Source organism: Sceloporus occidentalis, unplaced genomic scaffold (genome assembly GCF_023333645.1).
Source record: "Sceloporus occidentalis isolate IW3139 unplaced genomic scaffold, rSceOcc1.0.p SCAF_3, whole genome shotgun sequence".
In the NCBI taxonomy this organism is placed as follows: domain Eukaryota; kingdom Metazoa; phylum Chordata; class Lepidosauria; order Squamata; family Phrynosomatidae; genus Sceloporus; species Sceloporus occidentalis.
The window spans coordinates 219225634-219286581 of record NW_028316983.1 but is presented as its reverse complement, the minus strand read 5'-3'; the positions used below and the strand labels follow the sequence as shown (position 1 = coordinate 219286581).

General features: G+C 42.7%; 1 protein-coding gene across 1 annotated transcript; it reads left to right on the top strand.

Moving 5' to 3' along the window:
• The first annotated feature begins 11195 nt into the window (after positions 1-11195).
• GDF6 (growth differentiation factor 6) lies at positions 11196-36080 on the top strand. Its single transcript, XM_089518382.1, has 3 exons — positions 11196-11308; positions 23188-23196; positions 35159-36080. Exons 1-3 carry the CDS (start codon positions 11196-11198, stop codon positions 36078-36080), a joined length of 1044 nt encoding a protein of 347 aa, XP_089374508.1.
• Positions 36081-60948: the final 24868 nt, after the last annotated feature.

Genomic DNA, 60948 nt, shown 5'->3' with positions numbered 1-60948 from the left:
CCTCAACCGGATAGCCAACATGAATCATTATGCTTGTGTTAACTTGGGACACAACTTAAAAGAACTAGTAACACAAACACAGAGGCAATACAAGAAAAGCTCTGATTTTAGCCTGCCACTGTTGAGAGCCTTTTTAATATCTGATATGTCATTCACCATCTTCGTAGGTAATAATTTCTCCTCCCACCCCACAAGAAAGATAAATATTTGTTGTTGTTGCTGCTGCTGCTATTATGTACTCTTCAAGTCAACTCCAACTTATAGCAACTCTATTATTCGAAGGTTTATATATGCAGAGGTTTGCTACTGCCTTCTAAAGCTAAGAGAACATGTCCTGCCTAAGGTCATCCAGTGGATTTCTGTGGCTAAATTGGGATTTGTACCCTGGTCTCCAGGAATATAGTCCTGCATTCAATCCACTATACCACACTGACTTGTGCCATGAAAATATAGATCGATATAGGTACTGTAGATATAGATTCAGATTTTCACATAGACCAGCATGTCCATTATTGTTTTGACTGTGTGTGTGTTTGTGTGTGTAACATATAGGAGAACAAAACAGAAAGCCAGGCTGGTTAATGAGAAAAAGCAATATCCACAGTTAGGCAACACCAAGGTCCTTACCCCATGAGCCTCCTTTTCGACTACAATTATGTTGTCTTTAACAATGCCATGCAAGCAAAATTGCTTTCTTTACTACTGTACCTTTATAACCATTGTGGGATTGCAGTGCCTGAAAATGCTAAAGCCCTGTTGCACACTCTCCATCTTGAATTAACTTTCTCAGTGTACAGGTGGGGGCTGGGGGAATGTGCACACATGCACACACACACATATACACCTATGGCAGAAGGATGCCTAATGGCTACCTTGCCTATGTTGTCCTTCAGTGTTCTGTCTTATGTCTCTAAGCCATTTAACATCTACACGAAACTACTGAGAGGTTGTCCAAAATTGAGTTTTGATGTTTACTACCTTCAATATACTGATGGCACACATTTCTACTGTTTTGCTTCTAAATCACTATCTAATATCAGTAATGTCCCGGATGAATTCAGACAAGATAGAAGTGCTCTTAGGACTTTATTACACCAAGTTCGTAAAATGCCCAAGTAGGTTTTGTACAGAAAATGCAGCCATACTGGGTTGGGAACATTATTTATTGCACAATTATTCAACATTGCAATGGTGCTGCTTCTATCTGAACATCGGCCTCCATAGCCCCATCCCCTGCCCTAGCCATGACTTTTGGTTTGTATGTATTTTAATTTTATCACAATTGTGCGAACATGGCAATACGTTAAGTCAAAAATAAATAAAAGAAAAATTAAAGAGAAAAGAAAAAAATAACAAGGTGGGAAGGAAAGAGGAGAGGAGCATAATCAGTTCCACTCACACCATGTGGCTGCCTGCATATCAGAACTGCAGCAGGGGGAACTTATTACATGTGAATCAAAGTGGGAAAGCAGCAGGATTGGGAGGCATTGATGGGACTACAGGCAATGGATGGACTACAGACACAGTATCATGTGATAAGGTAAGGCCACAGACGCTGCTATCCTGCTATGATTCCACTTTTCAACCCTTGGGTGATTAAGTTCTTCATCAAAAGAATGAAGTAATTCAACCTGTGTTGGATGGGTCACACTAATCTTGAGGGTATGCTGCTGAATTCACGTCTAAATCTGGATGCCCATGTATGAGCACCAGCCAAGACTACATTAGCACAAGGCCTGTGGATCAAACATGGGTCAGAACAGAGACTGCAGTCAAAAGATCATAAGACAATTAGAAATGGGAAGGGTAGCCATGAAAGAACTAGATAAGAGCCTAAAGGCACCATGCCTTGAGGGGTGACTCAAAGGCAGTGTTAGCACACCCTGCATACTCTGCGTTATTTTGGGGTACAAATATTTGGTTATAATAGCAGTTACAGAGGGCATAAACATGAACCTTGAATGGTCAGATGACCTTTAAGTGAACTTCTGATGACAAGTTGCAGACCTGAGAGCATGTGGAATGGACCCCTGTGACTTTATGGCTGCTTCCCATCCCCTGTTGTGTGTATTTCCTCTTTTAGATCAATGAAAAGGTTTGTCATCCTAAAGCATTAAGCTCATCTTTCTCCTAGCCCCCATTGTACTTTCCCACACCCCCATCCTTTTCCAAAGTCCCTGGGGTTGTCCTGATCTTATTACTGCTTGATTAAATCAATGTCACTGCCATCAACCAAAATATTCCTTTCCTAACTCTGGAGTTAAGCCATCGATCAGGTGGGAATCCCATTGTTTCTAGGATTCCTGGAAAATTCACTCAACTGCCTCAAGATGCTATAAAAAGCCTGCCTTGACAATCACACATTGGCTCATTCTGAAATGAGATAGGAATGCTGCTAGATTTCATTTTGATCCCTCAACATAGGCGAGCTCCGCCCCCCCCCCCCCCCCCCCCCACACACACACATTTCAGGCAGCCTTGTTGAGCCACTGTCACTTCTACCATCCCGTTTGGAGCTCCATTTCTGGACTAGTAAAATTTTATCTTACTTCAGCCTTGCTACAGGCTACTACCTTTTATTTTGTTAGTTCGTGTGTGTGTGTGTGTGTGTGTGTGTGTGTGTGTGAATGCTCGCTATTGCAGGAATGGGGATTCTCTCCTTTGCAATTAATAAAATTAAGTTGTACTGTACACTCTGAGAATTCTAGTTCCTGGCACTGTTATTCAAAGTCTGAGATCCCAGCTTTATATTACCAAAGCACTGTCACTGCTTCCTATTGAGGAGCCTTGGAGGCACAGTGTTTAAATGCCAGTACTGCAGCCACAAGGTTGTGAATTCGATCCCAGGGCTCCAAGATTGACTCAGCCTTGCATACTTTCATAGGTTGGTAAAATGATTACTTGGCTTGTTGGGAGCAATTGGCTTACAGATTGTAAACCACTTAGAGAGTGCTGAGTTCACTAGTAAGTGGTATAGAAATGTAAATGCTATTGCTATTGAGGTAATTAATTTCCCCATTGAGTACAATTTGTGGGTGTTCTGTCGGGATCCCTGAGATTTAGGTAACAGCAGTTAACAAACAACTACATCTATTTCACCCATTTCTGATGATGTTCCATCTGGCCATAATGAAACATGACTGAGTTACACTCCAATTGGACCTCTGTAATCAAGTGTTACATAGGGCTGCCTCTACTGGATTAGTACTCCCATCATCCCACAGCCAGAAGCACCAGTGGTGCCAGCTTGGAAGAGGCTGAAATAACTGGTGTTTTGCCTCTCAATGTTATTGAAATACATCTTCCATTATTCTTGATGGTGGGTCATGCTGGCTGGTGCTAATGGGAGCTAGATTACATGTTAGACAAACTGGGTGTCTTCTTTTAAATGTACATCATGGGGAGAAATCATTTAAAAGAACATATTGTTTCTGAAGTTATTAGATTAGGAATTTGGGAGATTATTTTATACTCAGTAAGAAAGACCATCGGTCCAACTAGACCAATATTGTTAATTCTGACTGGCAGCCATTTCAGGTAGGGATTCTTTTCCTATCTGTAGAGTCCCTAGTAGTCTTCCATCCAAGTACTACTAGGTTCAATGTTGCTTAGCTTCCAAAATCATATTCTAGGTGGCATGGTGGTACGGCTATAGTAGGTTTTGAGACTCTTGGCTATTCATTTGAAAATTCTTTTCATTTCACCATATACAAGCTGTCTAAGTACTTTTCCAATCATGCTGCTGAAGAGCTTGGCAATTTAATAGCTCATTTTCTCCTGCTTGCTTCATATCTCTGGATTGTGTGCCATGTACATGACTTTTAGGGCACATCTAATTTTTAAAAATCCCAGATTTTGTTCCTGTTATTTCCAGTTTTATACCAGGGTAAAGCAAACTGATGTGGGCAACTCTCCTGTTGGGAGTCACAAGCAGGCAGACCATTCTTGTCAGCAGAATGCTGTCCAGAATAAGTTAAAGGGATATTGGCAAAGGGATAAAACATATCATGATAGTCCTCTTCATATGTTAGGTTCCTTCTCTGTGTCTACAATGAACACATAGGTAATGTGGACTCTCCCTTCCCACTGCCCAAATGCTGTTCAATTTATGTCTGCAATATGTGCCCACATGACATGTTTGTAAGTGTATGCTCAGTGGCAGGGCTACATGATACAAAGTTGTACTTCTTGTACAAAGTTGTACTTCCACCCTTAACCTTACCAACTACATGTTAAAATGTACGTCTACAAGGTACATATATATACCTTGCAGATGTACATTTTAATATGTAGGTGGTAAGGTTATGGGTGGGAAAGAGTTTTGTTAGGTTTGTAATTGTTAATGAAATTTATGATTACTTCTACTTAAATGTGTAGAGGATTGTACCTTAACACAATAAGCAAAATATTATATTCGTCAACAATCCTATACAGTTATGTGCAGGAAAGTTTATAATTATATGTTTGTGTGAATGTGTTTAAGGATGTTCATTTATAATTGTTCGTATCACTAATGCGATGTGGTGTGTGTGTGTGTGTGTGTGTGTGTGAGACTCGTTAAATAGAGACACAATGACTACTTGTTGGGGACACTAATGTCTTGTTTCAGCCAGGAATTGAACTAAAGTGAGCCAGTGTGGTGTAGTGGTTTGAGCATTGGACTACAACACTGGAGACCAGGGTTCAAATCCCTGCTCATCCATGGAAACCCACTGGGGGACCTTGGGCATATCATATTCTCTCAGCCTCACAGGAAGGCAAAGGCAAACCCTTTCAGAATAAATCATGCCAAGAAAACCCCTTGATAAGTTCACCTTAGTGTTGCCAGAAATTGAAAACAATTTGAAGGCGTGCAAGAACAACAACATCAGTTCACAAGAGCCAGCATGGTATAGTGGTTTGAGTGTTGGACCAGGATTCTGGGAGACCAGGATTCAAGTCCCCATACAGCATTGGAAATCACTGGATAACCTTGGGCATGTTACACTGTCCCAGCCTCATAAAAAGGCAATGACAAACCCCCATTGAAAAAAAATTGTCAAGAAAACCCTGTGATAAGGTCATCTTAGGGATGCCATAACTCAGATATGACTTGAAGGCAGAAAAACCACAGCAGCAACAGACCTTTGTGTTGCTTTTCAACTGATTGCTTCTAAGAATTTTAACAAGCTCTGTGGTAATAAGGTAGTAAGCCTAATCAAATAATTCAAAATTGAAAAACCAAAGAAGTGTGGGTCAATGTGCTATACTTCAGTAGCATACCAAAAATCCAAGATAGCTTTGTTTAGTCCATTGCAGCAGAGGGAGGCTAATATGTTGCCACAGGCTGTAGCCAAAACAGCTTCACTTTCTTCCTCTAACCAAAACTGTGGAGGTGGTTGTGAGAACAGGCCCGCAAGCTAATCTCTGAAAGACTTACAACCCTTAAGGAATTGAGAAGTACTGACTCAGAAATGAATTCAGGAGAAGTGATTACACCATAATTTTAAAGATAATGCCTCATTTTGGGAATCGGCTGCAGGACAGATGGCCTCTGGAGGTAACTGAACAGCTGGGTAAATTACAAATGATAGTAAAACCAGGGGGTGAGTTTACATAGCTGGGGTCTCTAAGCAGAAATACAAATTATGACAAATTAATGGGAAGTGTGACATTCTCTGTACATGTAAATAAACACTGAATCTGAGAACCTCTCTTTTCCCAAAGTGCTTGTAAATAAAAGTGGAACAGAGATCCCATGCAAAGTAACCACATGCTTATAATTTTCCAGTCTTGTAGATCCCCTGTGTGAAATTTCCTGTTTTTATTGCCTCTTTGTTAAAGTTCACACAAAATGGATAGGTGTTCTTTAACATACAACACTGCCCCAATCAAGAGCAATCAATAGAGCGATTCGTAGAAAGTGTCCTAAATTTAACGGTGGTTGTTGTTGTTGGGGAACACTATTCCTACTATTAATCTCCAAAACACATTGCAAGTAGTTATGGGGTATGTAAGCAGTAGTGCGGTAGAAAGCCAGGGCTCACAGGATCAAATGATAAAGATATTTAGATTAGCAGGATTCGTGAGATGATCTGCCAACCCGATCAAGTTTCTCTGTTCCCTTTGAACTTAATTGCAATCTTCACAGCAGCTGGAAGGAAGATGAATTTTTCCTAGCGGTGTCACATTGTTATAAGCCATTCCTAATGGAATGTAAAGTATTTAAAGATTTTTTTGGTCTTGAATGGGCAAGTAAGGGCCATATGGTTTGCAAAAGGCCTGTTCTTGATGAAGATACAAATTGCTGGAACTGATTTGTTGATAAACATCAAAACGGGCTGACTGTATTTTTGGACTCTTCTTGGGGTGTGGCTGTTGGCATTGGAATGAAGATTGCCTTCACTTCAAAGTGTAATGCTATACTACTATGTTTAGTCCTCATGTTTCTAAATAAGACATTTTAGCCCACCCAAGTCACAGTTTTGTTTCAGAATCCCCTCAGAACTAGATCTACTGCATATAGGCAATTTGCAGCCTTGTAAACAAATTTGTTCCCCAAATTTCAGACACTTTCTATAGACACTGTTAAGTTTAAAAACAGTAATATAGTAAGACAGGCAACGTAATGTGTTGGAGGGAAATATCTCATGCCATTTTCCAGCAAATCATGATGTGGTGAAGCAAAATTAAGATGCCCTGGTTGTAATCAATAAGTTGATGCCATTTGGGGAAAACTGGAATTCCTTCCATTAAGTTGATATTAGAATTCTCACCAGGAATTCTCAAGAAATATAATAAGTGTACATGAAACCCTAACCATAACCCTCATCCTGAACCTCTATTCATGGGGATCAGAAAGTACACCCACAGACTATTCAGAGCAAGTATTTTGTGGGTTTTTCTGGCTATGTGGCCATGTTCTAGAAGATTTTATTCCTGTCGTTTCGCTAGCATCTGTGGCTGCATCTTCAGAGCTCTGAAGATGCCAGCCACAGATGCTAGCGAAACGACAGGAATAAAATCTTCTAGAACATGGCCACATAGCCAGAAAAACCCACAAAAAACTATAGAAGCTGGCCATGAAAACCTTCGACTTCATATTCAGAGCAAGCTTTTTGAAAATCGTGGTACATGAAGGATAAATGGTTTATACATGGATATGTACACAAAATAATAAGGCTGAGGCTGCATGTGCACTGCAGCAATAATGCAGTTTGACACCCCTTTAACTTTCATGACTCTTCTATGGAATTCTGTGATTGTAGTTTTGTAAAATATTTAGTCCTCTCTGTCAGAGAGCTCTAGTACCACAATAAACTACAAATCTCAGGGTCCCATAGCGCTGAGTCATGGCAGTTAAAGCAATGTCAAACTGCATTATTTTTGCAGTGCAAATGCAGTCCAAGATCCTATTGGATATCAAGTGGCACATTTTTCCCACTTGATATCCAAAAGTGTAACTGTAGCAGCCATCCAGGGTCTCTGTGTGAAGGCAGCATCTTCCTTGGACATGTAGGGTGGCTTCTCTTTTCACCTCTGACCCCTAGACCACTGACTAACTGCAAGGATGGTTTTAGATGCCATTGACATCTAATTCACAGAAAGGTACTGAGCAAGGAGGTGCTGAATATCTCCTCGTCCAGTGCCTTACAAAGTACTTACACTGATTTAAACAAGGCTTAAACCAGTGTGTAAAGCTGTTATCTAAGAGCTGTCTAAGCATTTCAGCATCTCAGCAGTGGTCCAGGAGCAAATCAGTTACTACATGGTTGGAAAAGAAAGTTTGCCTGATCACATCTTGGGAAATAAAATGCTGATGAGCCAAAACTTATTCAAAGTCTTGAATTATAGTTTAGAAGTGGTCCAGACTGACTTGCAGGGGTGAGGGGTAGGTTAAGATTGTCCAAGAACTCAACAGACACAGTAGAAGAATTCTGCCAATTAAAATTCATCTATGTATTTTGCTGTCTCTAGAATACATAACTTTCTACGGAGTTAACAGACTGAAACAAATATGCAGAGGGAAAATATTCATAGTTTTCTGCATGATACACCCCACACATACGCAACAGAAGGTCAGAGACAGATAGAAAGGTCTTGGGTCACTGAACCCACAATTACCCCATTCCCAGGTCACTAGGAAAGAACTGTAGATATTTCAAAAACCCTCATTTCCACCTGTACCTGTGTACAATAAAACCCATGGCAATATTCACAATATTTTCAAATGACCACATGGTAAGAATTAGTCATTATGGTTTAAATGTGTTTTAACCAGGCTTTTAAAATAATATTGTTATCTAATTATTTTTTTGTAAAATAAAGTGGTAATTTAATCTTGCTTTAAATTATCGTAAGCTACCAACGTAGTGGTTTGAGTGTTGGACTGAAACACTGGAGATTAGGGTTCAATTCCCAGCTCAGCTATGAAACCCACTGGGTGACTTTGGGCAAGTCACATGCTCTCAGCCTCAGGCAATGGCAGACCTCCTCTGAACAAATTTTGCCCTGAAAAAAAAACCTATTATAAGCCCTAAAGCCACCATAAGCCAGAAACATCTTGAAGGCACACAACAACAACAACAACAACAACAATTTGTTTTATTTATATACCGCTATTCCAAAGATCATAGCGGTGAACAGCAAGTAAGCTAATTTGCCCCCAACAGTCTGGGTACTCATTTTAGCAACTTCGGAAGGATGCAAGCCTGAGTCAAGCTTGCAAGCCTGAGTCGAACAACACCTCAGATCCCATCCCAGGGAAAAGGAAGGATATAAATTAAAGAATGGAAGAAAGGAAGAATATCACTTGACAAGGCACACTATAGTACTGGCCCAACCAAAGCTTCCTCTGAGCCAATAGGACCAGGAAAGACATGTTTTGTGTTGATGATTCCAAAGTGATGCAGTAGCAGATGGTGACATCCATAGGGCATTGAATCTACTCCAGGTTTTAGTGAGAACTTGAAAGGACCTATCCAATGTATTGACCCTGTTTCCAAAATATATTCAGCATCTTTAAAGACTGGATTAAAATATGAGATTTACCTCCCTACTGATGCGGAAGCTACCAGTTGCTGATCAGTCTGTGCCCAAGAATCCAGGCCATGTCTTCCACAGACAGACTGAGCACAAGAGTAAGGTTGGGGGAAAGAGAACACAATGGAGAAGAGACCAGGATGGAAAATGGGGAGGGATGCAAAGACTTACAGCAGTCATTAAGGCAGGGTTAATCTCACAGTAACTGTGATGGCTTAGAGAAAGGATGAGATATCTGAGATATCCATGAGTGGAGCTGGGCGCATCAGATGTAAAGATGATAGCACTGTGGTGCACAACACATACTTTACATGCAAAAGGTTTGGTGTTCGACATCTAGAATGTCCAGTGGTGGGAAGAAATCCCCATTTGACATCCTGGAGCACATGAGGATTTAAATCAACATCAGAATAGATCTTAGGCATTGCATTCCAGTATATTGAGGGCACCAGAGACAAACTAAAATGCCAGCATGGTTAATCTTAAAGCGCCTACTGTCTGTAAGCAAGCCTTAGGAGAGGTGTGGCAACCCCTTAAGAAGAGAGAGGGGGGGGGGCGGGGAATCAATGCAAAAATTGGGAAACCACAAGTATAATTAGAAAGTGACTAAACCCATTTGAAGAATCACAGAAGGCTGGACTGGGTGGGTCAAATAAGGCCTCAGGGATCCCTATCTTTCCTGCCATAGATGTATCTTTTTAGGATTTTTACTCCAGATTTCTTTCCAACACGTGTACAGAAAATAGATACTGAAGTGTTAGGCATTATCACATGTGTGAAGCATGCTTTCTGCACAGAAAAAATCCTAACATCTGAAAGGGCCCTAGTTTGACTTTTGGCAACTAGGTGGTCTTCTGGGTAACCCTAGTGTCCATGGCCTCAAAAGGTTGGATTTAATCCCCTAAAGATTTCATACCCTATAGCCTCCATATGCTGGTGAGCTATAAGTCCTGTGCTTCAAATCCACAGACCAAGCTGACCAAGGATGATGGATTTGAGGTTCAACAGCGTCTGGAGAGCCACACCCCTGTCCTGGTGTAAACAATACTGAGTTAGATGGACCTGTGCTCTGTTTGCGCCTGGGAAAGCTTGTATGCTTCAGGTAGGAGGCACTTAGGGATAGCACAGTGGCAGTGGCTTGGAGGAGCGGGGAAACAATTGCTTCTGCTCTCAGATTTCAGTGGGACGTAGCCACTCAAAGGTTTGCTTAGGCAGGGCCTGAAAGGGTGTCTTTTTCCAGAATCCCTCAGGTGGCATATCCACAAGGACTGTGGTTTAAAAAAATGGTTAATTGGATCATGTAAAGGACATTTTGGGATCCTTCATGGACAGGTCCTGGGAAAAGGAGGAAGCCTTGTCACCAGACCAAAAAAGAGCTCAAAACATTCCAAGAAAACAACAGTGCCTGCTTCTTAGAAGTCCTGCTCCAAATGGAGGACCATTTCACATTGCTCCTGGACAGAAGGTGGAAACATAGGGCCTGTCACCCTGGATATGACCAAATAAGAGCTTAAAACATCAATCCCTGCTTCTTAGTCTTGCTCTAAACGGAGGACCTTTGGGAATCCCTCCTGGCAGGAGGTGGGAAGGGAGGACAGGTCCTGGGGAAAAGGAGGACGCCTGGTCACCCTGGACATGTCCAAATAAGAGCTCAAAATAGTCCTATAAATACAAAAGTTGTGGTTCTTAGTCCTGCTCCAAATGGAGGACCTTTTGGAAATTCCTCCTGGACAGAAGGAGGTGGCAAGAGAGGAGAGGTCCTGGGGAAAAGGAGGACGCCTGGTTTCTCTGGAGGACGCTCCTTGTGCTGCAAAGCCAGGCAGGAGCCCTGTCCGGTGTTTGGGATTTTTTTAGGGGGATGGAGCCCCCTCTCCCAGGTGGGCGTGGCCAAGGGGCGTGGCCGTCCTTGTGGGCGTGGCCTGGTCTGCCTGGTGCTGGGCGGGCGTCGGGGGTCTGCAGAGGGTCCGCGGGAGCTGCGCGGGGCGGTTCGCTCCTCCGCTTCGCTCGCTATGAATGCTGCCCGGGCTCTGTCCCTCCTCGCCTGCTTCTTCTGGGGCCACTTGCCCTGGGGCCACCAGGCCACCCTCCCTCCCTCCTCCGCCTACCCTCCTCCCCCTCCTCTCCGGACGTCCGGGAAGCGGAGGAGCCCAGCCCCGCCGGAGCCCCCCCAGTACATGCTGTCCCTCTACCGGACCCACGGACTCGCCCCCAACGCCACCAGCCTCGCCAACACCGTCACCAGCTTCGTCGACCGAGGGAGAGGTGAGCCCGACCCCCCCCCCGCCGCGTCCTCCTTTTCCCGGGCCTGTCCTCCATTGCAGCCTCCCTTAGGAATGTCTAAAAGCTCCTCCGTTTGAAGCAGGCTAGGAAGCAGGGATCGGCAGTTCTAGCAGACTTTGAAAGTTGTATGTGGTCGCAGCCAGGGTGGCCAGGCGTCCTCCTTTTTCCGGGCCTGTCCTCCATTTCAGCCTCCTTTAGGGATTTCCATAAGGCGTTTTGAGCAGAGCTGAAGAGCAGGGATTGCTAGTTCTAGCAGTGTTTTTTAAGTTTGCTCATTGCCAGGGGGGCCAGGCGTCCTCCTTTCCCAGGGCCTGTCCTCCATTTCCCCCTTCCGTCCAGGAGGGGTTCCAAAATGTATTTCGGGCAGGACTCCATGTCAGCCTCCTTTAGGAATGTCCCAAAGCTCCTCCGTTTTGAGCAGGACTAAGAAGCAGGGATGGCTATTGAGATCAGCCTTTTGGGGGTTGTCTTTGGTCATAGCCAGGCTGGCCAGGCGTCCTCCTTTTCCAGGGCCTGTCCTCCATGTCAGCCTCTTAAGGACTTTCTAAAACCTCCTGCAGTTTGAGCAGGGCTGAGAAGCATGGGCTGGTGTTTCGAGCTTTCCTTGGCTCCTGTCCTCCATTTCCCTCCATTTTAGGGGCCTTGCCCTCCGTTTCCCCGACGATCCCTCCTCGCCGCCGCCGCCGCCGCCTTCTTCTGCCTTTGTTTTGGGGGACGCTTTCCCAGACCTTCCTCCGCAGACTCCAACATGAAATGAGATTAAAAGAAACGCGGGGAACTTTTCCAACTTCGGGATGCGCCTCTTTTCTGGCTTCGCTCTCCTTCTTTATCCGGGGCTGCCTCCGCACTGCAGAAATCATCCGGTCTGACACCACCTGAAGTGCCACAACCAGCTACAATGCCCAGCATCCCATTGCATGGAGCCGTGGCACTTCAAGCGGTGCCAAACCGGATTATCTCTCCAGTGCGGACGCTGTTTTTCTCCCCCTTTTAATTCCAAAAGGACCCTAAACACTTGGCCCCAGCTCCTCCGTCTCTCCTCCGCCTGCCTTTTCCGGACTGAACCCCAACGGGGCCGGGCTCTGTCTGCCTGGCTCTCTCTGCCGCTCGCCCTGCCTTCCCTCGGGACTCAAGCCAGGCTCCTTGGGCAAACGGGCCTCGGAGGGCTTGCCTCGGTTGGCCCTCGGCTGGCGAGGTCCCTGGGGAGTCCTGGATCCCGGGGAAGGAAGGGGACGGCTTTTCCACGCCGGATCTCTTGGCCTTGAAGCCAAGGGAGGAAGAAAGGGGGCAGGCAGGCGAGGAAAGAAGGAAGGAAGGAAGGGAAAGAAAGAAAGAAAGAAAGAAGGGCAGGTGTGGGAAGAAGGAAGAAAGTAAAAGAAAGAGACAGAAGGGCAGGCAGGTGTAGCAGGAAAGAAGCAAGGAAGGAAATAGGCGGGAGGGAGGGAGGGAGGGAGGAAGACGAAGGAAGGAAGAGGGGAGGGAGGAAAAGGAAAGGAGAAAGAAAGGCGAGTATGGAAGGAAAGAAAGAAAGAAAAGAAAGACAGACGGGTGAGGAAGGGAGGGAGGAAATGGGCAGGCAAGGAAGAAAGAAAGAAAGAAAGAAAGAAAGAAAGAAAGAAAGGCGGGTGAGGGAGAGAGGGAAGGAGGAAAGAAAGAGAAAGTCAGGGAAGGGAGCGGGGAAAGGGAAGGCGAACCCCCTGAAGGCCACACTCAGCAATAAGAAGCGAATCGCCGTCGGGGAAGCCGGGCCTGGCTTGGTGGCCCAGAGAAGCGGCTTGGTCCCCGCTGGTTGTTCCGACGGAGGAGGAGGAGGAGGAGGAGGAGGAGGAGGAGGAGGAGGAGAGCGGAGGGGGAACCCAGCGGATCCTTCCGGAGCGGAGGGCTTTCTTTCAAAGAAACCAGACCAACAACAGAAACAAAAAACCCAGCTCAGGGATCAAAGGGGGCTCTTGGCCCGGAATGTCGGCGTCTTCGGGGGACGGAGCTAAAGAAAAGTGGGCTTTAGATGGGACTCCCTTTTTTCTTTTTGGTCCTCTTTCTGGTTCCGATCCGGTTCGAAAGGGAGTGGAAAGGGGCGCGCTTGTTGTCTCAAGGCAAGTAAAGTGATGTCAACCCGCTTCATTTGCCGTGTGGCCACACCCGAAGGGTTGCTTGCCTCCCGAAGTAAGCCAGAGCCGAAATCCCAAGCAGTTTCCACCTGAACTCGACTCCTTCCCCAAGAAAACCAGCCTCTTCTTCCTTTAGATTTGTATCCTGACACTCCTCCCGGCTTAGGATCCACTAGACTGAACCGGATCTCAGGATCCTCCCAGCCCGATTTGACCACCCTTCTTCATCCGCATTGCAGAAATAAAGCGGGTTAACACCGCTTGCCTCGCCGCGGCTCCATCCCGTCCGATCCTGGGATGTGTAGTTTGGGGGAAGGGTTCAGTTTGGGGAGATAGTCAGCCAGTTGATCCCAGAGTTATTTATTTATCTCTTAAATGTATATGCCGCCTTTGTCCCAGGAGGGACGGACCCAAGGCGGCTCACAGATAATGGCTTTTTTCCTCTCAAATCTCTTGGGATCTTGGCTCTGCCTTGCTTCGGGAGGCAAGAAACCCTTCGTGGTCTGATGGAAATGCCCCTGGCTTGCTTTCCTTTCCTCAGTGCCCTTTGCAGAGATCGGCTGCTGTCGGAAGAGAGACCAGAAAAACGTGGCCGTTTTTCCTTCCCCCGAAAAATGCCTATATATTTCTCCTCCCGATAAATGCAATCTCGAAGCCCGCCCCGTCCAAGAGACTCTCCGGCTGCGGCCTGGCCTTTTGCTGGGATGCTTTCACAAAAAGAAGCAAGCAAAGAAGGGGTCTTATGGCACCTTTGGGACTGAAGGTGGCTCTTGTAGCACCTTTGGCCTGGGTTCTCCACTCTCTCAGCAAGAAAATGGGCCAGCTCTGAATTTCCAGTTCCTCTCCCCCAACCTCTCTTCCTCTTCCCATTGCTGCTTGGACAAAAACAAAACACCCCACACGAAAAACCCCGCAAGTCCATCTATGGAGCAGAAGCCCAACGTCTGAGTTTATCAAGGTAGCCCCCAAACGAGGAGCCTTCCCTGGCCTCGCTCTGCTGCCACAGCAAAGTACAATCTCCAGAATGCCATAACATGGAGCCATGGCAGTTAAAGTGGGCTCAAGCCTGGTTTAATGCCGGCTTCTATACCTTCTTGCCCTCTTCCTCTTCCTCCTCCTCCTCCTTTCTTCCTCTTCCTCTCTTCCTCCTCCTTATCTTCTTCTCTTCCTCCTTCTCCTCCTCTTCTTCTTCCTCTCTTCCTCCTCCTCCTCTTCTTCTTCCTCTCCTCCTCCTCCTCCTCTTCTTTCTCTCCTCCTCCTCCTCCTCTTCCTCCCCCTCCTTCCTTCCTTCCTTCCTTCCTCCCTCCCTCCCTCCCCTCCCTTCCCTTCCCTCTCTCCTCTGATGGTGATTGGATGTGTCAGAGGCTGTGACCTAGTGCTGGACCTTCTGAGGGTTGCTTGGCATCAGGCCCCCGATTGGAGCATTTCAACCCAGTGATCTAATTGAGGGCTCCTGTCATAACAGATCAAACATTGTCTAGTCTCCCATAATGAAGGGTCTCTCTCTGTGTGTGTTGGGGGGAGAGAGAGGGAGGGAGGAGGACTTCAAGAAGACTCCCCTTCCTCTGAAGTGGCAGCTCTCCCCCTCCATTTTCCTCCTTCCTCCCCTCCCTCCTTTTTCTCTTTTTTCCAAGTCCCTTGTGGACTCTTTCTCTTCCCTATTAATTGGGGAGAGAGGCTTCTTCCACTCCTGCTGCAGCTGAGATAAAGCCCTCATTCTGGGGACTTGCAGACTCTGGAGACTCCTGACAGACTCAGCTAAGCAGGGTCTGGCCAGGTTAGTACCTAGATGGGAGATCACCAGGGGTTGTTGTTACTGTGTGCCATCAAGACATTTCAGATTTATAGGCCCAAAACACACTGCAGAAATAATGCAGTTCAGCACTGCTTTAACTGCCCTGGCTCAATGGTAGGGTATTGTAGTTTTGTGAGACATTGAGCCTTCTCTGTCAGACAGCTCTGGGGCCACAGTAAACTACAATTCCCAGGATTCCCTAGCACTGAACCAGGGCAGTTCAAGCAGTCTCAAACTGGATTATTTCTGCAGTGTGTTTTGGACCATGGCAACCCTATCAAGGGGTTTTAATTTTTCTTCAGAGGTGGTTTGCCATTGCCTTCCCCTGGGGCTGAGAGAGTGTGAGTTGCCCAAAGTCACCCAGCAAGGGCCATCCAGTCCAACCCCCTGCCATGCAGGAAATCTAAATCAAAGCATGTCCATCCAGCCTCTGTTTAAAGACCTCCAAGGAAGGAGACTCCACTACACTCCTAGGAAGTGTGTACCACTGTCGAACACCCCTTACTGTCAGGAGGTTCTTCCTAATGTTGAGGTGGAATCTCTTTTCCTGCAGCTTGCATCCATTGTTTTGGGTCCTGTTCTCTGGAGCAGCAGAAAACAAGCTTGCTCCCTCCTCAGTATGACATCCCTTCAAATATTTAAACAGGGCTATCATATCACCTCTTAACCTTCTTTTCTCCAGGCTAAACATCCCCAGCTCCCTAAGGCGTTCCTCATAGGGCTTGGTTTCCAGACCCTTCACCATTTTAGTCGCCCTCCTTTGGACACGCTCCAGTTTCTCAATGTCCTTTTTGAATTGTGGCGCCCAGAACTGGACACAATATTCCAGATGAGCCTGACCAAAGCAGAATAGAGTGGCACTATTACATCTCTTGATCTAGACACTATACGTTTATTGATGTAGCCTAAAATCGCATTGGCCTTTTTACCTGCCGCATCACACTGTTGACTCATGTCCAATTTGTGGTCTACTTGCACTCCTAGATCCCTTTCACACTAGTCTCCTTCAGCCAGGTGTCCCCCATCCTATATCTGTGCATTTCATTTTTCCGCCCTAAGTGCAATACCTTACATTTCTTCCTGTTGAAGTTCATTTTATTAGCTTTGGCCCAGCTTTCTAGTCTATTCAGGTCATTTTGAATTTTGATCCTGTCCTCTGGGGTATTAGATACTCCTTCTAATTTGGTGTCATCTGCAAGTTTGATAAGTATGCCCCCAATTCTGTCATCCAAGTCATTGATAAAGATGTTGAATAATACTGGGCCCAGGACAGAGCTCTGTGGGACCCCACTGGTCACTTCTCTCCAGGATGAATATCAGGGTTGTTGTAGTTGTAGTGCCTTCAGGTTGACTCAATGAGACCCTAAGGTGACCCTGTCATGGGCTTTACTTGGCAAGGTTTGTTCAGAAGGGGAGTTTCTTTTGCCCTGAGGCTGAGAGAGTGTGACTTGCCCAAATTCAAACCCTGGTCTCTAGAGTAATAATCCATTGCTCAGACCACTATCCATGTTGTCTCTTTGAATCCCAGGAAACCCATTGGGTGACCTTAGGCAAGTCACACTCTCTCAGCCTCAGAGGATGGTCATGGCAAACCCCCTCTGAACAAATCTTGCCAGGAAAACCCTCTGATAGGTTGCCTTAGGGTCACCATAAGTCGGGAAAGACTTGAAGGCACACAACAACAACAACAACAATTACAACAACATACTGTAGGCTGTATATCAGAAGGAAGCAATGGCAATTGGAAAACCACCTCTTGAGTATTCCTTGCCTAAGAAAAAACTCATTAATCTCAGGGTAGTTGAAGGGGTACACACACAACACACATCTGTGACATTAGATTTGGCTGGCTTTGAGACCCCTGAAATTGGTGTGAGGCGGTGGGGTGCCTAGGAGAAAGCTCCTCGGGATTTCCTTGCCCTAGTTCCTTTCCAAGTCATTCAAAAACAAAGTACAAATAAGGCACCCACTAAAACAAATGACAGCACCTGCCCATAGAGAGTCATTGGGGAATATTTGCCATAGAAAATCATTGGGGAATCTTGCCCATAGAGAACCATTGGGGAATGCTTGCCCAATGATTCCCCAGTATATACCCCAGTGGTTCTCTATGGGCAAGTAGTCTTTTCCTATGGGCAAGTAGTGTCATCTGTTTTAGTACTAATTTCACATTGGAAGAAATGCAAGCTTCGGGAGGAGGGAAAGAGTGATGATAGGAGTTACAATCCCACCCAAGCATTACATTTAGCTGAGAATAAACCTTGCTTTGTAGTCAATAGGACCTGCATCTGGGCAGACACCTGCTTTGGAGTGCAGGGCTAAACTGCGAATTCCCCCCCCCCCCCATCAACTACTAGACAGAATGTCTGCTTGGAAAAATATAACCCAGAATCCTGCCACACCTGCAAGATGGGCACGATCTCTTCCCTGTGAGCTTAAAAACGCCTTGGTTTTTAAGATACTTCACTCCCCACCCCTCTGTAATTAGCTTTCTTTTTCCCCGCCCCATGAAATTTAGGTAATGGGCTGCATCCGCAATGCAAAATTAATGCAGTTTGACACCGCTTTAACTGGCATGGCTGCATGCTATGGAATTTCTGGGATTTGTAGTTTTACAAATCCTAGGAATCTCATCGCATGGAGCCATGCTCAGGAATTTCAAGTCCCAGAAATGTCATCGCATGGAGCCATTCCCATTAAAGCAGCGTTAAACTGCATTACTTCTGCAGTGCGGATGGAGCTTTGGACATAGCGAGGCTCGACTGACTTTAGCCTAAACACATCACCGCCCAGACCGGTTTTCCTCCATTCCAGTACAGATTGTTCTTTCTTTCTTCTTCTCCCAGAAGACCAGATCCAACTGGAGAAGGCTCTTCTGCCATCTTGGTTGGTGCTTTCTTTTGGTTTCATGTTTGGAAAAAGAGGCTATGTGTGTATTTGTGTGGGGGAAATAGTTGGTTTACTTTTTGTATGTTTTTATGTTCATTTAATACTGTTTTAAGTCGATTGATTTTAACTGTTTTTAAGTTCTCACTGTAAATTTTGGGGGGGAGGGGAATTGTCTTGTGAGCCGCCTTGTGTCCCGTTCTGGGAGAAAGGCGGCATAACAATGAAATGAAATTAGGAGTGGCCTGACAGAAGAGCAAAATTTGGGGAGGGGAAAAAGAAAGAAAATAAAGTATTATTATTATTTTTATTATTATGTATTTCTCGCCTCATATCAAGGCTGGAGACAGGGTCCGGCCAGGGTGGCCAGACGTCCTCCTTTTTCCAGGACACGTCCTACATTCCGACTTTCTTCCAAGGAGGGATTTCAAAATGTCCTCCATTCTGAGCAGGACTACGAAGCAGGAATTCGTATTTATATTAGATTGGTAATTTAAAAGCTTTTCTTTGGTCTTGTCCTCCATTTTGAGCAGGACTAAGAAGCAGGAATTTGCATTTATACTACATGTTTTTTAATATTTGTATTTAGTGTTTTTAAAGCTTTTATTTGGTCATGCAGGACTAAGAGGCAGGAATTTGCATTTATATTGGTGTTTGTTTGTTGGAGCTTTTCTTTGTCCTCCATTTTGTCTGGAATGTCCTCCATTGTGCGGGGCCGTGTCCTCCTTTGCGGTGAGGACACCCTCATAAACCCACAGATAATAATATTAATGGCACTCATAGCATCACCACTACCACCAGCCCAACCAGCGACATTATTGATTGATTACTGGGTTATTATTAAATTAATGAGAGACTGTTCCAAGCAGTTCTTTGGAGGATTCACTTCGAAGCGAGTGAGCAAAGTACAACGACATCCAAAACCCACAAAATATGGAGTCAACCAAAATGCGCAAAATACATGTCGCAAGCTTTCGAAGCTCTACTGTCTTCTTGGTCAGGCAAAGGTTGTTGTTGCTGCTATTATTATTACTATTATTATTATATCTTACCCACCTCTTCCTAGGGTTAAAAAAGAATCATATAGGAAACTCTTAGGGGAAAAAACTATAAAATGACGATGCTAGTCACCAGGCTTGCATTTCCTCAAGATGTTGTTCTTTGGTGTTGCTCCGCTCTGGTGCCCCCAACAAAGTACAGATCCCAGAATGTGTAGAATTTGGAGTCGTGGCAGTGAAAGTGGGGTCAAACCGGATTATTTCTGCGGTGTGGCTGCAATTTCTGGTTTGACACCAAGCAGCTGCCTGGGAGGCAGATCTCGTTAAGTTGCAATTGCACTTTGCAATGAACTAAATTGGCCTTTCGCCGGCAAATAAACACTTGTTTTTGTTTGTTTGTTTATTCAGGCAGGCTTTTTAAAATCGTGACAGAGTGGCTTTTATATGTGTTTTGTATGTTTTTTTAAATTTTAGATTGTTTTAACCTGGGTAGTTTAATTGGTCTCCCCCCCCCCCCCTCTCTAAAACTGTTTTTAAAGTTTCCCCTCCTCTTTGATATGTAACATCTTTCCTGATGTAGAGCTTCGAAAGCTTGCAATGAGTATATTGTGCATTTCGGTTGGCCAGTAAAAGGATCACTGTTTGGTGGGTTTTTGTTTGCATTTGCATGTTTTTGAAGTGTTTTTATCTTGTGAGACGCCTCGGGTCCCTTTTGTGGAAGAAAGGCGGCATAAAGAAAGAAAGAAATTTGCAGGCTCCTTTTTCCCTCCTAAGATCTGGATTTCGTTAGTCAGGAATTGGAAAAAAAATTGTCCATAAAGATAGAAAAAAGGATAGAACCCAGTTTATTGGGAAAGCATGCAAAAGATCCTTTTTTCACACCCGACCCATTAAAAAAAAGCCCCTTTTAAATACTTTCCCCCTCCTCCCCGCATTTGTACCACGTACAACTAGGAGTAGAGAACCGGGATCTAAAGTGGGGGCTTTTTATACGCAAAGCTTTTCCGTCTGAAATCTTTCGCCTTAGGCTTTCAAAATATAGATCCAAAAAATCTGGTGGATTTGACCAATACGTCCCCAGAAGAAATATGTAGAATGGTTTTAACTTTTTCTATAGTTCCAGGCTAATTCTATACTGTTTTAATTAGATGATTTTAACTCTTTTTAAAATTCTTACCATAAGTGTTTTTTTTAAATTCCCTTGTGAGCCGCCTTGGGTCCCGTTCTGGGAGAAAGGCGGTATAATAAATTAAAATAAAATTAAAATGGTGAACTAGCTTGTTAGACCTCTTTCAGCCGTTGTACGAATCAAGGGTGAAGATTTCATCTCCGCCAGCTTTTGAAAGCACTCCTGTGAAAAACCTGAGTTAGAAACTCTTCCCTTTGCTCTCTTTTCTCTCTCTCTGTCTTTCTTTCTTCTCCTTCTCCTTCTGTGTCCGCACTGCAGAAATAATCCAGGTTGACCCCGCTTTTACTGCCCTGGCTATGAAACCCTGGGTTTTCTCGAGTGTTGGGATGTTATTTCTGCTAAAGCACGATCTAGCTTTCTTCTTGAGTCCAGAATTAAATGCACCGCTTTAACGGCCCTGTGCCTCCATGCTGTACAGAGCTCTCGGGCAGAGAAGGTTCTACGTCTCCCCAAACTGCAACTCCCAGAATTCCATAGTACTGAGCCCTGGCAGTTTAAAGTGGTGCCACTTTCTGCAGTGTGGACGCAGCCAGAGAAAGCAGCTGGCAAGAGACGCACGAAACACATAAGTCGGGAAGTCTTTTAATGGGGAGGGAGGGATGTTACCAACTCCGCATTGAGCGAAGGTCGCACTCCTAAGACCACTTTTCTGGGAGCAAAGCCCCGGGAAACGGACTAGAGACCTTCTTTCTCAGCAAGGCACCTCTAGGCTTGCCTGGGTTGATCAGGGTGGATTTGTGTATCAAGGATTTCCCCAGCGCTTGCCTTTGGGAAGGAGAAGGTGGATTGTTTCTGCAGTGTGTTTTGGACCAAAGTCACAGCTCTGGATTTGGACTGATCCTGGGTCGCCTTCGTTTCTCTTGCTTCCTTCTGTAGGGAGGAATAGCGAGGGCTCCTCTGCTGAGTTGGGATTCAGACTTCTGCCTTGGAAGCCTGTGTCCACACGACAGATTATAGCGTTGCGACTCCACTTTAACTGGTCATGGTTCCTCCCTGTGGACTCCGGGGGAGGGAGTAGTAGTACTTATTATTAAACTCTATTTATAAAGTGCTATAAATTTTCACAGCGCTGTACACAGAATAGAATAGAATAGAATAGAATAGAAGGGATGGGACCCACTAGACCTCACTGCTAGCTCTCCGTTGTCCTGAGAATGAAATATAAGTTTCCATTCCTCAACCTCTGTAGGCAAGGGAGACTCAGAGGTGGTTTTGCCAGTTTCTTCCTGCGTAGTGTAGCCTGCAGCCCTTGTTATTTTGAGGCGGTCTCCCATCCCAATATTAACCAGGGCTGGCCCTGCTTAGCCTCCAAGACCAGGCGGGATCTGGTGCCTTTAGGGGGGTTTAGGCAGGATTCCAGTCAAGGTAACCTCCCCCCAAAGAAACTTCCCCAAGCTTTCCTTTCTTTCTGAAGGTGCTCTTATGATCTGAGCCCACTTTGCCTTTTCGTCTTCCCAACCTTTCGTTGTTCCTTTCGGAAATCATATCTATCGCACCTGGCTGAGGAAGAATTATTATCCTACATTATTTCAAGTGTTTCTGAGCCCTCGTTGAGATTGTTGGTTCCTTATTCCCACTTCCTTCTTTGCAAGGGGAAAAAATCTGAAAAAGGCAGCATCTGAAGCCTGAGGTTTTATGGACGTTTTCCAGGGAAATCCCATTAAATGCAATTGATTTCCATGCCAATATGTGTGCAAAATCGGAGCTGGATAGTCGCTGGATAGGATTAAAGCAATTAAAGGCAATGAGATGACAGATTCCATCTTAAAAATGAATAAAATAAATTTGCAGCCTTGGCTGTTTTGATTTGAAATTTAATCCCTAAAATGCTGTCGTCAAAAGACCCCCTAATTCCATATTTCCTTCTTCTTTTTCTGGCATATATATTTTATTCATATTCTCAGTGGGGAGTAAGACCTTCCAGTTGTTCAAAATGAGTGTCCCTATATAATAATAATAATAATAATAATAATAATAATAATAATAAGTGCCCCATTCTAGGGTTGGAGAGGTAAGAGAGAAAATTAAATAGTCCTATCCTTCTCCTTTCCCTTTCATTGCATCTCTCTGGCTAATTGTGTTTCAGGCTGCATCCACACTGCAGAAATAATGCGGGTTGACACCACTTTAACTGCCATGGCCCAGTGCTAGAAAACTCTGGAAATTGTAGTTGGTTGTGGCACCAGAGATCAGGATAATTCCTCTCAGCCAATATCCCTTGTGGATCTGGTGCAGAAATGGTTTTCCTGGTGAGGATGGCAGCTTAGACTTTTGCATGAAGATGGGAATTAAGCGCCACTCTTCCATTGATCTGTTGTGAGTGGGAGTCTGTTAGGGTGCTCTTGTTGTTGTTGTTGTTGTTGTTGTTGTTGTTGTGTGCCTTCCAGTCGTTTCGGACTTATGCTGGCCCTAAGGCTAACCTATCATGAGGCTTTCTTGGTCGGATTTCTTCAGAGGGGGTTTGCCTTTGCCACCCTCTGAGACTAAGAGGGTGTGACTTGCCCAAGGTCACCTAGTGGGTTTTTACACTAAGTCCTAGTCCAATACTCAAACCACAACACCACAGGGGTGCAAACAGGTAATTTTAGACCCTGGCCAAAATTCCCAATCTCCTCCTCTAGGTAGATGCTGCTGGGGTCACTCACTTCACTTGGGGCATTTGGGACCCCCCTTTTCAGCCTTCTGGCCCAAAAGCCTTGTGCCCAGGTGCCTGGCTCAAGTTACACAGGTCAAGAGAATCAGTATTCCCTTCTCTCCCTCCTTTCTCCTGTTCCTCCTTGGTTTTGATGCTTCCAGTAGCCTCAGTAGGTCAGGTCAGTTTCTGATTTATGGCAATCCTAAAGCGAACCTACCATGGAGTTTTCTTGGCAAGATTTGTTCAGTGGAGGTTTGCCAATGCTTTCCCCTGAGGCTGAGAAAGTGTGATTTGCCCAAGATCATCCAATGGGTTTCATGGCTGAGCTGGGAATTGAACCCTAGTCCCCAGAGTCGTAGCTCAACATTCAATTGTGAATCATGGCAAATATCTTCTGCCCTGACTTGCACTTTACAACTCAAGTTGGCACCAAAGAATGGGGCCAGTTGCTCTAAAGCCAGGTTGGTTAGTGCAGTGTTTCTTAAGCCCTCTGATGTAAGGGACTTCCCCCCACCCAGTGTAGCCAAGGACTGGGATCATATTTGGACCTATTGACAACAACTGTTTCTTTCCTGGAAACTCTCTTCAGAGAGCAGCCAAGAGCTCTCAGATCAGCACCTTTCCAAATACCACACCTGAGTAGCACTGGTGTAATGGTTAGTTGAACTGGGATTTGGAAGATCCAGGTTCAAGTCCCCCACCCCAACCCCCCAGCCACAAAGACTGTTGGGCCAATGCCTTTCTTCCAACCTGATCTATTTCAACAGGTTGCTATGAGGATACAGCAGTGAAGAGGAAGAAGGCCAAGTAAGCTGCATTGAGCTTGTTGGAAGAAAGGTGGACTTATAGATGTAACAAAAAGGAATTAAATGGACAGGGGCTCTTACAGCTTGTAATGGGGATCTTCAGTTGTTTCACTCCCTTTCTATACTGTGATATGGGGCACCACTGATCACCTTTGCCTTTAAGCTGAAGTGTAGTCTAGTTTACACAGCACTCTTTGCTCCTCTATGAGGTTTGAAGTGGGAGTTAACTTCCATATATAGTATATTTTGGAACTCAGTATTTTATCACTTTAGGGATTAAGATACTGGAGTAACCAGGGACAGATCTCTTTTGATGTGGGATTTTCACAGCCCCTAACAGAACTTGGCAAGTGTTCTGGATCGCAACTCCCAAGTGAGTCTCCTGTTCTATCTCAGGAGGTCCCAGAGGACATGCTGGCTGAATTAAAATCAGAGAGTTGGAAGAGACCACAAGGGCCATCCAGTCCAACCCGCTGCCATGCAGGAAATCACAATCAAAGCAAAGGCTGAGGCTTCTTGGGTGCTGCAGCCCCCAAAAGTAACTTTTCTAAGCTCTGTCTGATGAAATTTGAAGGACCTCTATTCTTAAAACATCCAATTAGCTCCTAGAATGAATTAGCAAACATTCTGTCATACTTAAAGTAGGCCAATTGAAATGAATAGGACTGAGGTTACTCATACTGGACAGAAGTCCTGTCGATTCCAGTTGACTTACCCTGTAGGACTAAACTGGGATTTCAATATGATTATTAGAACAAAATAGAAAGTCTCTTTGTTGGTGAGGAGGGAGAAGAAATGCCACACAGGTGAAAACTCAGCCCTGCCTGCCTGACACTCAATTCTGCAGCAGCTCAGAAGAGAACAAATGCTTCTGAGGAGCCTCCAAGCAATAGCTGTCAGTCTGTTACTGTGCAGGCCTCTGCTGTTTCTTTGTCTATCACCAGGAGGGCCCTTTGGAGGGCTTTCAGACACTAATGGAGTGGAGGCTTTAAACCCTCAGAAAATTGACCATGTCCCTTGCACCTTGATCTTTAGAGTGACAAGAAAATGGAGGACAGGGAGGATGCTCAGTTCCAGAAAACCATGGGCAAAGGTGGTGGCAGCAGCTGGTAGTTGTGTGTAATAATCATATTACTGTATATATATTCAAGTACAGGTGAAGACTTGTTATCCTCTGAGACAGAAGTGTAAATAGCACCCACCTTCTACCCAAGTCAAAATACCCAAAGCAGAGCCAGACAAGTGATTTTGGTGCAAGAGGAAGAAATCCCACAACTCCCTTTCCCAATCCCTGGCAATAAAAATCCAATAATGGTAACAAATTAAGGCCTAAATTCAATTGCTATTACATGAGTTGCTTAATGAGAAACCAAGACTTACATGCATGCCAGTAATACAATAGGTCGGGCCTTCATTAACTAACAATTGGTGCTTTTTATGATACACCAAATCTGCTGCTATTGACTCATGGCGATGGCCCTGATATTAACATTGACCACCACCACCACCACCACTATCATCATCATCTTCTTCTTCTTCTTCTTCTTCTTCTTCTTCTTCTTCTTCTTCTAGTGAGATAAAACCTTGATGACTGACAATCTGGCATACCAAACTGGGACGAGATGGCTGGAGAAACCTCATCAAAAACATGGTCAAAACATGGTAGAATTCAAAGATATAGCTGTTAGTCTGCAAAATTTAGTATAGAACGAGATCTTGTAGCAAAGGTGCAACAAGATCTCTTTCCATAGAAGTCAAAAACAGGCCATGGAGAACACTACAGAGGGACAAGCTGGTATCCTCCAAACAATAGCTTACTGTTTCAGTTCAAAACCCCTACTGGTTTTAATCTTAAATAATAACAATAAAAAATCAGGGGGAATAAAAAGCTTAGGTTTTGCTCAACAGACTCCTAACCAGAAATTAGAGGCAGAGAAAGGATAGAGGATAAGTAGGCCCATTGAATCAAATGGGGTATAGTGGGTAAATTCAGTTGATTCAGAGGATGTATGCTAACTGGGAGTAACAATTTGATTTAGGCTGAAATGGATTAGGTTGCTGTTTTATGCCCATTTTCAAGGGTATGACATCCACTGGACAAAAAAGGACCTTTAAACAGAGTCTGGATGGCCATCTCTCAGGGATGCTTTGATGGTGAGTTCCTGCATGGCAGGGGGTTGGACTGGATGGCCCTTGTGGTCTCTTCCAACTCCATGATTCTATGATTTACATGTCTCAAAGGTTCCACAAGACTCCTTCCTTCCTTTATACTTTTAAGTACATCTAAGCAGACATGTATAAGATTATCCTGTTACTCTTTATTAGCTGAAGTCTTAATGCACTTAGTTACTGAATATTATGGGATTTCTTTGCTTCTGACTAAACATGGATAGGGATAGAAGGTGTATATAAGACGGCAGGCTCACCTGCAACCAGATGCGCTTGTTGGGTCTCCCTTGCCTCTGGGATTGCAGCTTTGATTTGCATTTGGAAATCAGGTTTGAAAGGCATCTCATTGAACTGCACTGGCTCTTTTAAAGGTTTTACTTAATGGTGTTGATTCTTTTCACTTTAATTCTCAAAGGTTGGGTTGCAACATATTGAGTTCTCATTTTCCCAAAGGCCTTTATGTGAATCCCTTCTGCCTCTCCAGTTCCTTGTGTGCCAGGCCTTATTTAGACAGTAAACCTGAGGGCAGGGAATTGTCAAATTAACCATTTGTAAGGCACCCGGAGAGGCTTTTTGGCTGAAGGCTGGATATAAATACTCTAAATAAATACATACATAGAAGCAAGTCATGGTGTACCCATTAATACTTTCCTGAAAATGTTCTGATGTTTCCTCAATCTATTTGTGTCTTGAGGTAGGGTAGGAAATGTTGCACTCACACTTTTTTACTGCAACTCCCAGTGGCCATGCCTGGGAGTTGTAATCCCAGGTTTTCCAACCTCTTGGGATTGAGTTGCACAGGAAAAAAGAAGTGATGGGGCAGAAAAGCCATTATTGACCAAATTGTTCTGTTCAAGTGCAAAAGTTGTTAACTTGTACACTGCCAATCAAAGCCTATATTTACCCCCATCATTCCAGATTCTTCCAGTCTCCCCTCCCCCCCCCCCCCATATGTGCATCTAGGAACAACTGTGTGTGTATGTTGTGTGTATTCAAATAGTTTCTGACTTATTGCAATCCTAAAGCAAATCTATCATGGAATTTTCTTGGCAAAATTTGCTCTGTGCAGGTTTGCCGTTGCCTTTCCCTGAGGCTGAGAGCATGTGACTTGTCCAAGGCCACCCAGTGGGTTTCATGGTGCTCACCTTTAAAATAGGTATCACATTAACTATTTAAAAAACCCAGCAAACCTGGGGACCAGCAAACAGTTGGTTTTTAAAGAGTTTTTAAAGGTTGAATGGTGCCAGTGAGGCTGAGACCTATTCCTAGGTGGATATACTAAAGGAGTACAAAGAAAGGAGTCTTGTGGCACCTTTGAGACTAACCAGTTCACTTCATGCTACCAGCTTCTTTCTCACACTGCACTGTGGTAGCTCTTTTATCCTTCTTTAACTGCTATGGCTGCCTCCTGTGGAATCTTGGGATTTGTAGTTTAGGGAATGGCATTTAGAATTCTCAGCCCAAGAGCTCTTAGGCCTCACTGAACTACAAACTCCAGAATGCCACCAGAGGCAGCCATAACAATTAAAGTGGAATAATAGCACTATAATGGTGTAGTTAGATATTGTTAGTCTCAAAGGTGCTACAAGATCCCTTTGCACCCCAGTTCATTTCAGGATAAGGTTTGGTGGACTTCAGTTCTCTTCTTCAGATGCATTCTCACAGGGAGGTCTTGCTGAATCCAATGGGATCCCCCTCCAATAAATGCTCATGTTATTTGCCTGACATACTGCAGTACTTCTGCATAATTTACATTGGAGTAAGCCTCACTGTATTCAGTGGGAATTGTTACTGAGCATGCCTGCTAAGGATGCAGGCCAGCATAGCCTCCCTACATTTAGGGAAAACACCAGCAGCTTAACCAATTTGAGGGGAAAATATTCTAGGATGTCCATAATTGTTTGGTTAACAAAAAGGAGAAGGGCAGAGGATGGACAGAGAACCACTAAAGGCGTGAATTTGGCTGTGATGTAATGTAACATGATAAATAAGATTCCACCAAATAAATCATACATCCTTCCAGCCACCGCCCTTCAGTGACTTCTCTTGTAAGCAAAGTCAACTGAATGCAGTTCCATGTGATCCTGCCTTGATGGATTTAGTTATAAAAGAGTCAGTCACGCTCCCCACTCTAGTCTTTTTTTACGATGGGTGGGGAATCGGATTACACTGAATGGGCTGAACTATATTTCCATTGATGAATTCCCATGGAGAGGAGGAAGGGGTGGAGATACTGCCTGTGTGAAAGCACCAGATTCTAATTTTGTGTGTGTGCAAAATATCCATATTTAAATGGAAAGCATTGGGTCCCTGTTGGATCTCAGAGGTGCAATCTCAGATTTTAAGCATCTCCCTGTCTTCAGGATCCAATCCTATTATCTTTAATCATGTTTCCTCTTAGGTTAGCAAGTGGGTGACTATTTGAACATTGCTTGTCAACAGGTTTTCAGGCTAAGAAACTAATCCCAGAATTTGAGAAGTTTCTTTCTTTCTGACTGCTAGAATTTCACATCTAGCAGGGCCAGCAATTATGGGGATTGTAGTGCAAAATCTCTCTCCCCCCCCCCCCCCCCGCATTGCTCTGTCCAGGACAAGCCATCTCTTGACTCTTGCTGGGTGTGGAATGAGGATGGAAAAAGCCATTTATTTCTGAAATTTTAAACACACCCTCCTTCCCTTTGTCTTTTAACTCACCATTTTTATCAGACAGCTTTAAAAAATAAAACAAAACCCATCATCATTATAATTCTTATAGCACTTTGCAGTGTTTCCTAAACTGTATCACATGGAGAGATTCAAGATGCAGAATCCATAGGCTGAGAAGCAGAAGAAAAATCACAATGGCCTGATTGGATTTGAACAAGTAATCTCCCAGCATTTTGAATGGTCTCGAAGGAAGTTTGGGCATTAATTCTAGAGAGAGAAATTACCCCTGTGACTGAATCATTGATACAGCTGAGATGAGATTTTTTTCCCTCCCCAGTGGTGAACTTTCTTGACCATCTATTGTGATGTGATGCCAAAGATCTGGATTAAGCAGGATTGATGGAGCCAGGAAGGGCAGAAGTCAAAATGGTTAGTCTCAAGGAGTTACAAGTGTGTGTGAAAGAGCTAGACAGAGACAGATATCCTGATCTTGTGCTTGTTTATATGCTACCTTTGTCTTTCCCCCCCCTTTGGTGATTAGATACCTGCCTACTTGACCACTTCATAGCCATGCTTGAAAAAGCATAGGTAAATCCTGTTAATTTTTTAAAAAATCAACTAGTCCTTTAAAATTGGAAGGTCACTGGGAAGTAAAACTCTTCAAATCCCCCCTTTTTTAAATGAACAAAAACTTGCCTTTCAGCCCAGTCCTATAAATTTTTGTTCCCAGCAACATTACTTTTTTGGGACTATAGCTTCCAGAATCCCTCTGTGAGATTATGGCAGTTTTCCTCCAAAATAAGAATTTATCACAAGGTTTGTTTCCTAGCCTGACATTTAGGGTCAAGCCAGAGTGGAGAAAGTTTTTCAAGATTTTTGTGTCTCTATTGATTTGACCTGGTCAATGTTTCCAAAAAAGATTTTTTTTAATGGGATTTCAGAAGATCAAAATGAGACCTTCCAGGTTAACCTGGAGTTGGTACAAATTCCAGTTAGGAGCTGGAAGAAAAAAGAAGCCTTTACACTGATCATTTGAAAGAGAGTCTGGCATTCTTCTATTCTAATCACATTTGCTTGGGAATGGCATTTTGTGTCAATATCAATTCTAAATCAGTGTGTGCACCCATAATCCAGGTTAAATCCTGGATTTAAATCCTGGATCCAATTTCTGATCAGTAAAATGAGCTGGTGAAACACATCTAGAATGCAGTCTTTGTAAATTGACAGGAAAAAAACAGACAAACAAAAAACCCATGTCAGCAAATTGAGAGTTTTGGTTTGATTTCTTTTATTCTGGTCTCTGTAGATAGATAGGGAACAAGAAAAGGGAGAAGTTTAGAACTGTAACCCAGAGATTGGAAATGCTCCTTCTTTGCCTGATCACTCCCAGAATATCTCAGCCATGTTGCATAGTCCAAAAGGTATCTTTTCCAAGCCCTGATCCAAATTTTCCAAGGCAGTCTTTTTTAGTTCATTAACTTCTTCACTAGTCATGATCTATCCCTTCCCTCCCTAAGAATCCTCTACCTGCAAAGACTAAATTGTCACTGTATTGAGTCTGGCAACCAACACACCTCTAGGGCAACTATATGCATTAGGGTGAGCATCACTGCTGTGGTGGTTAGGGAGTTCTGACAGTTATAGTCCAAAACAAGGCCTGCAACATTGTGTCTGCTAGATATCTCTGGGAAGTCCACAAGCAGGGCATTTCAGAGACCATCCCTCCCGTATAGTTGCTCCCCAGTTTATAGTATTCAGGGATATATTGCCTTTGTATGCAGAGCCAGTGTGGTGTAGTGGTTTGAGTGCTGGACTACAACTCTGGAGACCAGGGTTCAAATCCCATCTCAGCTGTATAAGGTCATTGAGTGTCCTTGGGCAAGTCACACTCTCTCAGCCACAGAGAATGGCTATGGCAAGCCTTCTCTGAAGAAACTTGCCAGGAAAACCCTGTGATAGGTTCACCTTAGGGTCAGCATAAGTCAGAAACTTGAAGGCATGCAACAACAAATTCAGTGACTATATTAATTTCTTTTTGCTAATTCATGGACTGAGGCTGTAAGGTACAAACTTCACATTCTGTCATGGTCATCATCATCATCATCATCACCACCATCATCATCACCATCATCACCTCCACCACAGCTATCATTAACTTGTTTTTTCAGGATATTCTGAAAAGATGGGCAGTGTTTAATGTAACCAAGGGAAAGGGTCTATCTCTTAGTGGTGCTATTGCTCAAACCATGCCATAACTTGTTAGAGGAAGAGTGCTGAAATTCCAGGGGTGAGGGAAAGCCCCAGACTTTGGGGTGACAGATCACCACTGGAGCAGCTGGAGCAGTTGTCATGGAGCCCTGTCACTGTTGTTGGACTGCAGCTCCCAGCATTCCTAACAATTGGCTATTTTAGCCAGGCCTAGCAGTACCATGACAGTTCAACCTTCTCTGGAGGGCTGGAGGATTTTTCTCCCTCATGTATCTATCTGAGCATTTGCAGACTCCTCCATTCTAAGTGAAGAGCCATTACTTCACCATTAAATCATCCCTGGTGCTTTTTGTAACCTCTAATCCAAGGAAGAGGTCTGTTTTTCTCAAAAGCATGCACATAGGAGGGACCTTTTGGTGACCCAAAAACAAGAACACTAAAATGGATTTCTCAAGGATTCAAAATCTCTTATTCCTCTTCACTTTTAGTTAGCTAGTGTTCTCTCTTTAGTGGAATTCTAGTGCTAGCCAGAACAAACTGTCTTCTTAACTCCTCAAAACCCAGTTGTCTCTCCATTGGGTGGAATGAATTTGATCCTGGTTAATGAGGTTGCCATCCTTTTTTTCCTGGCAGGGCTACTGTGCATATAGCACATGTGTGGTAGGTATACATTCTGCTCTGGTGGATGATGTTTTTCTTCTCGTGAGATTTAGTGACAATTGTTTTGCCAGATGAATTTTAAGACATTCTTTCAAAGCATAGGAGCCCATTTAATAGCTAAAGAAGAAGGGAGAGAAAGATGGTAAAGCTACAGTGTAGTATTAGTTAGGGATAGCATTGGTTAGAGTCAGGGTGTGGTAGTGCAGGGATGGAAAAGAAATTGTTGCACTGCAACTCCCAGTATCTCTTACCATTGGCTGGCTAGGGCTGCTGGGAGTTGCAGTTCATCAGCATCTGGAGGGCCATACAGTTCCCATCCCCATGGGAATTATTATTATTATTGTAGTTGTTGTATTTTCTTATATCCCACGTTTCTCCCAACATCTCAAGGCAGCTAACAGCAAATTCAAAACAGTACAATTTAAAAACAGTACAGCATCATTAAAATGTATAAATATAAAATTAAAAAAACAAACCATTTAAAAAGTTAAAACAGTTATGAATTAAAATATAACATGTTAAAAATACAACCTTAACATTTAAACTGCACAACACTTAGATCCCATTATTAAAATTAAATTAATTAAAACCTTATTTAGGTTTAGGAGAAACATGTTGAACCAGAAAACATATCGGATGGCTCAAGCACCTTAGAGCCCCCCTCTCCTTTATTTTAGTCTTCATCCAAGCGGATTGTCAAAATGAGACCTTCCAGGTTAATCCTGAGTTGGTTAAACTGCAAGTCCCAGGATGCCCATACTGGACTGGAAAGGATGGGAGCTGTAGTCCACCCATCCAGAAAGCATCACCTTCAGGAATACTTGTGACTGAAAATCACTGTTGCTGAAATCCTGAAACACTTAGAAACAAGACTACTGAGTTTAGTTGAACTTGTTTAGGGGATTGGGGGGGGGGGGGAATTAAGAGTTTGGAAAAGTTGTTTTTTGGGACTCCAGTGCCCACACTAGTTGGGGCATTCTTGGAGGGGTTAAGCCAAGAAAGTAACTTGGGCGAGCTCTGGTTTTAAACAAATGCATAGGATCAAGCTTGCACAAAGGTGGAATTCTGCACAGCAGTTTGGTGGAGAAAGTATTTCTCAAGTATAGGCTTTCTAAAAAGTGTGTTTGCAGGCCTGCTGTAAATTCTTTGGGTGGGACTGTGGTTCTGAAAAAAGCATCGAATTGTATCTGAATGCTATGGTTAGTCCCAACTAGAGCAGACCCATTAAATCATTGGGATTTACATGGACACTTTGACTCATAATTGATGCAATGGGGTCTACTCTAGTTGGGACAAAATGATAGAATCCATCCCTGCAGCTCCATAAAGTCAATCACAGAACTTGTCTAAAGTTGACTGATTTATGGTGGGGTTTTTCTTGGCAAGATTGGGGAAGAGTGGGTTTGCCTTCACCTGCCTAATGAAGGATGTGTTTTAATGCTGTAATTAGTTCAATTCTGTTTTAATGCTCACCTTTGTGTGTTTTTAATAAAACAGAAACAAACAGCTTTATTTTTATGTGGCTTCATACCAAACTAGCAGTGTCTAAGCGGTTTACAGCTGCTTAGCTAATTGCCCCCAACAATCTGGGTACATTATTCTTTTAAACCATGAGCTGCTTTGAGACTCATTTTTTGGGGGAAAGCAGGATGATGATGATGATGATGATGATTGTTATTTATTGTTATTATCCTGACCCCCCCCCCCCAATGGGACTCAAAGCAGCCCACAATTTAATAGAATTATCATCATCATCATCATCATCATCATCATCATCATCATCATCATCATTTCTCTGAGACTCAGAGAATGAGAATGGGCCAAGATCACCCAGCAGGTTTCTGTCAGGACTGAGCGGGGATTCGAACCCAGCTCTCCCAGAGTCCAATCCAGCACTCAAAGCACTAAGCCATATAGAATCCTAGAGTTTGAAGAGACCACAAGGGCCATCCAGTCCAACCCCATTCTGCCATGCAGGAAATCACAGTCAAAGCATCCCTTACAGATGGCCATCCAACCTCTGTTTAAAGACCTCCAAAGAAGGCCATAGTTTGAGCATTGGACTATGACTCTGGGGAGACCAGGGTTCCAATCCCGGCTTGGCTGTGGCAACCCACTGGGTGATCCTGGGCAAGTCACACTCTCTCAGCCTCAGAGGGTGGCCATGGCAACCCCCCCTCTGAAGAAACCTGCCACGAAAACCCTGCGAGAGCTTCTCCTAAGTCGGAAACGACTTGAAGGCACACATCGACTCTTGATGCCCTTTTGGACCAGTCTTAAGCTCTTGGGTCCCTCCCTATCATAACACTCCTTTTGCAAGCCACTTTCTCCTCCTCCCCAAGACTTTTCAGGCTTTGGAAACACACAGATATTTGGGGATGGGGGGAGAACAGCCTAGTGGTGAGAGTCTCGGCCATCCCTCAACCCCCTCCGTTTTCCAGTCCGCCTTTCTCAGCTTGAAGTGCGGCAGCGCGAGGGTGACACTTTTACAATCGAAATATATACAGCTGTTTTACTAGCTCTTGGGGAAACCGGAGGGCTGGAGAAGGGTCCCCCCTCCTCTTTTTGGTATTTGCTGGCTTGTAAAGCCTTTTATTGGGAAGCAGGGAAGAGGAGAGGAGGCTTTAGCTTTTTGCCAACCTTTTTTCGAACTACGCAACAAGGTTGCAGAAAGTGCCCCCAAAACCAAAAATCCCAGTTTGTGTGTGAACGCAACAAGTGAGTGAATCACAACAATATCGGCATCCGCACTGCAGAAATAACCCGGTTTGGCACCGCTTTAACTCCTTCTCTGGCTCAAGGCTATGGAATCCTGGGAGTTGGAGTTTGTTGTGGGGCCCAGAGCAGTCCTGGGGAAGAGGCCAAAAGTCCCTTTGGAGGAGGCTCTCTTTGGGTACCCCTCCTCCCCACCCCAGAGAAGGAAAGATATATGGCATTAGGAGGAGGAGATGTAGGTCACCTTTAGGGGAAGATGCATGACATTATGAGGGGAAGACTTTAATGAAGGGAAGATGTGTGCCTTTATGGGGGGAGGATGCATGTCATTTTAGGGGAAGATGTGCAGCATTATGAGGTGGAGATGCATGGCATTAAGAGGGGAAGATAGGTGCCTTTAAAGAGGGGAAGGTGTATTGCGATTTTAGGGGAAGTCGTGTAAGCCTTTATGAGGGGAAGATGTGTGGCATTATGGGGGAAATGTAAGTCTTTATGGGGGAAGATGTACAGCATTAGGAGGGGAATGCGTTTGGTACTAGGAGGGGAATATGTAATACAATTTGAAGGGAAGATGCATGGCATTATGAGGGGAAATATATCCCTTTCTGAGGGGAAGGAGTAACGAATTATGTGGGGGGGAGGTGTAAGCCTTTGAGGGGAAGATGCACCTCGTTTTTAGAGGAAGATGTGTGGCATTATGAGGGAAAGGTGTATGCCATTATGGGGGAATGTGTATGGCATCATGAGGAGAAGGCATATGGAATTATGGGGGGGGGGGAGGTGTAAGCCTTTATAGGGGGGAAATGTGTGGCATTAGGAGGGGGAGATGCAGGCCTTTAGGGCTTTATGGGGGAGAGGGGAAGGGGCTTGGCATTCACTCCCCTGAGGCTCCCCTCCTCTTTCAAAGGTGAAACTGATGGGCAACTCTCTCTCTCTCTCTCTCTCTCTCTGGTTGTCTTTATCTTGCAGACGATCTCTGGCCGAGGAGCAGCAGCAGCAGCAGCAGCAGCAGCAGCCGGAGCCGGAGCCGCGCCTGGAGGAGCCAGCGGTATCTGTTTGATGTCTGGACTCTCTGGGAGCAAGAGGAGCTGCTGGGGGCCGAGCTGCGCCTCTTCCGCCGAGCCTCCGCGGGCCCTCCTCCTCTTCCGACGGGGCGCCTGGCCCGCCTGCAGCTCTCGCCTTGCCTTTCGGGCCGCCTCCTGGCCTCCAGGGCCCTGGATCTGTCCCGGGAGGGAGAGTGGCTGGCCTTCGACGTGGGCCCCGCTTTGCAGCCTTGGCAGAGGGAGAAGGGGAAGGAAGCCCCTGGCCCCCGGCGGCCGCTTTGCCTGGAGCTGCGGGTGGCCCTGGCCCAGGAGCAGCAGCCCCCGGAGATGGCAGTCCGAGGAAGGAACGCTTCCGAGCAGCCCCTCTTGGACCCGAGGCAGCTGGGCCTGGGCCGCCAGGGCCGGCCTGCGCAGGAGAGGGCCCTGCTGGTGGTCTTCTCCCGCTCCGGGGTCGGGAGGAGCCTCTTGGCCGAGGGGAAGCCGGGCAGCCAGGGCGCGGGGGCCTCTCCTGGGAGGCGGCGGCTGCGGCGGCGGAGGGGGAGGAGGAGGAGGAGGAGGGCCTCCTGGGGCCCCCGCCACGGGAAGCGCCACGGGAAGAGGGCCCGGCTGCGCTGCAGCAAGAAGGCGCTGCACGTGAACTTCAAGGAGCTGGGCTGGGACGACTGGATCATCGCCCCCTTGGAGTACGAGGCCCACCGCTGCGAGGGCGCCTGCGACTTCCCGCTGCGCTCCCACCTGGAGCCCACCAACCACGCCATCATCCAGACCCTGATGAACTCCATGGCCCCCGGCGCCACGCCGCCCAGCTGCTGCGTCCCCACCCGACTCAGCCCCATCAGCATCCTCTACACCGACGCCGGGAACAACGTCGTCTACAAGCAGTACGAGGACATGGTGGTCGAGGCCTGCGGCTGCAGGTAGCCCCCGACCCCGCCACCACCACCACCACCACGGCCAAGGAGAGAGAGCCAGGCGGCCGGGCAAGGGAGCCGGAAGGCCGGCGGAGGCCGAAGGAGAGCCAGCAGGAGCAGCCGAGGGAGAAAGGCCCAGCCTCAGACACAGCCGGACTCAGCAGGAAGCCCCGCCGGGGTGAAGGGCCCCCTCCGGGCCCCGGCTGCAGGGCCTGCCTGCGCTGAACAGGCTCCTGGGGGCAAAAGCAGGCTGCGAAAGGGGCAGCGAATGCCACCCATCTCCCCCCCCATCATACCATACACTTTCCTCCCATCATGCCATACATGTTCCTCCCATAATGGTGAACATCTTCCCTCATAAAGGCATATATTCCCCCCACCCCATCATTCCATAGACATTCCTCCCATCATGCCATACACATTCACCTCAAAAGGCCATGCAACCTCCCCCCATAATGCCACGCATGTTCCCCCCATAATAGCATACATCTTCCCCTCATAAAGACATCTTCCCCTCATAACAGCTTTTATCTCCCCCCATCATACCATACACTTTCCTCCCATCATGCCATGTATGTGTCCCCCCAATAATGGTATACATCTTCCCCTCACAATGGCATGCATCTTCCTTTCCTAATGTCATACATCTTCCCCTCATAATGGCCTACATCTTCCCCATATATTCAGCTCTTCTGCCTTTGGCATCGATGGGGCAGCTGCGGCCTCTTGGTTCAGGATGATCAACATCCTCCTTTCGCAGGATCTATCCCACATTTCAATCTTTGACCAACATGTCCTCCCTTTTGAGGATAACTAAGAAGCAGGAACTGATATTTATAATTAGTGTTTTTAGCTTGTATTTTGGAATGCCCTACAATTTTCTTGAATGCCCTACATTTTCCAGTGCCTTGTCCTCCTTTGCAGTTACGACATCTGGTCCCCCTGTCTTGGTTGCCTTTCTAAAGCATACATTTATAAATGTATTAAATATAAATAGAGTGGCAGGACTGTTAGTGTGGGGGCCAAAGAAGGCTGTTGCCCACCCCAAATAAGAATTCTGCCCTATCAAATGGAATTTTCCTTCATTCCTCTAACATCTAGCATAACAGTAACTTCATTTATTATTATTATTATTATTAAACTTTATTTCTATAGCGCTGTAATTATACACAGCGCTGTACAAAGTCGGTAAAATTAGGAGTAAATAAAAGCCTGCCCAAGGCGTACATTCTAAGATAATAACAATTAAAAGAGGAATAGATAAAATTACCATATAGAAAAGAAAAAACAGATTAAAAACATCAAATGAGTGTTGGAAGATACAAGGAGACCACCGTGTTAGTCTGGGAAAATAGTATGCGGAGGGATCTTGTAGGACCTTTGAGATGAAAGAGAGAAGCTGGTAGCATGAGCTTTCCATAGATATGTGCTATAGGCTACCAATTTCTCATGCTACCAACTCAGGCTGATCAGAAGTCCTAACTTCAAAGGAAGACAAGGCATTGCAAAATGGAGGACATGCAAGAAAAATAGAGAACATTACCAAATAAAAGCTTAAAACACTTGTAGAAATATAAATTCATGCTCAAAACGGAGGGCATTTTGACATTCCTCCTGGACAGAAGGTTGAAATGGAGGACATGCCCTGGGAAAGCAGGATGTCTGCTCACCCTGTGCCAACTTCTCTCTTTCAGTTAGGCTCAAAGGTGCTACAAGATCACTGTGAATCTTTAAAAACACAGTTATCCAAAGAAAAGAAAAGGGGATGACACATTTACCAAGGGAATGCAACACTCAGCAAATATAAGAGTGCCAGGAGTGAACAGTTTCCAGTGTCTCAGTCTCTGCAATGCTTGACATTTGGTGGCCAAAGGACAACTTCCTTGGGGGCCAGGAATCTCATTTGTAGGGTCAGTGCCCTCATTTTGTCCCTCCAAATACATCCCTTTTTTGAGTGGGAGGCATTTATCACCCTCTCCCCTTCACCTCCTTGACTTGCAGATAAAAGAGTCATCAAGAGTTGTAAGAAAGCAAGCAGGTAGGCCTTGTTCCACATCCATTTTCCAGGCCTGAATAGGCAGAGATAGGCAGAGCTTTGGATTGCACCTAGAATCCACGCATCATGTTTCTGGAAATTGTAACTTGCACACAGCAAAGAGTCTTGTGCTTGTTTCATTGACCAACAAGTTTCATTAGGCAGGACTCCAGAAGCAAGTAAAGACGGTAACAGGCAGAAAAGGGTAGCAGTAGCAATAGCAAGTACATTTATATACCACTTATCAGTGAACTAGCATTCCCTAAGCAATTTACAGTGTGTAAGCCACTTGGCCCTAACAAGCTGGGTACTCATTTCACGAAACGGACAGGCCAAAATAAAGCTGCTTCGGGTCACATTGGAGGTATGCTGTGTAAATGACACACACATCTTAAGAGGCCAGAAGCTGTACTCTAGTCCTTAGGACTGGAGCGTGACTTTGGCGTGGCTTCCGGACTCTTAGGACACATGCAACATTTAAACAGCATACCTCTAATGTGACCCGAAGCAGCTTTATTTTGGCCTGTCTGTATGGGGCCAACGAAAGGATGGAAGGCTGAGTGGACCTTGGAGCTTTCCTCTAGGATCAAACTTACAATATTGTGGCTGCAGGGTAGTTTAAAAAGTGAGTTTTCCAAGTACTTTGTGTATGAAAAATTATGGCCCCTCCTGTTAGTGGTGCTTACGATGAATGTACCTTTAACAGGAGGTACATTCTTTTAAGCCACCCTCTTCTTTCTGTCTTATATCTGTAGCATTCACCTGTGGACCGAAACTGTGAAAATGGCTCCTGGATGCTTAATTCTTCTGATCTAGAGGCTTTTTTGTGGCCACCCAAAAGTAAGAGGTTTCAGAAAAACAGCCAGATAGTCTCTACAGGAGGTTGAGCCCTTAAGGATTGCTAGGAGAGGTAGAGAGTGGAAAAAGAGTAGGAAGAGAAAATGCAAAATGTTTCCCTTTCAAAGTGTTGATTTCTGTACTTCTTACAATTATCTGATGATTCAGACTCATTAAGCAAAGCCACTAGAAAGAACAATTGCAGAAAAAGAGCAGGTCTGGTATCTTTAAAAACAAAACAAAAAACCAAATCCCAAACCACAGAAAACGGTGTTTTCTTCTCTGTTCAGTTATGAGATAATCGGTCTGAATAGGTTTAGCACCTCTCCTCCCCCAGACAGTGTTTGATTTCAGGCTGTAATTACCAGTCAGCTTGGGCTTTAAATCTTCGTAATGAGAAGCTGTGAAAAGTTACAGAACGCACAGACATAACAAGGGTGTTTAAAAAAAATGGGTGTGGAAAGCGCCTTTTAATTTCAGAGTTAAGTGTCATCTAGTAGTTAATAAGTTCCAGGAGAGGCAGATAGGCAGGTGCCTCTTCACGTTGCGGCAGTATTAACATGGTGGATGCGAATGTGACACCAAGGGAGAAGCATCCTGCCAGGCCCCCACAAATATGGCTCTACATGCAAGGAAAATGCACTTCTAAGCATTCCTGAGGTCCATTAGGAGTTTCCTCCCCTTCAGTGAGTTCTGGAGCAGTTAAGAGTCTGCTGGAAGATCTGATTTCATATAGCTGCAAAATGGCTGGGGAGCCGAGGGGGAGAGTATGTGTGTAAAATACAATAAAATAAAATAAACAGATAAGTATAAATAAATAATATAAAATGCTAATAAAGGAAAATCTTCGCCAGGAGCAATATTGTTGTTTTTTTAAAATGCACACTTTGGCTTGGATGCACTGTTGTTCATACTGAAGCTGTAAATATTTGTTTATTTAAACAGACTGCAAAGTGCAAAAATGGAGGCGAACAGCGTGCATTTCCTCCCCCCTCCCATGTCCAGAACATTATATGCACTCAAATGTCTAATATTTTTTTAAAAGCTTATATTTGAGCTGTACAGAATAATGCATTAATCAAGTATTTCATTTGTATGTCTGCAATGTTATCAATATTTTTTTCTTTTAAAATGTTATTGCAGGATTTAAAATTCTGTGCTAATAATGGAGAATTCTTTCCCCCCTGTTGTCTACCTCACTACATTGCAAGGGCACAATCCACTAGGAAGATCTGCCTACCATGCTCTTGCACAGTTCCTCTTCATTTCAATAAAACTTGAGCAGGAGGATCTTTCTGCTGGGTTGTACTCCCAACATATTGTCAACTCTTAACAGAACAATCCTGCACATATTTACTTGGGAGTAAGTCCTGCTGAAGACAAAGCAGGGCATACTCAGATATGTATAGGGTTGCACTGTAAAATTCTCTGAGGTAAATTAATATCCAGAACATTTTTACAGTATGCTTTTACGGGATGGTACTAAAACGATGGACTGTATTATTAAACTCTTTTCCCTCAAAGTCAGTTGCTTTTTTATTATTATTCTAATATGGTTAAATAGTAACACGTTCTTTTATCTTAATAGAATGTTGGCTTCAATTTCTGAAATGCTGACTGTCAGCTTGAAACAATCTCCACTTAAAAGGCTGATCTTCAAAGTTCTTTCTACTTTAAATCTTTTCATTTTCTTATGAAACTCTTACTGGGGCTGTTTAAAGATAACGAAGGACTTCATTAAAGTTGGAAACTGCATTTCGTGCAGATTGCATTTTCCAGATTGTAACAAGCAAGTTATAACTTGCGCATCTTTGACCAACTAAGGACATTTCAGTAAGCAAGTAGATACTTTATATGCTCATGTACTCTTTAAGTGCAGAAATGTTAGGTCCAAAACACGCTACAGAAATAATCCAATTTGAGACCACTAACTGCCCTGGTTCACTGCTAGGGAATTATGGGAACTGTAGTTTTGTGAGATATTTAGCCTTCTCTGTCAGAGAGCTCAAGTGGCAAAATAAACTACAATTCCCAGGATTCCTTAGCATTAAGCAGGAAAGTTAAAGCAGTCTGAAACTGGATTATTTCTGCAGTGTGTTTTTGACCCGAGTCAAACAATTGACCCAAAAAACCTAGGATGACTTATCCATGGATCAATGTAAGTACTTGTACTTTGGTTCCCAAAAGGGAACCAACCCCTTCTCTGAGTAGATTGACCAAAGGTGAGAGTGATTCCTGGAGCATCTAAAAGAAATACCAACTTCCTCTGCTGAGCCATGGGGCTGCTTCTAAAACTTTTGAATGTCTGAGCAGGAAATGGAGGTGGAGGCAACTCTTTAGAGTTTCCCCTCAAAGAAGCTCCGAGAGGAATCAAGCACTGAAGGATTTGAGTAAGCTAGTTGTGTCTTTTCTTGGTTAAAATCAGGCAAAGTTATCACATTAAAGGCTGTGATCACTGCTGACATAAGCCCAGCACAGACGGGCAGGAAGGGAAGGTGGATTGTTGCTGTGGCAATCGCATGGGAAGACAGCTCCTTTCTACACCGTTGCCAAGGTGCCATTAGCGCCCTGGAGTGGCACAGTGATGTCTCTTGTATGTCGTGTCATTTGGGCACAGTGCGCAAGGCAAGTCATCGATGCATGCGCCATCTGAAGGTGCGCACACCAAAATAACACCAGTAGAGTGTGGAGAGTGCGGATGTTCCACTCTCCTGAGCCTTAATTTTGGCCCCAGACCACCACTAAACAGTGGTCTGTACCGGGCCATAGCCACCATTTTCTTTCCGTTGCCTTTCCATCCTTTTTGACGTGTGCATTTCCTTAACCCCACTGTGTCTGTTTGCGTCTTTCACATATCACTCAGCCACCATTTGCTGTAGTTCCCCCCTCACCCATCCAGCTCATCCAAGGTGAGCACAAACAGTTATGCCTGCCAGAATTTTATAATTTCATTGGCATAATTTTCCTTTGCTTCTTCCTTGACATCCTTTGTTAAATGTCTGTAAGTTTTACTCTCAACTTATCCACCAATCATATCAAAAATGTATACAAGAGATTAATTTACAGTCAAGTATATATGGTATATATAGTTGTACTGGATACATATTTATATATTACAGATGTAATGTAGATGAGGAAAGAATTATACATGGTATTCATACCTAATGTTTTATGTTTAGTAGTTATTGAGTAATAGTAAAGTATATGTATTGAATAGAACAATCACCCATATTTTCAACACAATAGACTTGATTCATAGTCTTGCATTAGAATGTGAAGTTTGTGTACACAAAGACTGTACCAAAATCATTTTAGTGAAAGAAACAGAGATGGGAAGCATGAATGCCTGTTTCATTTATAGCAGGGGTAAGCAACTGCAGCCCACAGCATCACACAACATTCCAAGCCGCTATAGCCAATGTTGAGGAATCATGGGCATTGCTATGCAAAAACAGCTACAGGCCCAATCCTGATTTATGGAAATGACCCAAGTAGTAAGATGGTGGTAGGCAAGGGCTGTGTTTCTATTCTTGCATATGTGTGATTAGAGTGCAGTCTGGAGCAAGCTGGATATGTTTGGTACCACTCAAATTTAATGGGTTGTAAATGAATAGTTAATTGTTTAACTCTTAACTAATTTAATTGGGGTTTAGGCACGCTCACCATTCACCCACAGTGTAGAAGTAAGCCGTGCTGTAGCAAATAAGTATCTTTGATAGACACGATTAGGATTGAAGTGCTGGCATTCTCTTACAACAAGAAAGGCAGGAGCTTCCAGAGGAGGTCTAGACTTTATCACCTTCCATTTGTTTGCCTTATTGCATCTTCTCTCTCTCTCTCTCTCTCCCTCTTTTCTTACAATGGGAAAAGAATTGACTAATTGCACGTTTGGGGCTTTTGGAGGAAGGGGTGAATAAAAGTAGAGTCTCTCTGACCAGAACCACCCTATGGATAGATGAAGCTCATATTCATACCAGGATATGAAATATTTGCCCTCCTTCTCTTTTCATTCGAACAGAAGTTATGTGACTTCACTTCTTGGGAGAGATTGTGAAGTATATTTGAAAACAAGAAGATTCTCCTTAATCTAGTTCCTGCACTGAGCAGCGGGGTTGGATTGATGGACTATGAGGCCACCTTCTAATTCCATGTTTCTATCTCAGACCTATTTATTTTGAAGTCATCATGTGGTTCTTAGTGAAGTGTAAAATAATTTGAAACATCAGTATAGGAAACAATATAAGGCTCCTTTCCAACTGAGCTCTTGCACAGATGTTGTGTATATAATATGGGAGTGAACCTGAAGCGCTTGACCTGGGCATGGAGGTGGTACCATTTAGCATTAGGCCAAGCTAATGTGTAGGCATTGTGTGCACACACATACTGTATATATTCATGTATAAGTCTAGAAATTTAGGTCAGAAAATTGACCCCAAAAACCTAAGCCGACTTATCCATGGGTCAATGTAAGTATTGTATCTTAACTCTTATTTAAAAGAAGGAGCCATCGCTTTGTGAAAGGCAGGAGTATAATCTGTCCTGGAAGCACTGACCCCCTTTTCTCTCTCATCTATCCAGGTTTAAGAGTGAGCGGCAAGAGTTATGGCTGCTGGAATTTTTTGACATTCTTTGACATTGTTTTCCTTTGCTTCATCCTTTAGATCCTTTGCTATAAGCCCCTACATTTTACCCTCGACTTATCCATGGGTCATATAAAAATCCACAATTTTGACACCCAAACTTGCCCTCGACTTATACATGAGGTCGACATATAGTTGAGTATATATGGTATATGCAGGCCATGGTTCAGAATAAGTGTTCTGTGTATCGTTTGTTGATGTGAAGCAAGGACCATAGCTCACCGGTAGAATACATACCATGCATGAAGTTCCAAAATCAGTCCCAGATATTTACCATGAACAGGACATGAGAGAAAAAGGATTATATGCCAGGGTGTTAGTCCTTCTGGGAAAATGTAAAGACTGGATCTGTTAGAAAACTGCATCCCTCAGCAGAGTTTAGCAGCAGTAATATGCCTCAATCTTCAGCATTTCCCTGAGTGACAAGTAAATAAAAGCAGGCAGCATCAGGTTGCAGACTAAAGAAAGAACTTTAATTTTACAATGCACACACAGTTGAAGTATCTACTTCCTAACTAACTATAGATAAAAGGAAGAGCTCTGGTGAGCTTAAAACTTTAACTAAGCATCTTGAAACTGAGGAAGAAGAAAGCAGGAAAAGAGAAAAAGTTAAAGAAAGGTGAGTTTTTATATGACCATCAACCATTGAAATTTCTCGGGCCACATGATCTAGTTGCTTAGATACACAAAGTATTTATGATCATGCATTGCAGTAGATAGAAGAGCAAATGGTGAAACCTGAGCTAAAGAATTCAGAATTATTACAGGCATGTGGGGAGCCCAATACTATCTAAAACACCCAATTGCTCTAACAGCAATGAAGTGTGTGTGTGTGTATGTGTGAGAGAGAAAGTTTTTTTCCCTTTTTCTCTCTCACATGAACTAAGAGAGAGATCTAGAAGAGTGTCTACCAACAGTGGTGGTCCAGTTATTTGACATATTATGAGAGAATTTTGTGTGTGTAAAAAGTTCAAGTAGAATTCACATGCTCCACTTTGTGTGGGACCTGCATGCTACTATCCAGTTCCAAGAACTTTCATTTGGTTCATTGTTTAAAACAGAAAATGAGCAAACTTCTCCACCTTATTCATAAATGGGATGGTAAGAACTTGAGATTAATTTCCTGACAAGCTCCATATCTTTAACAGGTCCATGGTGAACAAGTACAAAGTGGTCCTCAACTTGCTGGAAAGGGCCACATGTATTGAATTTGGCAGTGCCTATGGAAGAGAATTTTGTGCAATTAATTTTTCTACCAATTTTTTTAACCTAGTTTTTTTAAAATATTCTTAAAGAAGTTGAAACAACTTGACATTGTTTTTGAAGCAACAAATGTGGGAAAAGCAAAACCGACAGATTTGTCTATTATGAATGTAACAGTGAAAACTGGAATAAAGTAGAGATAATAATTCATGGACAGTATTAAATAACTGTTAATAGGGCAATGGGGAAGTATCAGGCATTTAGGCTCTAGTAATGGTGGATGGGGGGTGGACACAAACAACTTTCAAAAATCTGAAATCAGAAAGATTTTGTCAATTTCCAGCCAAGTTTAACATTTACAAGTCTAAGTTAAATGCAAGAATTAAGCACACTCAGTAGGAAAGTCAAACACATTATGCTGCTTTAATTTTGATGGACTGTGTCCATTTTCTTTTTTTAAATAACCCTATAGGATAGGTTTTTTTAAGGAGAATATTGTCTGAAGGGAAAAAGAGATACTGATGCAAATATAAAAAAGCATTTTCTAAAATAAATAAATGAAATACAATCTAAAATAACAAATGACTAAAATCAGAAATTACTTCCAAGTTGATGAAGACTGAAGTCTAAAATGTGTTTATTTCTGGGCAAGACACAAAGCTAGATGCTTTTTCTTCAGTTTGTAAATCAAAATACTTTCAATTTAAAATTAATCTTACTTTTGACTCTCATTTTTTGTCTGTATACTTAAAGACTATATAAATATCCAGACAATATTTAGCCAGAAGAGGGAGCAAGACATGATAAGCATGGAAACTGATATGACTTCCCCAGTTGTATCACAGTACATCAAAAAATGTGGGATGTGGTGGTTTAGTGGTTAAGATGCAACTACATTAGAATCAGAAGGTTTCTAATTTAATCAGAAGGTTGGCAGTTCAAGGCCTGAGTGCTGCATGATGGGGTGAGTTCCTTTCAGTAGTCCCTACTTCTGCCACCCTAGCAGTTTAAAAGCATGCAACATAAGTACATAGATAGGTACCACTTCAGTGGGAAGGTAACAGCATTCCATGCAGTCATGCTGGCCACATGAGCACTGGATTCATTTTTGGATAATGCTGGCTCTTTGACTTAGTAACAGAGATGAGCACTGCCTCCTACAGTCAGTTATGACTAGACATTCATGTCAAGTGACTACCCTTACCTTTACCTTACATCAAAAAATAAATCAAAGAAGCCACTGCCCTGAGTTTGCAAGACCTGAGCAGGGTTGTTGATAACAGAGTGACTTGGAGGTCTCTTACTGATAGGGTTACCATAAGGTGAAGTCAACTTGACAGCAATTAACAACAACGTAAAAAAAGAAGAGAGGAATATCTGTTTTATTCCGCATCACCATGTACAGATTTGACAGCTGGACAGCAAAGAAAGTGGGTAAGAAGAAAACTCATTTGAGATGTGGTGCTGGAGAAAAGTGCTGAGAATACCATGGACAGACAAAAAAGAAAAAAGAAAAAGAAAGGGAAAAGAAAAAGAAAGGTGTGTGTGTGTGTGTGTGTGTGTGTGTGTGTGTGTGTCCTTGACCAGATCAGGTCTGAACTCTCTCTGGAAGCCAAGAGGATTAAAATGAGGCTGTCATACTTTGGTCACACCAAGAGAAGGCATGACACATTATAAAAGACAATAAAACTAGGAAAGGTAGAAGGTAGTACAAAGAAAGGACGACCACCCATCAGATGGTTAGAATCAATCAAGGAGGCCACGTGCTTGAATTAACAGGTTCTAAGCAGAGCAGTGGAGGATAGGGGGGCTTGGAGATGGGTTGCCATGAGTTGGGGTTGACTTAAGGGCAGTTAACAACAAACAACATCCATTGCTCCTGTGGTACACTATATACAAAACTAAAAGAAGGCATTAGCACAGAACTGGGCATCTAAATAAATAAAGTGGTATAGCCTATCTGCCCTGCAGATACTGTCCATTCCCAAGCCCTTTAACAATGACCCAAACTCCCTGTAATGTAGGCAAAGGGTCCTTTGACATGTCTTCCTTGGGTGAACAACAGAGGCAGGCATCTTGTAATTTCCCCCACATTGCTGCTGCCCATTCTCATCCTTAAAGCCAAGATACAAATCAACAAGCTGTTGCTTTGCACGAATGAGGACCGTGTGGCCCAGCTTCTCTTGCTGTTGGTCCATGGGTGGGCCTGCTATGGGCAGATGGGGGACCACCCAGCTAACACCAGCCCTTTGTCCAAGCAGCAAGGGAATGTGTGTTACAAAGTGTGCTAAGACTTGCAAAGTTAGGGAATTCTGGGATTTGTAGACAAAAAGTTTTTCTTCTAAGTTGTGTTTTTGCTTTTTGAGAGTTCATTAATCCCTACATCTTTAAGCATCTGTGTATAGGCATAAAGGCTAGAATGTTGCTTCAAAAACAAGCATACAAATTCTGTCTGTCTGTCTATCTAATCTATCTATCATCTCTATTCACATAGGCCTAATGATATGCTACAGAACTAGACAGGGATGGATGACAAGAACTGGCTTTGGAAGTCCAGGACACATTAGCAACATGTTGTGGTATGGCAGAATAATTTTAACAATTCACTCAATATCAAGATCAGCCTTTGTTTTAGACAGTTTTAGAAAAGTTACTTTTGGACTACAATTCCCAGAACTCCCCAGCCAGTATGGATAGTTAAGCTGTCTGGAAAAATCTCAGGAGCTGTACTCCAAAAAGAAAAAGAAAAAGAAAAAGAAACTTAACCAAGCTCTGGTTTTATGCAGTGATAAATTGTGTGCACTTGGGCTGAGATACAGATGCAACACAATGGGGTTATAAAATTATTCAGAAAGAAACATGTATCTTTCCTCCCTACTTAAAAGGGATGCCTGCTTGCAATTTGGAGATTTCTTTGTTATGAATCCTAGTAAAGTAATAACATGTGAGAGAGTCAAATCATTTCTGGAATTTGAAGATCATGGATTACTGAAATCCTTCTTTAAATCAACTATAATATTTGGGCACACCTAGAAAACATTCAGCTGTTGACTCTGGATGCTAAACTATGTGTTTATGAGTCAGTGTATATATTTGCATATGAAAGAGAAATGTCTGGTTTGGCACCTACAATTTCCTAGTGTCTCAAGTGTGGAAACAAAGGGTTTGTTACCTAGAGTGAGGCATGAGGGCCATCTAGAACACTAGATGTTGTTGGACTGCAACAGATCTTAGGAAGCATAGATGGAGGATCTTGGGAGCAATATATTCTCGTTCCACAGGATAGGTCAAGAATAGGCACACATATAGGGACATTTTGACCTCTCTTGACCCCATGTGAACTACACCACTGCCATTTGAAAATGATGTTCCATTCGCGCCTGGTCACATTTTGATATGAGTTTTGGAAGTTTCAGTGTAAAGGGGGGTTGAAGCAGAGTTTGGGGACAAATCTATACTCAATGGTAGTAAATTAGGTGTTGGAAGAATAGGGTGTGTGTATAAAGGGCTGCCCTGAACTATGTGATAATTGATGAACTTTGTTTTCCTCTTGGTTGTAATAATGATCACTTTAAGGTTGTCAGATGTATTCCAGTTCTCAGTCAGATGCAAAAACTAGAAGTTGCGTAATTTTGTTTTTAAACAGCAGTTGCAGTAGTGATTGTGGGGGCATTAGGATTGGGACAAGGGCAGTTGAAAAGAATTTTGAAGTCTTTACTCTTAACTTTGGTCCCAAACCGATAAGATGCCTCATGGGAAAACTGCTCCCATTATATGCCATTTCCTGATTGCCCAAGAGAAGAGTATAAACAGTTAGATATCTCCATGCCATGTTGATGTGCTTCTCTTAGGAGAGGATTGAGCAACTGCTGGACTGTATTTTCACCCAACATTTTGATAAAATGTTCAGGATTGCCTCCTCCCATATAATTCACCCCATACACTTAGGTCCTCTAGCAGACATTTACTCCAGTTAGTGAGAACTAGGTCGGCAGCTGTCAGCCAGAGGACTTTTTCTTCAGCCACCCCTAGACTGTGGAATGACCTGCCAGAAGAAATTCAACAGTTGATTATGTTGTCTGAATTTAAAAGAGCTTTAAAGACCAGTCTCTTCTAGCAGGTTTATCCAGATTATTTTTAAATTGTGAATTTTAAATGATTAATTTTAAATGTGGATCTTTTAAATATGTATATATGTTATTTGTCCTTTTAAATTGGTGTGTTTTAACTGATGTTTTGTTTGTTAATTGTTGTTGTCCCCTGCAGAACAATTATTATTATTATTGTTGTTGTTGTTAAATCTTGTGAGGAATTCTTGAGCTGTTTAGCATGGCAAGTGGGTAGACTTTCCCTGAAACCTTCAAGGCAACTTGAGATATAATGTGTAAGCAAGCAGCAATCCTACAAATATAAACAGATCAAGAAGGCATTGGTCTCTGTATACAGTATATATATGTGCACTTGCACGTGCACACACACACACAGCCACACTTCACAGGGAAATAAGGCCAGATTTAATAAGCAGAATATTTGTAGATGTAATATGAAGGCTGCATATTGTTATTTAAATGTTACTCTGAAACAGAAGTATTTGTGGGATTTTTTCTTGTCTCAAGTGCTTAAATAATTTGCTCAGTCTTGGACATGAAGCAGAGAATGACCATTAACTGTTCTGCCCCAGGCAGCTCCATCTTTTGGGCTGGCCCCACAGGAACATGAAGCAGGACATACCATATATACTCAACAATAAGTAGACCTCATGCATAAGTCAAGAACAGATTTTGGGGCCAAAATTATGGATTTTGATATAACCCATACATACGTCAAGGGTAAAACTTAGAAGCCCCTTTAACAAAGGATCTAAAGGACGAAGCAAAGAACTGCCAAAATTCCAGCAGGCATAACTGTTTGTGCTTACCCTGAAAGATGGATGGATGAGGAGGGGACTACAGTACATGTGTGATGAGTAGGGAAGCTGACCAGGCAAAGGCAGGGCTACGAAAAGGTGAACATGTTAAATAGGATGAAAAGGCAAGGCAAAAAAAGAAAGAAAGAAAGAAAGAAAGAAAGAAAGAAAGAAAGAAGTGACTTTGCAGCGATTATTGTCTTTAACTTCAATGGGATAACTTTGCCCGATTTTAACCCAGAAGAGATGATAAACATACACCAATGTCTCATTCAGGTCCTTCAAAGACTGCTTCCTCTTGATGCTCCTTTGAGGGGAAGGGCCAAAGAGCTGCCGCTGCTTCCTTTTTTTTCCTCATTCAAAAAGGTCAGAAGTTGCACCACGACAGAGAGAGTAGAGGGGGTCAGTGCTTCTTTTATGTACTCCCAGGACGGACCCAGCTTTTGCCTTTCATCACTCTCCTCTAAGAGGGGCATGGTTCCTTTATTTTTTTTTTTAATAAGAGTTAAAGTACAGTACTTAGACTAACTTATTGCTATCTCGACCCAGGTTTTTGGGGACGATTTTTTGACTAAAATTTCAAGACTTATACATGAGTATATACGGTAACTGTTTCCTTTATTTGTTCATCCTACCATTGCCTTTTTGCTGATTGACTAGAACACAAGAAGGCAGGATAAGTTTTAATTTACTGACAAAGGACCATGCCTTGAAACGTATCAGTCTACACTGAATGGCTTTGTCTTTTCTGTTAGAGAGTAACTATAGAGGCCTAGATCCCATTGAATCAATGTAAACTTGGTAAGCCAAAGTTATTTAAGTTCCTTTGATCAAACCATACAGAATGAAATCAAATTGCTAATCCTTCTGAATGCTAAGTCAACACATATGTCAATTCCACTGATTTAATAGATTACTCCATTTGTTGAATTTAAACTAGAACATTGCTTTCATATAACATTATAAGATGCATTTTAACAGGAATTTCGTAAGATTTATGCCATTCTGTCATGAAACCTAAGGCTGTTTTTTTAAAAAAAAGGCAAGTAGTAAAATATAACAAACAACACAATGAATTCTAAAATGAGTTATGTTTAAAACATGGAAATGACAACAAATGGCTTTTCAAACATTATAATATTTAATGGCAATGAATTACTTTGTATGAAGCATCTTTCCAAGCTCCACCATAAATACGAAGGCTAGAGATGTACATTTCCAAGAAATGAAGCAGGAAATGTATAGGAAAGTTTTGGAATATCAATGAGCGAAGGGCATTTCCACCCAACCCACATTTTCCCCAGTATAATCCTTACTCTAGCGGTGACTGGTGGTTCCAATGACAATCTGTTCTGTTTTTTGGTACAGTCTTTAAAGGAGGTATCCGTAGTTCTGAATCTTGTCATCCCAATAGATTCAGCACCCCAAAAAAGTTTGGACTAAAATCCATTCATCACCCTATTGACATTGGATCCACCAACTGCCACATCACAGTCTTTAGAATCTTACATTTGATTTGCTTCAACCCATTGTTTCCCCACTCTCCAAAGTTTCATTCTTTGGCAGTGAGCATATGTGGAAGAAATGAAATGGTTTTCCATTTGGCATTTGCTTCTCTGAGACAGGGACAGTGAATGCCTAATTTCTGCTCCTGAGGAAGAAACGTTTCTCTTGGCTTGCTTTGGCTTATGGAATGTACACTGCTGAGGTCAAGCAGATGCTGATTGTGGTTAGTGTATAGGTACTGCAACAGAGTATTGATAAGAAGATTTTTTTTCATACATACTATGAGAGTTGCCATCTGACCTAGCTTGACAGAACATGACTGTTGTAATTGTTCTATTCTATTCCTAAAATCAGAGATTCTCTCTTCAAGGAAGTAGAAAGCAATGGTTTCAAAAATATGCCTGATGACCATATATTGCATGACTTCTGAAATAAACATGGTTTGAACACTGGATTATAACACTGGAAACCAGGGTTTCAATTGCTGCTTAGCCATGGAATCCCACTGGGTAACCTTGGGCCAGTTTACATACTTTCAGCCCCAGAAAACTCCATCAGTCATCATTGTGGATTGCCATCACTCAGAAACAACCTGAAGGCACATCAACAACATCTCTGTTACTGAACGTGTACAGTGTCAGCAAAATTACAAACATAATGAATATGTATGCAAGATTCAGGTACAAACAGTGCAAATGTTACACTCATAAAGGAAAAAAAATGGTTTGATGTGGTGCCAAATAGATAATACTGCCCTTGTTCTTTAACTTTTTATATAACATTTTAAACAAGACCACTGACCTTACATTTTTAATTTTGTCAAGAACATTTGTAGCCCTTAAAGTAGCAATTATAAACATGAAGACATGGGCATGGTACCTAATGAAACTAAGAAGCTCAAAAGACTCAGGGACAGAGTATACCTGACCCTACCTATACCTTTTGCTCTCTCTTGCAGAAAGGCAAATATCACAGAATTTTTTCTCCTAGCCATAGTTCCTTAAAGATGGATCGAATGCCTAGCAATGAGAAAAACAGCCATTGTGATCTTAACTGTGTAAATTTTAAGGCCCTTAAAAATGAAAGAAGGTGCCAACTGATAAGTCAATATACTGCAAAAATGGGACAAATATAATATGATGAAAGATAGTTAAAAGATGCCAACCACAGATGCTGGCGAAACGTCAGGAAGAAACTCTTTTAGAACATGGCCACATAGCCCGAAAAACCCACAAAAAACTATAGTTAAAACAGTTTTCTCCAACCTGGTACTTGACTGCCAGAGACATTGGGCTACGATTTCCATCCCCCCACCCAACCTGTGTATGTTTGTATTTATTTGAGGATATCGCCATTTTCTGTGCTGCAAAAGAGTAGAAGAGGAGAACTTGTGTCAATTCACATGCTGGACTGCACTTCCTATCAATCCTTTCCAGAACAGTTGGTGGTGAAAACGTATCTAAAGTACACTCCAAAAAAATTCGGAGACCCACAAGTTGCCCATCTTTCCAACATATTTCCAAAGGAGGGGAAATATATTCTTCCTAGTTTAAGTTGCAACTTTTGTTTACTGAATTTTGAGAGATCTCAAAATTACTCATCTTTTACTATTGCTAAAAGAGGAGAGGAGACATCTGTCTAGAGAGTTTAGCAATGTGTAGCCTTATTTTCATATAATCTGGGTGAAATGATAAGTCAGTTAAATGAATATACTTCTGACTTAAATAGAAGTTCTTTAATTGGCTGACAAAGCCCTACCTCTAGTCTTTCTTTCTTTTAGATCTAGTTTCCCTGGTGGAAGAAATATTTTTCATGAGCTATTTTACTGTATATTAATAGTTCATTTTGCACATCATGACAATATAAGAAAACCCTGTGGTTTAATTACAAAGTATTATCTCTTGCCCGTCCTCAGCTGATATCCTTCTTTCTTCTCTCTTTTATGTATCTTCAGTGACATGATCCAGTGAAAGTATCATACCTCATACATCATGTCTTGTAAGACAGAATTAGAATGCATCTTGCCGGCTTCTCCTGGTACCAAATAGCTCTTTTATCAGCTTAAGAGAGTTGGCTTGCCCACTTCTGAGCTTTTTCAGGGCTGGATCACACCGACGTTTCTTTCGCCTAGTGACAGAAGCAGAATGCTTCCTGCTTTAATGTTTATTCAGCTAAACATTTTACATTCCTGGAGAGATACCAGGCTGTCATTAATGGATTGTTGGCGTTCTGCCAGCAGCTAATAGTTTTTTGAGGTCTGGGTGGTGGGTGGGTGAGTTGAGGGGTTTTTTTTGGTGGGGGAAACTTTGCAACATAGCTGCTGGATTTTGTTGTAATGAGCTCAAGGTTTTTTTTTTTTGTTCCTCTCTGGAGCTGCTGAGGTGTATCAGCATAGTGGCTGTATGATGAAGCAATGATGGCAAATTATTAAAGTAGCAGCCAGAGAGCTTTAAATTAATGTTTGATTGGATAAACAGGTAGAGGTTTGCTCCAATATCAACAGACTATTGCTGATTTCTCAGAAGAAATGTGTACAAGAAAATTACAACAGCAGACAGGATCCAAAATTATTTGACAGGCCAGTTCTGTATTAAAGTAGACCAGCTTCCACCCCCACTCTTTTTTGACTTCTCCCAACTACTCCACTACCCTGAAAGGTAACAGCAAGTAAGTGCCACTTGGCCCTCAAATTTGTTGCCGTGCTATTGAATTTTGGTGGTTTCAAGAAAACATGAAAAACAAGTGCATCTGCTTTAAAACTAGGCATACAGAGAGCACGCACCTTGTTTTGAAGCCAATTAGCACTCCTTGAAATCTCCTCAAAGCACTAATCAGCTTTGAAACAAGTTCCATGCTCCTGATGTGCACTGTTTTAAAACAGAAATCTTTGTTTTGAAGAGCCCCCCCCCCACTTAGAAATTTTGGCTACAGGACTGGGGTGGCCTCTGCTAGGCTGGGGCATGTGAATGTGGTTTCCCAGCTCCTGGAAACTGCCTACTCTGATGTAGATTCTACTGCGAGGAGGAGTGGAAAATGTGTGGTCCTTCAGATACTGTTGGATAGGAACTCCCATCAGGATAACTCAGTGCACCAAATGTGCAGGATGATGGGAGCTACAGCCCAACCTGTGAAGATTTCATACACTCTCAAAGCATCAGGTGAGTGTTCATTCCCCCTTGCCTTTTCCATATGGTGAAGGCATGGGAGAAACAAAGCCTGATCTACAGCTGCCAATGTTTTTTTTCCTGTTTTCCTATATTGTATTTGTGGCATGTTTCATCTTTTTATACTTATTGTATCCTGCCCTAAAACCCACTTCAATGAAAAGTGGATTATAAATACTTTAAATAAAAATTAAAACAAAATACCCTCTATTAATTGATACTAATACTGCCAGAAGGCCAAAAATGTATAATATTACAAATTTACCAGGGCAGTCAGCTAAGCAGGGATAGATGGAGCACATATGTTTCTCCTGTTTATATAGCATTTTAAGATGTTCGTCTTGACTGGATTAGATGGGGTTTTATTCTTGTATCAGCCTAAAGGCAAAATTAAATGAAGTCATTATTTCCCAGACTATTTATAAGTATCTATTTATTTATCAGCTGTGTTACATTTTGCCTTTCCTCCAGTGAATTCAGGGTGGTGTACATGGCTGTCCTAAGTCCACTTTACATGCACAACAACCCTCTGAGATGGATCAAGTTGGAAGAGAGTGACTGGCCCAAGATCACTAGTGAGGTTCATGATTTAGTGGGGACTAGAACCTGGAACTCCCCAAAGCCCAGTCCAACACTGTTAGCCATTACACCACATTGGTTCATGCCTGTCTGAAGTTCTAATCTTTCTTAATGCCAAGGGTGTGCAAAGTGTGCCCTTGGAACCACATGCAATTGTCAAAGTCTGGAATACTGGTTTCTGTGACCCCCTTCCTGACATGTGGAGCTTATCTCATTAACAAATAAGCTGGCTTTCCTCTTCTGGTTTGAATGTTATTATACCAAAATCATTGTCTAAGTTGGGATGCTGCCATCTGGATGCATCCCAGGTCGAAGCCTCTCTCAGTTATCACTTTTTCGAAGTCGGGGAGCTTCAGATTTCAAAGATTGTCCACCTGAGCAAGGCTTTGACCTGGGATGCATCTGGGTGGCGGCATCCCACCTAGATAGGTGGCGATTTAATTATGATAACATCCAGGGGCATCCCGATGCTGAATTCAAGCTGGAAGACGTAACCCGGTTGATTAGTTAAAGGGATAAACTCCCCTGTTTAAACACCAAATAATACATTTTTTTTCCAAAACTGGAAGTGGGCTTCCAGTCGCTTCCTTTTTTTGTTTGTTCTTGGTTTGTGAAATTTTGGGCAGTCTGTGCAGCCCCGGAGCAGAAGAGTGCCCCCATGGCTCTCACTGCTTTTGCCAACCCCTGCTTAATATGAAAGGCAGTCGCTGCAAGAACTTTAATCAATGGCTGTAACTTTGTCTACTGCTTATACAGTTGCTTGTCCATGTGATCTGACAGATTATGGGTGCAGCTACACTGTAGAAATAATGCAGCTTGACACCACTTTAATTGCCATGGTTCCATCCATCCAACAGAATCAGAGGATATGTAGTTTTGTGAGGCACCAGCACACTCTGGCAGAGAAGCCTAAAGACCTTGTAAAATGGCAAATCCCAGGATCTCATAGGATGAAGCTACAGCACTTAAAGTGGTGTCAAGCTGCATTATGTCTACAGTGTCGATGCAACCTGCATCTCTATACATGAGCCTGCTGGTGTTTTAAGGTCTTTTGGGGGAAGCCTTTCTCTATTCTTCCATCTCCACAGATTCATCTGGTGGGAACAAATAGAGGACTTACTTGCTCTGGAATTCCCTTCTGAGAAGCTACACTAGGATCTCCTTGATATCCTTCAGTAAGCAGGCAAATATTTTTTTGAGGGGGGTATGTTTATCGGGGGGAAAGAGCTTTGAATAAGTGCACTATTGTATTGTATTGCTGTTTTTCTTTTTCAGTGGGCATGCCTTTAATTTCTTTTAATTCTACATATAGTTTAATTTTGTTTTACCTTTTTATAATGTACACTTTTAGCTGTACCTGTTTTAACATTTGTAAGTTGTGTTGAGTCCATTTATTAAAAGAGTGTTAAAATGTCTCTTTTAACATGTGTAAATTGTGTAAGTCAGGAAAAAAGTGGGATAGAAAGAGAGGAGATGATGATGATGATGATGATGATGATGATGATGATGATGATGATGATGATGATGGAGCAAATCTAATTCAGGACATTTTGCTACCTGAGGTGGAGCATAAACAGCATCCCTATCTCCCCATCTCTCTGTCAAACTGTCGACATTCTCATCATAACAATTCTCAAGCTGTTTTACCTACTAACTATGGCCTAAATCCTATTGGCGGTCCTAAGTAGATCCATTGACTCAGTGAGCTTTACATAAGTGTTGACTCACCATTTAACTATGAATTCAGTTGGTCTACTGTAAGATTGAGGCTTATGTATACATTTTCTTCAAAGCATTTATTTTTCTTTTGGTACATCACATTATTGAAATATATTCTTGAATGTGCATACACACTATGTCTCTGTGTATGTGAGTGTTTAGGCATTTCAATGGTATGACATAAGAAAGAAAAACGAATGCTTCAGTGCTACAGGTCAAGTTTACTTAACACTGCAATGTTTTTAAAACAGGACAATGTCATTTCAGTTAAATGTCCCAGAATAGCGCAAATGTTTCATGGGATAATTGCTTGAAAAACCATCCACTAGGGCAACCTTTACAAATCAAGCTGGGTATAAAATGTGCCTGCAATAAAATCTGAATGTGTTAGAAAAATGAAGCGGAGACCACAAAGAAATGGAACCAAACAATATTCTGAATTCCCTGGTTTGTAATGGCCCATTCTGACCAAAATCCACAAAAGCACCTAGCCAATTTCTTTGTTGCAGAGCTCAGAAAAGTTACATCCTAAGTTCTAGATGTAGCCAGAAAAATTACTTTTTAAAACTGTTTAAATAAATCTTAGAGGAACCATCAGGAACCAAGAACTATTAAAGTATTTGTATTTCTGGTGAGAACACTTAAATAATGGCCTCCCTTTCTGTTCTAACCATTCCTCACTCATTTACTTTTTCACTGCCCAGAATGCCCTTTCACATTACAAAACTATAGCACTGTGATTTCACTTTAACTATCATGGCTCCATCCTATGGAAACCTGGGATTTGCAGTTTCAGGAAAGATATTTAGAATTCTCAAAGCAGAAAGTTGTATTGCCTTTCCAAAATATAAATCCCAGGATTCTGTACATGGAGCCATGACAGTTAAAGTGCTGTAACTGTGTACTGTGAATGGGGATGATGCCACTTCCGGGACATTAGAAAACCAGATGGCACATTTAAACATATCTCCCTTCGAAATAACTTTAAAATCTTCACAGCAGTTTGGTATTTGTTGTTGTTGTGTGCCTTCAAGTCATTTCCGACTTATGGCAACCCTATCATGGGGTTTTCTTGGCAAGATTTGTTCAGAAGAGGTTTTGATTTGCTTTTCTCTGATGCAGTTTGGTATAGTGGTTAGTATTTGAATCTGGACTTGGGAGATCAGGTTCCTAGTCCAAACTGAGCAGTGAAAATCATTGGCTGACGTTTGACCAGGACTATTGGACCAGGACCATGGACCATTCAGCCTGACCTACATAACAGGAGTATTGTGAGGATAAAATGCAAGGATGGTGGAGAGCACTTTGGAGTAAAAGGAGGAAAGCTAGAATATAGATAAAATAAGAAATTTATGCACAGTTGGCTGGAAAGTCAGAAGTGACTTGAAGGCACAGAACAACAACAACAACAACAACAACAATATGAGTTTGATTTTTTTTTTTAAAAAGGTAATAACTCCCATCTTCTTAAACAGCCCACTGAAACAATGTGTGTTTTGGGCTACAGCTCCCATAAACTAAAGCTGACATGACTCATGATCAGAGATTATGGAAGTTGTAGTCCAACAAATCTGGAGGGAACTACTTTAGAGTAGGATACCATCAATAAGAATTTTCCTATACAGAGGATGAGATTATAATGCAGCATTTACAGGTCCAATTTATGTGCATCAACAAGCAACAATGTACTGTATACCAAGGACAACCTTCAAAGGCTACTTTGAATTTCTGCAAAGAGGAGGAACAAAGAATAAATATATTTCAGGATCTGCTATTCTTCTGTTTAATAGATATTTGAATAACAGGAATCATTGGAAACATTGGATGTATTTAGGCTTCAATAATTGCTTTCCTGCTTTTATTAATTAAGACTATAACATATATTTATTAGGTAATTATTTTTTTAAACTTATTTTGAAAAATCAGATCAATGCTATAGGACTGATGTAGAATAAGTCAACTGACTTCAACTTAGAGATCAGTGTCTGGTACTTAGGTGGGATCTGAATGTGACATTCTGATCCTCTGTTCATTCTTTGCTCATTTAACACCTAGCATCTGTTCTCCTCTTTTCTCCATGATTTCTGAACTACTCTGTCACTCCTGCTGCTCATGTCAAAGAAAAGTCAGTCTGGGACTTCATTAAATGAGCAAATGTGTTCCACAGTATGAGTGAAGTTGCAAATAAAACCAGAATCTTGCACATGACTGTGCATATTTGTAATTTCCAAAAGGCTAGAAATTAAAGACCAGTAAATGAAGAGAAAAGAAATGCAGGGAACTATTTTGTTCACACAGCATGGAGTCAGCTTGAGGAATTTGCTACTAGAGTGAGGCCACCGAGTCAAATGCTGAGCCTGGATTTGAAAAACGGCTGGACAATTTTATGACCATTAATCACCTTGGAACTGGTGTGCAATTAAGATGGAGGATATCAGTTCATCTGCTGTTCCTATAGTTTTTAAGCTAGTTGACTATTAGTATTAATATCATCTTTATGTTTTTAGTATTGTTTTATCTTTTACATTAAAAGAACTTGCTAGTCTTTGACACTATCAGCAAAGATTAATTGATTGACTGATGTATTAAAACAGCACTACAAGATCACATAGTAAAATTGCTATGTTGTATGTGGTTAAAATATAGTAAACTGCAAAGTTTGCTGAAATCATAATAGGCCTTTGCTTCCCCATCAAAAAGCAAGCAAGGATAGATGTCCTTTGAGATCATTCACTCATTTTAGATTAGAACAGGTTACTCAAATACCACTGTGGTTTCTCTACTGTGCTGATAGTTTTATCATCTTTCTTGGGTTGAGCTTTGAGGAGAGAGAGGGTTTTGAGGGTGGGCACATTTCCATGACCATCCATAGACCAGATATTCTCTTCTATGCTTTATAACTTCTGTACCAGTTCAACTATTACAAATAAGTAAAACTGACAGTAAGAATTGAGCTATAACTACTATAATTATGTCTATAGCTATTCCTGTTTGTAGTTAGAGGAATTAATAACACTTTATAATGAATGTGTAAAGTATGGCGTAGTGGTTTGAGCGTTGGACTATGGAGACCAGTGTTCCATTTCCTGCACAGTTATGAAACCCATTGGGTGATCTTGGGCAAGTCACATGCTCTCAGTCTCAGGGGAACATCAACACTAACAACAGCAACAACATAACAAAACTTCCAGTGGCAAAGGACAAGCAGGAGAGGCTGGGCAGGTGTAAAAAGATTTTGAAGAAAGGAGCTTTGATGCCAGAGGCTTTGTTAACTTAAGTAATCTTGTATATAAAATTACAGTATGTCCTTTTTGGAGAAAATGCATCTCTTGTCATAATATTAGAAAGCAAGTTGTTCCCTGATGCTGAATGGTGGAGAATTCAGAACAGATAAAATAAACCACTTCTTCACACAGTGCATAGTTAAGTCGTGGGATTCCATGCTACATAGTTGTAGCAATGACTGCTATTTGAACATCTTTAAAGGGAGATTGGACAAATTAATAGGAAATGGAGCTATCAATAACTTGTAGTTAGGATGGATATGTCATCATGCTCTTGTATATCAATTTCTGGGAGCCTAGACTCAATGATACAGCTGCAATCATGTCTTATTTATGGGCTTCCCAAAGTCATCCAGATGGCCACTGTATAAACATAATGTTTAACTATGTAAGACTTTGGTTTAATCCAGCATGGCTCCTTATTGTATTCTTATGTCCTAAGAAGATGCAGAAAAAGATGTCATAGACTAAAGAATCATCATGGGCTGGAAGTCTATGTTGCTGGAAGGGAGAGAGTTCTGAGCCATACTGAAAACATGAACAGTCACCTAAGGGAGAAGAGAGGATATTTTATCAACAGATACATAGTTAAAGATTCTGGTAATAATATCATATTAACTATAGAAAAGTAAAAATATATACACTGGATATATGTGAAACACTGAATAATATTTAATATAGGTATTGCTTATCCTCCAAATTCATATCCTTTAGATTCATTCATTTTAAGAACTAGAGAACATGAAAGAATATTAAATATACTCTCACTTCTGAGTATAGATATATTTATACCACCTAGGTTCCTGAGATGGCCTTTCATTCATGAACAAAACACTGATCCAGGCAACAGCTTGGGGAGGTTACATTTTTGTACTATAGTTCACAGAATCCCCTGTGACACTTCAAGTCCAAAACCCCCCAAAGAACAACTTTCCTAAACTTTGATACAACTAATACTTTCACTGGTGGCACGAAGGGTGAGACTGTATTGTCCCAGAAGGCCCT

Excerpts from the sequence above, each read along its gene's own strand:
- GDF6 (XM_089518382.1), top strand. The coding sequence starts at position 11,196 with ATGCTGTCCCTCTACCGGACCCACGGACTCGCCCCCAACGCCACCAGC.